The following is a 60,948-nucleotide window of genomic DNA, read 5'->3' as shown; positions in this document are numbered from 1 at the left end:
CCTTGCTGCTCCAGAGCAGGCACTATGCTGTCAAGTTGCAGACGACTTACGACAATCCCATAGGGTCTTCAAGACGAGAGACGAACAGAGGTGGTTTGCCATTGCCTGCTTCTGTATAGCTGCCCTGGACTTCTTTGGGGTCTCCCATCCAAGTATTAACCAGGGCTGGCATATTTCTAGTTAAATGATAAAAGAGGAGACCAGTGGCTTTATAAAGACTAACAAAGTGTATTCCTGCACAGGCTTTTGTGAGTCAAAAGCAATCCAACACATCTGACAAAGGGAGCTCTTTAACTTGTGAAAGCTCATGCTGGCCCAAATTTGGATAGGCTTTAGGGTGCTACTAGATTTGTTTTGTTGCTTCACAGTAACAGTAACCTGGAATTATTTAAATACTTGTAAGTAACATGTAAACATGCATCTATGAAAGTATAATAGCATATGTAATTTTCTTGTTTGCCAGTATTGCCCAAGCAATCCTGATCCTGTCAGATTTTAGAAGCTAAGCAGGGTCGGCCTTGGTTAGTAATTGGATGGAAGATCTCCAACCAAGACTAGAGTTGCAAAAACAGGGAATGGCAAACCACCTCTGAGTCTCTTGCCTTAAAAACCCCAGGGATTGCTGTAAGCCAGCAATGACTTGATGGCACTTTCTACCACCACCATTGTCCCCCCCCCCCCATTGAGGCCTCTTGTCATCTGCTTTGGTTACTCATAGATGATTGACCACCCTCCTGCCAAATGAAGTAGCATTTCCTTCATGTTCTAAAGGTAGGGTTGCCCACTTCCAGGTGAGGCCTGGAGATTTCTCTGAATTGTAACTGATATCCAGATGACCAAGATCAATCCCCTTGGAGAAAACAGTTGCACAGTGAAATCCTAAGAAGAGTTACTCCAGTCTAAGCCCATTTAGACTGAAGTAACCCTGCTTAGGATTTCACTGTCAGTTAGGTAGACTGTTGATCTGCGGTAGAACAGCAGAATTTGAGTCCAGTAGCGCCTTAGAGACCAACAAGATTTCCAGGGTATGAGCTTTCGAGAGTTAAAGCTCCCTTCTTCAGATCTGAGATGTGCTTGGAGAAAATGGATGCTTTAGAGGTTGGACTCCACACTAAGGTCCCACCCCAAATCCCCAGGGATTTCTCACCCTGGAGTTGGTAACCCTCTAAAGAGGTCTCTGCGGGCCAACAAAGCGTATGGCACAACGAACATCCGTTAAGTCTTTCAGGTACTGAAAACTCGAAATTATTCAAGATTTTTCTTCTTCAATGGGCGGCGAGCTCAAAGGTTTCTCTACCATCTGGGCGTTCTGCAAGGCGGAGCAAAGAGCACCAGCACTTTCACTCCTGCCGCGGAACGCGCGCCTGCTTCCTCCTCGGGGGCGGGGCGTGTACCACTCCTTGGGGGCGGGGCCAAGTGGCCGGCTTAGACTGGAGGGAAGGGGTCGTACCACCGTCACCCGCTGTGGCGGGGAGTAGGGGAGGACGGGCCGGGCAGTACCATTGGGCGGCGCGAGGAGGGTGGGGCGGGCGACGTGCGCCTGCGCGAGGGAGGGCGCGGGCGGGGCCCTTTCCCGGCGGGCCTTGTGGTTGGTGGGTGGCGGCCTGTCCGTCTCTCTCGCCCTTTCGCGCGTGCGTCGCGTCGTCGGCCGGTCAGGTCCGGTTTGGGGGCTGCGCGGCTAAGTCGTCGCCGTTGCTGCCGGCGCGCCTTCTCCCGGCTCCTCCTCCGCGGCTCTGGCCCACTTCCGCGCCTTGACGCAGGCAGAGGGGCCCTCCCCGCCTTGGCCGTGTGGGAGGCGCCCGGCCCGCTCCGCGCCTGGACGTTCAATGCTCTCGGTGGGTGAGAGGCCGCCAGGCCCCGGTCGAGGAGGGTGAGGAAGGACTGAAGGGAGGCCACTTGTGGGGCCTTTTCTTGGGAGGGGGGGTTAAAGGTGGGATTTGAAGGGGGAGTTCTTCATCTTGGGGGAGGGGGAAGTTCTCACAGCTGGGGGGGGTCAAGAGGCTGAACTGACTTTAAATTGGGGGTGGGTAGGAAAGAAGCTCTTCAATTTCCACTTGTGCTTTTTGTGGGGGAGTGGGGTTTTAAGGGGAAGCTGACAAGGATTGGGGCTGGGGGCGTGTGTGGAAGTCTGGGGCCAGGATATAAGTCTGGAGGAAGCCAAGCTGAAGAAGGTACCTGGCTTTTGGAGTTCTCCCCCCCCCCTTTCCCCGCATGCTTGGCCAGGAGTCCAAGAGCACCTTAGAGATTAACAAAAGATTTTCTTCTATAAGATTTTGTGAGTCACCGTATCAAAAGCAGCAAGTAGGCTCTGACTCATGGAAAGGTTAAGCGGAATGCATTTTGGGAGGCTTTAAGGGGTTTTTAAGGTGTTCCTGAACCCCTGTTTGGCTATCCCAGACGAATATGGCTCCCTATCTGGACTTTTGTGGTCGCAGGGGGCTGGGAGGGGGGTCTCAAGTGTTGCATGATTAAGGGGAAGGTTAGCTCTAGAAGGTTGTGAAGGAGTGTTTGGGCGGATGGCAGTTCTTGGAGTGTAGGGGCGTAGAGATGAATGTGTGTATGTGTCCTTTCCATTGATCTTGGGAAGCTGTAATTAGCAAGCTCTTTGTTTTTCTTTTATGATATTTTGGGGTAGTGTTGAGGTGAGAGTTTCTAAACTTGGCTTAGGATGTTTAGGGGGCATCTTGAGAGCAACATCTGGGAGGGGAGTGGTAGTGGATGGTGTTAAACTGCTGATCTTAACTTAGAGGTGAGATTTGTTATTGGGGACATTCTACAATTAGCTTTAGTCATAGGGTTTGTTGCGGGGGAGCAAGTTTCAGAGGTGCTTTTAATGTGATTGGAAGGTTTGGGAGATTTGCTTAAATGCTCAGTTACTAAACCTTGGCCAGAAAGGCCCTGGTGGTGGGGAAATTTGTGACAACAATGGTGGTGGTGGAGGCCAAACCCAATGAGGGGAGGGAGTAGGATGGGAGGTAGTATAAGTGGTTCCAGGAAAGTATGAGGCAAAAAGAATGCTCTAAAAATAAGATATAAATTATGGAAATACTGTATAGAGGATAGATTTCCATTATTGATCTGTTCCTACAATAGTTCATCTATTTTTATGGGGCACTTTTATTTTTTTTTGTGGAGGCATGGTCTAGCAAAACTGACAGACCTGATAAAGGGAGGTTGGTTGTTGCATAGGAAAGCTGGGCAAAAAAATGTGATAGAAAGTATAAGGATTTAAGGAAGATTTGGTGGGCATGGGAGCTTATAGGGTGCACCCCATACTGAAGGAAACAAGGAAGTCAGGTGATAAAGGCTGCAGGACTAGCCTGCAGGAAACAGAGAGAACAGACTGAGAAAGTATGCTTGTAAAAGAACTGGAATGTCCCTCCTTCTGTCCATGTTATTGGGTTTATATTGTCAGGTGTGGGGAGTGACCAGTGATTGCAGCTAGGAAAACAAGAAGGGTAGTTTTGAGCTGAGAAGTATAGTCTTAAGAAACTTACAGGCTACTAGATAGGAGTTTGGGTGATGCAAATGAGAATTGAGAGCCATCGTGGATACTGGAAAGCCAGATCCACTCAGCCATGGGAGCTTGCTTGATGATCTTTGGCCAGTCACTCACACTCAGACTAAACTACTTTGCAGGGTTGTTGTGAGGGTGATGTAAGGTGCTTTGCATATCCAATGGGGAAGAAAGGCAAGGTATAAATGAAGTAAAAATAAAGATCCACCTTGAAGCAGAAACATTGTGAATAGAGAGAAACCTACAGCTTTGGGGAGTAGTTTAGTGATAGAAAGTGGAGTGAGACTTTGACTAAGGTCTGTATAGGAAATGCTGAAGTTGAGTATGGACTTTAATAGATTTTAATAGAGCCTGAGAGAATTAGGAGAGTAGATAGCAAGAAGTGTAAGACAGGATCAATCAGTCCCTGAGCATAAGAGGCTAAAAGTGCCTGGCACGCTGCAGGATAGGTCATTAAGAAGCTTAGGAAGTGAGGATCAGGCAGGTGGGGTGGCACTTGGAGAGAAATAGAGGAAGCCAGGCACAGAAATAAATTTAAAAATGAAGATGCGTTGAAGACACAAGCCTAGAGATGGGTGGGTGGATACCATAAGGAAGCATATGTATGATTCCTGGTAAGAGTGTGCGCATTCGGATTCATTTGCAGGAGTTTATGGCAGAGGAAGCATGGTTCAGTGGTTGAAACCCTGCTAGTAACTCTCATGTTTCCTTCCACTTGTTTAGTCACACACTGCTTCCTCTCCCCCATCCACCTGTGAGGGGCAGTTGTCAGTACAGTACAGGCTGGCACTTTAACAAGCTGTTGTGTGAATTGAAAATGAGGAGGCCATCCACTCCTTGTTGAATGAGCAGGACAGGTTGTGACTCACAACTGCAGTAGTAAGGAAAAAGAAGCTCCTCCCTCTCTGACTCAAAGTGCAGAAATGTTATCTTTGGTTAGCCCCTGATGAGAAGAGCTGGGGGGTGGGGTGCTGGAAGAGATGGGAGCACGATGCTAATGAATGGCTTTCTTTGTGGTAAAAATAAGCAGATGACCTGTGGCACCTTAAAGACGAACATTTCTTTCCAGCATATGCTTTTGTGGCTAGAGCCCTCTTCTTCAGGTGCTGCTTTCTATCGTGCTGTATGGTTTAAACAACAGTACTTCTACATACAGCTAAATTGACTTATAACACTTCATGAGTGATTATTAATTTAATGTCTCGATTCTGAACCAAAACTTTATCCTTGTTAAGATGGATTCTTAATATTATCTGCTATCCGTACTGCTGTACTTTGCCCTGCTGTGGTATGTTGCGCAGGTTAACTGTTGAGGGGCCTCAGAGGGAAAGAGAAAAGATATAGTCATATTGCTGCTTCTAATACAGAAAAATTGCAGGGTTTAAAATAAAATAATTCAGGTAAATGTCCTTTTCCTGTCTGTAATAGAGCCAGCAAGGTCCAAACTTCTTTTTAGATGTTCTGGTTTTCCTAAAGTGGTTTCTTCATTCAGCAAATAATCTCCCTTTGTAAAATACATTTTTTAAAAACATATGTCACTATGAACTATCAGTGTAATTGTATTTGGTCTAGACTCATAGTATATCTCAATTTTTTCTTTTATTTATGTCAATTATAGTCCGCCTTTCTCACTGAGACTCAAGGCGGCTTACACAATGTGAGATCAGTACAGTCAATATCAAGGACATTTCCATAAACAATGTCATAGGGTAAATAAATACAAGTTTACAAAGACATAGCATTAGCAAGAATCCAGTACAGAGTTGAAGAAATGCTGAAACAGAACGTAAGCAATTCTAGGACTGACATTGGACAACATGAAGCACAGGTAGCTCATAGGAGCACATATTTAAAGCAGTGTAAGGCAACATAGTAGTGAAGTCTATGATCCCTAACTCATTAGCAAAGCATTTGAGACCCCCTCCCTACAATACAGCCCTCCTATCTAAAAAGCCTTTTGGAATAATTCGGTTTTGCATCATTTGTGGAAAGCAAGGAGAGTGGAGGCTCTCCTGTCCTCAGGCAGTCAGCTCTGCAGGGTAGGAGCTACCACAGAGAAAGCCCGTGTGTCCATTTTGAGCACTAAAATGTCCTGTTAAACCTGCAGTCTGTGCATGCTTTATTGGGAGTATGTCCCACTGAACTATGTGAGACAACTTTCAAGTCAAATCTTGATAGAGAGAGATCGTTTATACATTTCCCCCCACATTTTTCATAGGCAATTTGCTAGGTTGCATTCTGGAAAAAAAAGCTGTTAGTTTCTAAATGTTGTTAGAAATAATGGCATTAATAATGTCCACATCTGGAATATCATGTACAGTTCTGGTTATTGCTATTGACTGAAGTTTGTGATGACTACTGGAAAAAATGCCTTTGACAGGTTGGTTATAATAGCCAGCAGTGCCCAAGAGAGGGAATCTTTTACAGACAGACGAACTATTAATAGATAGTTTGGCTGTGTCATGATATGTGGCTTGCCAACCAAGCAGAATGGACCATAGTCTTATTATATTTGCAATCTATGAGATTAATCTTGGCATAATCACATAGTGGGCTTGACCTTCATCTGTTTGAAATTCCTTGCAGTAAACTAGCTGTGTGAAAATAGATTGGGCTAACTTAATTATCTATACAACCTGGAGAGACATCAAATAATTAGTCATTTGGGTAAACAGAACTGTTGTTGACATAGGTCAGAGGAACGTGGGTGGATGGGTCGTTGGGGTTGGTATATGGTGACATCTGGCTTAGGGTGGTGAACAGAGGCAGTGGGGTCATTTACAAAAACAGCTCGGCATTCTCTCTCCCCTCCATTGGTGACTGTGATTAAAGACACAAAATCGAGTAACTTGAGCTGTTAAGTGTGAACCTTGCTGTACTTCCTTGTAGTGGCTTACATTCACTTGTGAGAATTCATTGCCTGCTACTTATGAGTTCTGCAGGGTATGTCCACACAGTTGACTATTACTTCTTTGCCACTGCCTTGTTCCTCATTCTCATTCATTAAATGCTTAGAATTTTTCATTGCTTATTAGCAACTGCCTCCTTTAAAAAAAGAAAATTTCAGCTCTCAGTAAAAATACTGGACTGTCGTTCTCACAACAGGTGGCTCCCAAAAGAGGCAGTCCTCTAGTTCTGCTCTGAGTTTGTCCTGGTCCTCTGCCTTTATCTGTAAGAATTCTTTGTAAATGTGCCTAGATAAAAATATAGCTAAAATTCTTCTCTTGTGACTGGAACAGTTCCCAAAAAAGTTTGAAAGCTTATGCTTATCTGTACTCAGTGTGTGAGTGAATTCAGAGAAGAGTAATTCTAAGAAACCTTAGAGTGCTTGTAAAGTTTTATTCAGGGATGTGGTGATCAGAGAATAACTTTATAAACCCTTAAACACAAGAAGCTTGCCTTCACCCAGGTCAACCCATTAGTCCGTCAAGGTCAGTGTTGAGCTGCCTTGAGTTCTTTTAACGTAGAAAGGCAGCTAATAAATGTTTTAATTAAATAAAATAAATATTGTCTCCTCAGATTGGCTGCAGCTCTCCAGGGCTGTCTTAAGCAGAGATCTTTCACAGCACCTATTACATGATCTTTGTAAGTGGAGATACTGGGGATTGAACTTGGGGACCTTATACATACAATCTTCTTCCTAGCCAGAGCCCTCCCTTTCATAAGTCTAGCCATTCAATCAAGATCATGTTTACATTGTTCATCATTTCATTTCTTCCACTGTGGAGTTTTGAGCATAAAGTATGTGAAGTGCTCATGGTATAGCATGAACATTGAAGGTGGGTGTTTAGCTGTTGATGATTATGGAAAGGAAGCATTACTAGGTAGGATTGCCACAAGACTGCAAAGTGGAAAAGTTGGAGAGAAGAGGGTACAGTGGCTGGCCAGAAAACAGATCTAATGTGACTCACTGAGTCTCTGGGAGAGAATGCTTAGTCATACTCGTATCCCATCCTTCCTCCACGGATAACAGGGCAGTATGTAGTCTGCTTCCTTCCCCACTTTATTTTCACAATATTTCTGTGGGGAGGCTAGGCTGAGAGATGAAGACTGTTTCTCAGTCACTGAATCAGTTGTATGGCAGCATTTAGGCTTGAACCCAGGTCTTGATGACCCAACCCAGCATGTTAGTCACTACTCCACCCTGGTTTTCCTAAATAATGCACACCCTTCTTACCAGTTTGTAAAGTTGTAATCTACTTTGTTGATGGTAATGGTACCAGTGAATAGTTAGTCTGAAGTAGCTGGCTGCCCCAAGTCAATCCCTGGTACCTGGTTGTCCTAGCTCCTAGAAACAATATCAGTGTGAAGGGATTCCAAGTAGGTGTGACTAGAGAATGAACAGGATCACCGAAGACAGTCATAATGCTGAATGGTAGCCTTTGTTAAATTGTACATAATTCCCAAAAGGGTCATATGTTGAGGTTTAACATACTTCTAAGGATGTATAGTTAGGAAGAAAATGATAAGGATCAGTCTCACCAAGTCCCAATATTTGGAATTCTGGAGGGGGAAATAGGCAACTTAACAGGCCACAACTGCCTGTTGAAGTAGCAGGCCTGCATGGTTTTGTGTATGAACAAAGAGTAGGTACTTTTATCGATGAAAACGGGTAGCATGAAACTGATGAGAAACTGGTGGCTGTTCAAAAATCATGCCCATTACTGAAGCATATTATTGTCTTGTTGAAATGAGATAGTATTTGATCATGGTTGAGGGCCATCTCATTGTGTGTTTGACCCCTGATTTCACCTTTCAAAACTAGTTATGCAAGCTTTGTTTTTCTTAAAATAAAAAACTTTTGGATATCTTCAGAGAAAGTTAAAAATCCTCGGCTTGAGCACACTGAAAAATTTCCGGTCACAACTTGACACGGAAATTCATTTATACCCTGTGAAAAATAGCTGAGTGTAAATGAGTTCAGATAAGCTAAACTGCAAGGTGTTGGTCGTACACACTAGGGCATGATCTTCTCTGACTGGCTGACAAATTAGCAGCTTTTGCTTTGTGCCCTGCTGTTCAGCTGTGTTATGTGGGAAGGTGATCCCGATAACCTTTTTCAAAGTATGTGTGTCTTGCAATCTTGGGAAGTTGCAGCTGCTGTAGTCTTTCTTACAGTCTTGAAACAGCTATGGTGATGGCAGCATTCTTAAATACAAGTTCCTTGGGAGGGGTCTTCAAAAGCAAAGGGGGTATCTTTCAGTCTGTTTCTTTGTAGGAAATTGAATAGAAAGCTGAATGAAGACGCTTTCCAGAATGGCTGAACTGGCCTGCTCTGTCAGCATCAACAACAAAAAACCTATGTATCTGCTAGATTGCCACTAGGATGATCCATACCTACACTACAGAGAATAAAATAACACTGAGCAGCTAGTAGCCCAGCGTCCAGTGTTTTGACTTTGATAATTTGCAGTCAGTAAAGTTCATGTGTGTTCCTCTGGCCACCATGTCATCAATTTCTGTGCTGCAGACCTCCTCTTCCAAGGCCATGTGGAATATATTTAGCCCTGCTTTCTCACTGGGCATCAGCTTATCAAGTATATGCTCCTTTGTTGAAGCCATACTTTCCCCCCTTATCAGAAGTGAAGAAGGGCTTCCATGCACATACTTGTTGCAGAGAAAATGAGGCCTTGCTCGTTGCTTCATTTTGCTAGGGCTCAACAGGGATACACTTTGGTATCTCTTTTTTTAGTGTAAGAGCAAGTATTGGAATATGTGTGGAAGTGCCATTGAGCATGTGGGAAGTACATTTTCCTGACAGGTGAATTGCAGCGCTTCTCTATAAATAAAGCACTGTCTCCCTGTTTTGTCAGCATAAGTTGGAACTGGAGAAGTTGCAACTTAGGGCGCAAACGCCAACTCTGATTTCTCTTATAGTAACTTCTTGTAAGCCCCCCCCCCCTGGGGTCCATTTCTGTGACAAGCTCTCTATTCTTAATCTACCTCTCCAAGCCAGGTCTGCATTCTGCAAAAATCTAGTTCAGCATTCAGTGCTAGGACTGAACCTTGGGAATCCCCATACAAAAGTTATCCTCTCCAAGTTTTCATCCCACTTACTTCCAGCTGCTTTGGAGGAATTTTCCCCAAATAGACCGTTAGACTAATAGAAGAAAGACAAGCCCTGCTTGGTAGGAACATTAGTAGTCTGAGAAAGTGAGGCCAGCAGTGGAGGGCACTTTATCTGTGCACTAAGAAGGAAGAGGCTCAGGTTAGATGGAGGGATTTTTAAAAATGACGTACTCCTGTCTCCTCTTAGCTACCCAATTAAGAAGAATAGTAATAATAATAATAACATTCGATTTATTATCCCGCTCTTCAGGACAACTTAATGTCCATTCAGAGTGGTTTACAAAGTATGTTGTTATCCCCACAACAAAACACCCTGTGAGGTGGGTGGGGCTGAGAGCTCCTAGAAGCTGTGACTGACAAGCTCACCCAGCAGCTCGCTTCAAGTGTAGGAGTGGGGAATCAAACCCAGTTCTCCAGATCAGAGTCCTGCGCTCTTAACCACTACACTAAACTGACTCTCAAGAGGATTGTAGATCCATCTTTCTCCCTGTTACACCCTGTTCATGGCAAGACTTCACTACCACAAACACAATATGTGTTCCATGTTTTCCCTGTCAATGTATGTTGCTCAGAGAATTTACGCAAAGTGGATCAAGCACTCAATTGTTGTATGCATGCTGTGGGTTGCATACTTTTCATCCGGTTGGCATCTATGTGCCTGGTAGGTTCTGCTGATACAAAAGGTATTTTGCAGAGGCAACTGCTGCTTGTATAGGTAGAGCATGTCTTGTGTTGGAGAAGCATGGCAGGCATGTGGGTGCTAGCAGAGGACAGTGTGTAGGATCCAGCCTGTTCTGAATCCTTGTGACAATTACACAGGGATTGAAACATGCCCCTGTGAGACCTATTGGTTTAATTGGTTGAGTATTCAGCTCTGGCAATTTTAATTGGCACTGTCAGTTAATGGCTTACTTTATTTTTTCCAGGCTTTTTTTGGTGCATTACTATATCAAGGGTGGTCCTGATCTCCAACAATGGGTTTTATCATATTTATTAAAGTTACCTTGCATATCAACAAAAAGTATGTTTATTAAAGCTTTCATCAAATGCGCTGGTTTTGTAGGCAGAATTAACCCATAAAACCTGTTTTAAGTGGCTGAGTCCTAAAGCATGATTAAACACTTTCCTTAAACACTTTCCTTCTTGCAGGTCTTCTGTGGGAGAGATGGGTCAGCATCCCATTTTCCAGTAGTGAATTGAAACTGATGATCATTGAGTTAAAAAGGATGAGAAGTTCTTGGTTCAGTCTCACCCGTGGTGATTCTTTTGGGCTTTCCTGAAAGACTTCAGAGGGAGTCTGTTTATGTGGGAACATGTCAAATACTGTTCTGTACAATTTCTGTGATGCTGGCAAGAGTGAGATTGAGAAGCTTCCTTCTGGCTGAATAGCTTTGAATTTGCTTGCTTTAAAAGCTAGCCTGATAAGCTGAGCATGTGAGAGTGGTAGTCAAGAACAAGTGGGACCTTCACCAGTTGGTGGTTTTCACAAAGCCTTTGTTGTGGAGTATTGGGGTTCCACGTGCTTCAGTCTTGCAAAGCTTCCTTAATCACTAGGCCTTGAATGTGAATTCCCATTTATTTTCAGGAACTTTGTTTAGGCTGCAAGGGTAAGAAAGCAGGAAAAGTAGCTTTCTGTTCATGTTACCCAACAGCTAGGAATGTAAAATTTCCAGGAATTTTGAACCCACGGAGAGAACCTTTCTCCAGTTTTCGGAAAAATGGAAATTTGGGGGAAAATTGAAATATGTGCAGTACTTACTGCCTTATCAAACCTAAATTAGTTTCACTGCTTTATCGACAAAAATGTATCATTTATAAATTACTTAGCTTACAAAATTGCAATATTTGACATATTTATGGAAGTTATAAATGCCTTAGTTTTCTACAAGCAAAATTGCAAGTATACCCAGTACTTGAAAGAAAACTATAAGGAAAAGGGTTGCAGACATTAATAATAAAACTAGAGCATATTTTGATATGTAGTTAAATTTCATAACATTAAAGCATTGAACTATGCAGTTATCAGCATACACATAGTAGGATTTTAATTATGTACAAAATTAGACACATTTAAAAATAGAAGCATAAGCATCTCAAGTCTATAATCAGAATCTGTTTCTGAAACGTCTGATTCTTTACCTTCATTTTTATCCTCATGCAGTTCTTTGGAAACCTTGAGGTTTGCAGAAATTAAAACTAGCTGCTCTGCTATTTCACATGTTCATTTCTTGTAGTAGACATTTTTCTAGACATGGACCAGTTTCTTTCTACGTGCTGAAGGAGATAGGAGTATCTGAAGTGGGTGTGAAGCAAGAGATCAGAGACAGTTTCGTGCACAGTCCATGCCATCATGTTGCAGAAGGAATATGTCTGGCACTCCTGGACCAAATTTCTGATTATGTCCTGTATTCTGCAGTGTAACAGAGAACCTTTTTGACATCAAGTCCCGGGAGGGTCACTTGTTTGCTAATCCAGTCAAGTGCAGGAGGAATGCTATCATTACTGACGTTACTACCTTTGAAAGTTCTGCAGCTGAGCCCAGAAGATATCTTCATCAAAAACAGTATTCTGTACACTCCTTGGTACTTTTAAGATCTTCAGTTATAACAGTTTCTTGAAGAACTTCTTTGTTTTTTAGTATGAGATTGTGACACCACCCCATCTAGTTTTATTACCAAGTTTGAGTATCACTATTCTATTCATACCATTCTTTTCTTCTTGCTGCTTTTGAAAGACTGCAGCTACACTATGAATAGACTTTACACTTCTATCATTAATTTTGCTTTTCAGTAAACTTTTCCCTCTTCTTAAAATCATGAGGAAGCAGGTTTAGGCCATGGGAAGCACGTCCAATTTCAGTAAAATGTGCAAATTTGCAAATATGCAAATTTGCAAATGTGCAAATATGCTGCTTTCATATTTCTTACAATGTCAGTCACCAAAGCAACTATTTCCATTCCCAACCTTTTCTACAACTTCTCAAATTGTATTACCAATGTAATCCTCAGCATACTTTTTCTCTGCTCTTTCAGGGCTGTAGTAAAACACCAGTTGAGGTGTTATCACAAAATTTATGATTTCTTCTTCTTGAACATTTGTCCACTCATCTGTTAATAAAAGATACAATGATTAATTGATTTTCCCCCTGCCCAGATTGCATTACATGTTTATGTTCAGTTTCTGGAAGAGGTTTGCTCTAAGAACATCTGCTAGGCAAATGATAGGATTATCTTAATCATTTAAATACTTCTGCCAGTATGTATTTTCGGGGATCAGTAATGGTATCCTAGAGGCATATATTGCTCTCACAACAGCCTGGTCAATTTTTTCTTGGTCTTCAGGTTCCATCTTCTCTATAAATGAAGATATTCTTGGAAGTTTTTTTGCAGTTGATGAAAATATCAGTTTATCATCACCGGGTGAAGCAGGCTGGACAACACTATGTGATATGGATGTCACAGAAGAAACAGGGTTTCTGGGTTGACACTGTTGGTGCTGTTTCTACTGTTATTCACCTCACTTATGCTCATGAAAGAATTTTTAATAGCTACAGGGCATTTTCTACATGTTAAGGATGTGTTTGGACAGCCCGGTTGCATTTGGAAATACAGATTTCAATTGGCAGCATTTGCACAATAGTTTTTCCTCCCAGAAGGATTTGAAGGGTGGAAATGCTTCCATGTAGTACAAGATGGTAGCACTATTTTGCTGAGAGAGGGAGAAAAAAAGATATTTACTGATGCCATACATACTATAGCTTTTGTAATAGGAGCCTTCTCAGTAAGACTGCCAGTGATCCTCTCTCTCAAACCTCACTGCTAAAGTCAAGGAGTAATTTGTTCTGAAAGTATTAGTTGTAGAAATAAATTAAGTTACAAATCCCATAAATCATATTAAATGACAGTGAATAGAAGTGGTTTGAGGAAGAGGCGAAAAGGTCAAATACAAGGGAAGATTCTGGTCAAAATGACGACAGAAGACATGCAACAATTAACAAGCTATGAAAGCCCTGCTTGCTCCCCTCATGAAGATCAGGTATCCTTCTGGGTGCAGTAATGCAGCTTGAATTTATGAGCTATATATGTCTGTAGCATGCCCACATTGTCTTTAAAAGCATTTCACTCATTTTAAGATAAAATATTTCATAGGAGCTATTTTCAGTACTCTTCCAAATTTCCAATATTTCTGTCTGATAAATTGAGGGGAAAAAAAGAGTTGGAAAAAACACACACCATTGCATTTTCCTGCGTCTTTTCCTCCCTCCAGGCCTTTACAACTCTACCAACAGCTTTTAGGCTTTTTTCTTCAGTAGCTTATCTTTTCACCCTAAATAATCCACAGGATATATACTGCAGTTTTGGCACATAGTGGACAAGGCAATGTTGCATTTACCTCCATGCTTTGTAGTCTACTGGGCAACTGATGGTTTCTGGTAAAATTCTCTCACTTTCACTACTGCGTGTTTCTGACATGGGACTCCATTCTGATCAAAGACTACAGGTATGTGTCATACGGCTGCTTTCAGTGCTGCAGTTTCTTACAAGCCACGTAAATGTCTTGTGAAACTTTACTTTTACTTTTACTTTTACTTTAATTGAATTTTTATACCGCCCATCTCCCGAAGGACTCAGGGCGGTGTACAGCAAAAATAAAACATACAAATATAAAACAATAAGAGAATAAAATATAAACATATTAAATAGTTTAACTCAGAAACAGAAATGGAGACATCAGAAACATCAGAAATGGAGATGTTCTACAAGCACTTTTATGTGCTCAGTCAGAGGGTGGTGTTTCATTAGTACCCTGACGTCCGTGGGCAAGAATTTGCAGTTGAATCTGGTTAATTTTTCTCCCAATTTACTTGCACATTTGAAGAGCAAGAAAACGTGCACATTTGAGATTCAGTTGCTCAGGCTAAGAGCTGTGCTACTGTTGTGTTAAGTGACTGAATTAATCCCAGTGTTTCCCCCCTCAGGCAGCTTAATTAAAATGTTGACTTACCCTGGGATACCAGCATCAAGGAAGTGGTGGTGATGAAGAAAAATAATGGCCACTGTTTAGATTTTAAAGTTACACTCTATTACATGCCTTGACAAACTTCTTTTGGCTGTAGGAACGTGCCAGGCTCATGATCATGCTTTTCAATTATTGCTGCCACGAAACCTATTGTTAATGGCTTCTTGTAATTTTATTCAAGCTATAATATGACAAAAGTGTTGTAGTATATGAATGTATATGGAGATAACCCTGGCTGTCGTCATAATAAAGATTCTGTGCCTGCTGTGGGAGCATAGAGTATTGCAGCGGTTTCTGTCTTCCCATGAAGATTTGTAGTTCAAAACATTTTCATGCTGTCCTGTAAATCTCAAAATCCAGCACAGAGGCTGGATTGCTCTTTTGAGGTTGCTGCTCAGCCTCTTGCCTGCGGGTTACGCATCTACATAAACCATTCAAAAATGACGTCAAGCAGGACACCATTTGGATGTTTAACTTGAACATTTGGTAGCTAGGCTACCAAAGCGCTAGTGTATTGTCTTGGCAGATGCACGTCATAACCTTGGTAAAGATCAACACAGAAGTGAGGCAGGTTAGAATTTCCTGGTATTTGTTTACTGTTGTGCGTCATGGAACACTTTGCCTTATGAAAATGTGAGTTGGGCTGCTCTACTTTTGCTTCATTCTGGCATGACGTGTGTCTGTGGCCAAGGCAAACATGACACTGAATGAAAACCAACTCTCATGAATTGAGATAGAGCCATCCCCAAGCATCTTATGAAAGGTAACTGATTTCCAGGGTTGGCATTTGCTAACAAGTGGAAAACTTACAACACTTAAGGCCCCTTGTGGTAAGTTTGGGCAGAAGCTATTTCTGAATCTGCATGCTATGGGGAATAATGCAGTGTATGAACTAGAAACCTGAAGATCTCAACTGCCAAAAAATCCACCTTTGAACTAATGGTAATATGAGAACTGGCCTCAGTGAGTCATAGTGAGAGTTTTTATCGCAGGAATGCTGTCCTGCTGCATTGACAGAAGCAGTTAACTATATCCCAAAACAGTTTCTGAAGCAGGTTTATTACTGTAATGTAATGCATTCTCTACATACATTCTTTGCATATATCCCCCCTAAAACATGAATTATTTTCCCCCCTTCAGGTTTTCCTTTGGAATCCACGTCACACATTTATGGCGATTCTGAGCATCAGGGCAGATTTCTGCCGGGCCCAGCACAGCACCCTGGCTGACAAGTGAACTTGAGGCCGGGTCCTACGTGCCATAATTCAACTTTGCCTTGAAGATTCCAAACACTGAGACATAAGCCTCAAATATACGGAGATACCTTCTGCACATTGGAAACCTCTTCCACTTAGTGTCTCTTAGAGAAGTGAAAGCTGGCCAAGCCGAAGGGGGAAAAAGACCTACATTTTTTGTGCCTCACCAGTGCCTCAATGTAGTAAAGGCTGCCTATTTTTTGCATGTAGTAGGAGACTGCAGAGTTTGAAGGAACGCCACCTGCGGTGTTTGAGGGTGAAGCTGAGTTCCAGCTGATGCTAAAGCAAACCTGTTTTTCTTGAAGTGAAGAATTCTCTTGAAGAACAAACCAAGTAAACAAGGAAAGCTCTGATCAATCTTGGACACTTTAGTGATTTTTTTAATGTTTTCTGCTGTGAAACGTTGCAAGTTTTGAACTTTTTTTTTTTGCCCCGACACCTTTCTTGCCACTATGAACCGTCCCGCTCCAGTGGAGATTACTTATGAGAGTATGCGCTTCCTTATTACTCACAACCCAACCAATGCGACCCTCAACAAATTCACAGAGGTAAGAAGATCTCAATAAGTAGCATGTTCTTGGGGCCTTGGATGGTAGTGTTTGGAAGACCCCAAAGCTTCAGTTCCTAGTTCAATTACAGTCAGATTCTGTTTTGGGGAGCTCTGCGATTCCTTTAAGGCAAAGTAAAGATCAAGAGCAAATGACACTTTGCACAACATTGCCAATCTTTCTCCATCTCTGCACATGGGTGTGTTGTAGAGCACATTTGTCAATTTGTGTAGTGCTATGAAGAGGCCCAGTAGACTTGGCTAGTGAACAGAGGGTATCCTAGAGCATGCTTTAGGAACCTGACTTAAATCCTGCAGTGCTTAAAACAGAATCCCCATGCAATTTCTAGGCATAGCAGTGGTTCTTTTTCTCCATTTCCTCAACCTCATGAGGTTTCCCATGCAGCAAACACACTCTTGAATGTTATCTATATTGCTTGGGTGGTGGGTGGGCAGTTGAGCTTTCTAGCAGACTGAAGTCTTCTGAAGATATTCCTACAATATGGATGTCTTAGGGTAATGATAATCCATTAGGCAGCTCAGAACCATGTACAAAATTACATGAACCAAAAGACCCACATGACTAGTGTATGCCTTAAGTGGCACCCACTGAATACATTCATGCAGTAATATAAGATACACTAGTTAAAATAAAATATGTAACTGTAACCGTTTAATTAACAACGCTGCTCTAGAATGTAGGGTTGTGTTTCTGCACCACTGCTGGACCTTTGCCAGCCTTTGTGAATCTGGACTGAGGGAAAGGGCCTCCTTCTTGGCCTTCTTGCTTTCTCTTCAACATGAGGCACAGTAGCTCAGGTGAGAAAGTGCTGAGAGGAGGGCAAGCTGGCAGTAGAGAAAATGGAATAAAATTGCTCACACCCCACTGTGTCCAGTTTGCTATTTTCCTTGAGAGGATGACCACATATTCCACCTTTCCAGCTTCTTTAAGGATGAACATATTTGGAATACTATTCTAAAGAGTAGTAGCCTTATTTTGGCATCGTATACATTTCAGAGATTTAAAAATGTGTTTGCTGATCAAGTGTGCCAGTTCAGACGAGAATTTTAACTTCTCTAAGTGGCACTGCCCATTTTTAGAAAAATTAGTACTTAACTGTTCCATCATGATAAAACAATTCAGTAATTTCCAACACTGAAATTAATGGAGCTGGCTGTTCAGTCTGTGTTAGTTCACTGCCAAAAGACGGTTAAACAAAACCCTGCCTACATTTCCCCCTCTCCTTTCATAGCTCTTATGACTTGTCCTCTGCTCCAGATACTGCTGTTTATAAGTTAAATTTCTTGTCATTGCAAGATTGTCTGTCTGGCTGCCAGTTCCAGACATGAATAATTTGGTCTGGATTTCCCATCCTGGAATTCTCCGGGATCATGCCATAACTGTGTGTAGAATATAGCTTTTGGGTGGGCAGAATGTATGTTCAAAGCAAATCAAGAGATCTTGAAATTAAGCTCATAATCTCACAGGAGGGGAAAATATAGAAATATTTCCCAAGTTCTGGAACTGATCTGAGGATAATGTTTGCTTACCCCAGTAGTAAACTACTTATAGTGTATTTCTGGGAAGCTAGAATACAAGGCTGTCCTTTAGACCAGAGACATCTTGGGCTGTTTCTGTCAGGCAGTTACGTGGTTCCTTTTAAAAGGAGGCCCAGGGGAGGTGGTGGTAACTTCGCTGTTCTGCATTGCCTGTCTGAGCTTTGTTCCATCCTTGGGGATGCTGAATACTTGGCCTTAAAAGGGAGGGGGGTTAAATTAATTCTTAACATGATTCCTTTGTGCTATTGAATGATCTGATGAGCCCATTTCCTTTTCCAGGAACATAACTTTGGAAGCAATATTGAGAAACAAGTAGTAAAATCAGTGTAACTGTGAGATCTTAAGACTAATATGGTGCCACAAAGATAGCTTTTCCTTTTTGTTGGTACTTATTTGAAGTAAGATCTTTTAGACAGTACAGCAGGCATGACCAGGAGAGATTATTCCAATGTACTTTGCCCTCGTCTTAGGGTGTGTGTGTGCTGCACAGTTAAACCTGTTGAATTGGTTTCTGCTGCATAATCGCAGATAGAGGGAAGAGAACGTGAGCCCTTCAGTGAACCTGGCAGTAGCCTGAGCATCTTTGGGATTTGTATGAGGGTTCTCGCCCATAGAAAAAACCCAAACCACAGAGGCTTCAAAACATTCTAAGCCCTCTGTTTCAGTTGCTGTTAACTGTTTATGTATCATGGCAAGATGGTGTTTGTTTAATGACACTTACTTGTTTTGGTGCAGGGAGAACTGAGACAGTTGTAATTCATGTGTACCATTTCACCACACTGGAAACATTTCCTCCATGATACTTCATCACTGTTCTGAGATGTTTCTCTGACCATGTATAGGTTTTATGAGGCAGGCAAAGTTCTTTCTGTTGTTCAACCCATTTAAAGTATTCTGAAGAGAAAATTTTTCTCTCTGGTTCTCTTTTCATCCACACCAATTGATTATTATTTCCACAGCTTGGGGCACAGTTTCTGGCTCTTTATCTTGTACTAGCCAGCAGTATGCAGGGAATAGCAGTCTGTAAAACTGCTGCAGTCTTATGAGATGGGAATCCTCTTTGTGGGTTTCAGTTCAAGCTCCCTCCCACCATTGCTTTAACAAACCATCCCATTTGCATGCTCTTTGAGCATAAATTTACTGAAGTTTCTTTCTCAAGCTGCTGAATTCTTTCCTGCTATGGTTTGATGTCAGTCCAAATGTCAGCTTTGCTTTCTCTTCAAATATATCATCATCTTTCACTTTGTCATCCCTCATTTCACTATGTGTTTTGCATATGTGGTGATGGAGAGTGCTCTCAAGTCATAGCTGACTTATGGCGGTCCCTGGTGGAGTTTTCAAGGCAAAAGACTAACAGAGGTGGTATGCCATTGCCTGCCTCTGCAACCCTGGTCTTTGTTGGAGGTCTCCCATCCAATTACTAACCAAGGCTGACCTTGCTTAGCTTCTGAGATGTGACAAATTTCACATGGATTCCTGCATAATTGTGATCTTAACCAGATTAATCTCTAGACATCAGGGATGTCAAAATCTAGGCAGGCACCCTCAAAATTAATAAATTATGTCTCCAGATTATCTCCTGACTGATACCTTGGAATTCTTTTCATATCTAAGGATGTTATATACTTGAACCCTAGGGGGTACATTACTTCCCTCCAGTTCCATTTCTCTCAGCCTTAGTTTCTACACTTACACATCTGCCTCTATTCTTGCCTTTTCTAGTTCATTTTCTGTTTCCTCCTTTTAAGCCACTAATTTGACTAACTCTGATTCTCATTCCTTTCCTCTTTTCTTTCACTTTCTATTTTGACTATTTCTATTTCTTGTTCCTTTTCTCTTTCATGTTCTTCCCCTGCTAGTTTGGCTAATCCTAATTCTTTTTATTTATTTTAGCCATTTCAATTCTTTCCTTGATTCTCCACCTTTTAAAGGTATCTGGTTCTCTCTCCACTGTTACTATTCATTGCACCAGCACCTCCATCTTTCTCTGTAGGCTTCATTTTCTTTTGGATTTTTGGCAACAACTCTTTATGCTTTACCTGTCTCTTTTCTCAGGCGTGTTAAACCTTTTAGCCACATCTGTCTTAATTATCTGGTGTTTTGTATTGCAGCTCCTCTTTACTCTTTACTTTCACTGTTTTCCTCAGGAGGGCAAATCCCGTTTTTTAATAGATCACTCCACTTTTTCTTTTTCCTTTCCTTAAACTCTCTGTGATTGTCTCAGAAAGCACCTTCTTACATTTACCTTGACTCCGCAACCCACTAATTTCCTTTTCCCATACACAAAAGCATCAACAAGTGCGCATGTACAGTTACAGGTGTTTTCTGCTTCGACTCAAGCTTGTCACTTCAAGAATGCCTATAAACTAAGGTTAGTATCCCACCTCTGAAGCACCACTCTTTGTGACCCCTTACATACTGCCTGTCATCATAAACCTCTCTCCACAGGTTCAGGGATGCCGGCAGATAAAGGCATCACAATTCAGCACCTGTCCCATCTCTGTTTAATAGGTAGAGATCCCTGACTCCTTACAAACATCAGTAGTCGGGGCAGCCTAGTTCCCTTCATTAGCCACCCCTTACCTAACGATTATACTGGGGTATTAGAGTTAGGGAAGTTGATACTACTTTGCCTTATACACTGCCATTGTTTAGTTAATTATATTTATATACTGGCTGTGGCAAACAACGGTTTGTATATGTAGGTTTGTATGTGTAGGACACTAGGTATGCAGTCAGCAGGGTTTAAACAGAGTAGAGTTAATCTTTATTTAGAATGTTAACAACATACAAGTGATTCAAACATAACGATACATTGTTCTCAAGATTTGACCTTTTGATTCCAGACTATCCTTATGGTATGCTCCTCAGCTAGATCTAATTCAGGTTGCTTTTCACATAAGCTAAAAAATCTGGCTTCTCCTGACTAACAGCTCTCTTTCTTCGGTTCATACTGGTCCCAACTGCCAGTTTCCCGACGTTCAGTTAACTCCCATTGGCTGTTCTTAGGGCGGGGTGGTGGTGGAGGTGGTGGTGGATCTGCTAGTTGCACTTCTGCACCAGCATGGTTTTCAGAAAGAGGCAGTGCCTTAATTTGCTGCTGGAGGAAAAGTGGAATACTTTAAATTCTCCTGCAGGCCACTGACCATTAATTATGGGTGAAGTCGAATTTGAAGGCTTACCTGCTCCCATAGGCAGCTGCCTATCTCTGAAATCATGTTTTGAGGCCCTGCAGTGAATGCTCCTGTATTCCAGGGTTTTGTGGACAGACCCTCTGTGTGGTGGCATTCCCAATTATGGGATAACTTCCCCAGAGGCATGTGTTTGGCTACAACTCTTCTTCTAGATGTTGTGCCAAAACATTTTTATTCTGACAGCATTGGCATGTTTTCAGTGCTCATTGCTTGTTTAATCAGCGCTCCTGTCCATATTTTAATACAGGGTGTATACTGTGCTTCCATTCAATGTTACGCTTACTTTATCTTTTCTTGTGAGCTGTGCTTTGAGGACCCTTTCTAAGTAGGAAGGCGGGATATAAATATAATTTTAATTTTTGCTGTTATTTGTTCTCAAAGGAGTTGAAGAAATATGGAGTGACAACCTTGGTGCGGGTCTGTGATGCTACGTATGATAAAGCACCTGTTGAAAAGGAAGGAATCCAAGTTCTAGTGAGTACTTTTTCAGGCTATGAGTGGAAAATACTATGAAGGACACAATGTGTTTGTCTTTTACTCTAATTGGTGTTCTTGTTTCATAATGAGATGGCACCTAGAGGGCTGATCTGAAGCTGTGGACTGATGAAGCACCTGTGCAGGATTGACTCTGCTTCTAATTTATTGAACAGCCTAAGCAAGTAGGATTTTGAAGTTAAGAGACTGTGGAATGAAAGTTGTAGCTGAATCCCTGGAGAGGCACAAGTCCCAAAGATGGTGCATTTTTTAAGATGGGATTTTGTCTGTGTTGAGGTCACTAGATGAGTTTTTCCCAACCATCATCCTCTCTGCTCACCCTGGCAGTAGCTCTTTAAGATAGTGTATTCCCATGGGGGTGTGTGTACATAGATGGCTGCCATAGACTTGCAGCTGTTTTTTTCTGGCTGGAAATAATAAATAAAGCCACCCCAATTGCTGGTCCCTCAGAGTGATAAGAGAGAGGAAATTTTGCTGGGGAACAGGTCAATGGTAGATAAGAAGGGTATGTGCTGGTTGCCACCAGGATGATTTCTTAACGTCAACTGCTGTTTAGCCAGGTGAGCAAATATATAGCGGAGCTGAGCTGTGTCATGGCTAGAACAGAAAACAAGTTTTCTGCTATATGAAACTAACCATTTATTTACAGGATCCAGACAAGAGGAGCAGTACAGTGGAGCACCTTAGTTTTTTCCTTCCCTTACGTGGTTAAATATTAGGGTGGGAAAAAATCTTTTGAGCTCTGGAAAACAAAAATATTCATCATAGTGTTAAAACATTTCGATAGATACAATATGACTTTACTAATAGAGGTGAGTGTGGGGTGGGGTAGAGGTGGCTGTCTGTCCTTCTGTCCCAACAGATGGTAAAACAGGGTAGCAGAATTGGATATTGCCTGTTTGAACTGGTAGTGTTGGTAAACAAACATGTGCAATAAAGAGATTAAAGGCTGGAGAAAGCCAAGGGGGTGGGGGTGGATAATACAGGCATCAGAGTTGACACCAGCTGTTGCATCTTTGCAGGTTCATGTGGCTGCTCTTAAAAATAGCTCTTTCGGAATAGCCTGCATTGCTTGAGGTAACATGCAGGACATAGAAGACTGAATTCTCTTCTTATGCCCAACAGCATCAACAGGAGCTTTGCATGTGCTTGGTTTAGGAGCCAGGATTGGTCCAAATTGTGTGTAAAGCATTGGCTAGTGCTGAGCAGTTGCAAGTTTACAAGCAGAGTTATAGCAACAATAGCAGCTTCTTGCCTTCTGGAATGGTGTAAAGGTGGTTCGTCTCAAGAGCTGGTCTTTTGGGCTGCCATAGTCCCAGCAGGCTTATGAAAAGAAATGGGGAGCACTTGGTGCCTTACTGAATGGCCAGGCGTGACCAAACTGTGCTGAATTTATGCTAGGGGGGACGTTTTAAATGGCAGTTGCTGAATGTGGGATTTTTCATACTTCTTTTTATCTGAGGTTTGGAGTTCCACATGGGGCTGGCATCTGTTCCAGTAAGCTGCAGCAGCAGACTTGTGTAGCTAGCAGCCTGTGAAAAAAGGCAGAGCTTCGTAGCGTGTACTGGTGGTCTTATTGTAGTGCTCAAGTTCTATTCTGGGAACTGTGATCAACGGATGACAGCCTCGTGCTGATAATGGGGCCTGCTGAATGGCTTGTGGAAGAGGTGTGTTGCTGCTGCCTTTTAGCTCCTAGAATTACAACTAATATCCAGGCAACAGGGATCAGTTCCCCTGGAGAAAATGGCTTCTTTGAAGAGTGGTCTTTCCTGCATGATAATCCTGTGAACTTCCCTCCCCATGCTCTACCGCCCAAATCTCCAGGAATCTCCCAACATGGAGTTTGCAACCCTACTTTTAGCCCATGATGGCTTCTGTTGGACAGCTCATGGGGAGATTCACTTCCCCTGTTTCCTATCATCCCCTTTTCTATGACCTTGGCTCCTCAAATTCTTTCACTGTGAACTAGCGCCTCCTTTTGTTTTAAAGAGTTCTTTTTCCTGAAACTTCTGCTCAAAATTCCTATGCTGTTGCTGTAGCTTTCTGTCTTGAAATCCTTCTTTTTCATACTTTCCTTGGTTGAACCTACCAAAATTAATCTTAAGCACACAATGTTTACTTATTTGTTTCTTGTTAAACACTCACCCTTTCCTCAGTCTCTCGCTATTGAACTTATAGACAGCAAGTTCCTTGGGGCAGGGACTTGCTTTTTCCATTTTGCTTACCTTTGTAGTACATTTTTATCCCACCCTTTCTCAAAGGGACTTAGGGCAGCATGCATGGCGCTTTGTATTATCCCCACAGAAACCCTGTGAGGTAGGTTAGGGTTGAAAGAGAATGACTGGCTTAAGTCATCCAGCATGTTTCACAATTGCATGGGAGTTTGAACCTGGGCCTCTCAGGTCCTAGTCCGACACACTAACCATTCTACCGCTCTGGCTTTCTTTGAGGTGGATTGATGTTGCACAGTGGGGGAAAGAGCCATATCGAAAGTTTGACTTGGATAGTACAATACAGCTGCCCTTCATTATCCAAATCCACAATTATTTATACCCTGCCTTTCTCATTAGTGAGGACCCAAAGAGCTTTATATCCTTCTCCTTTCCTCCATTTAATCCTCACAACAATCCTGTGAGGTAGGTTAGGCTGAGAGCGTGTGACTGGCCCAAGGTCACCCGTTAAGCTTCCATGGCAGAATGGGGATTCATATGTGGGTCTCCCAGGTCTTTGTTTGACACTGTAACTACTATACTACACTGAACTTCCTTTATAGTGAGGAGTTCTGTTACTTCCATAATTACTGCCTTTCTTGCAATGGGTCATGTCAGAGTAGCAGGAACTGAGTTGCTGAATTTTGTGTGCAAGGAACCAAATCATGTTGACAGGAAGACCTCCAACTATAGTCATGTGTAGGAAAGAGAACTGCTAACAAGGGAAGATTCACTGGCTTTGAGAACACTCTCCCCCCCCCCCCCAGGTTTTTGCTTAAAGCAAATTTCACTGACTTGATACATTTTGGCAATTTAAATTACAGTGGTACGAAGTAACAACATCAAAGTTTAACACACATCCCCCAGTAGCAGAATCAACCAACAAAAACGAAATCACCATCTGACTTGTCCATTGGGCAGCTGCTGTATCATAGTGGTTAAGTAGTTGGGTTGTGAATCAGCACTTTGCTGGTTCGACTCCCTCTACTGCCATGAGCTCTGCAGGTGGCCTTGCTTGATGCTCCTCTCAGCCCAGCTCCCCAGCTGTATTGTGGGGTTAATAACAGTACTGACTTTGTTCACTGCTCTGAGTGGGCCCTAATCGGATCAGAAGGTTGGTATACAAACTGGTATAAGCAGTTTGGTGAAGTGGTTAAGGGCGTGGGACTCTAATCTGGAGAACCGGGTTTGATTCCTCACTTCTCCACTTGAAGCCAGCTGGGTGACCTTGGGTCAGTCACAGCTTTTAGGAGCTCTCTCAACCCCACCCACCTCACAGGGTGATTGTTGTTGTGGGGATAATGATAACATACTTTGTAAACTGCTCTGAGTGGGTGTTAAGTCATCCTGAAGGGTTGTATAGAAATTGAATGTTGTTGTTGTTTTATGTTGTTGTTACTCTGTTTTTCTTGTCGTCCAACTGCCAATGTTAAGGAAGCTTTGCACACAGATTTTGCTGTTCCGATTTGCATAGCCCGTTGATCTTGTTCATTCCAGATCATAGTGAAGTTCTGAGGTGGGACTCATGAAGATGGAGTGCGATAATTTTGAGACAAACAATGGTAGCTCATGTTCACGGTGATTAATAATAACTGGCTGGAATCTGCCATTATCACACTTTTTCATGAGGCTCTGGTAGCTAGGGCATTGATGTAATTGGATTGCTAATCTGGCTAATTAAGGAGAGCTCTAAATGGATTAAAAAGATAAAAATAAAACACATAGATGATGTCACAGATTACAGTTTCCGTAAAATTAAAAAATTACTTACGAGATTTAAAATAGCTTCATTCTCTTTTTAAAGTTAAATAGCGTGGGGCCTTAAGAGCTGTACTAAAATCACTAGAAGCTTGTCTGAATAGCAGTGCTTTAAACAATTGCTGTCTAAAAAAATTTAACTTAAAATGTTGTTGGCCTTTATAAGGAGAAAACTGTTGTTCATTTGACTACTAGTTCCTGTGCAGTCTGCTCATCGGTGGTAGGCTAAGTGTAAGTCCTTTTAAAAAAATAATCAAATGCTGTCTGTTTCATGGTTCACCACGTTTATATATAATACCCATTCTAATCTTTTTGGCACCAGCTATCTTGAAAAATGTGTGCAGGGTTCCTTTCACGCATTCATCCTCATTTAAAATTTCACAGGTGTTGCAAATGTCAAGTTTAAGTTTTTTCTAAACTGATACAACAAGTTGTATCCTGTCTTATCCAGTGAGCTTGGAGTTACACACAGGGGTCACCTCATTTGAACTTCAGAATAAGGAAGTAAACTGGCCTCCTGGAATTTAAATCAGAGGGGTGCAGTAGCAATGTGTTGGTCTAGGATGTGAAAGACTTAGGACTGAATCCTCTCTTTCCCGTGAAACTCTGGAAAACTAGACAAGTCATTTTCTCTCGGTCTACTTTACTAAGAGGTCATTGGGTGGATAAATAGATTGAGTTGCAAGTCGCCACTTTCTTTGGAGTGCATGGTAATGCTTCGGTTTTGCTGCTGCCTGAAACATTTTACAAGTAATTTAAAGGTAATTGCACTTACAATCTACCAGTTGAGATGAGTTTGATTCTCCCTCCATTCTGCTTCATGAAGAGTTTTGAGTAGTTAAGAACATCATAGGAGCCCTGCTGGATCAGACCAGTGGTCCGTCTAGTCCACTGGCCAAGCAGTTGCTTTGGGGGGTCAACAACAGGGCATAGAGACTGAGGCCCTCCCCTGAAGTTGCCTCCTGGCAGTGGTATTCAGAGCCTCACTGCCTCTGAATGTGGTGGAGTCACCGCAGTCACCAAGGCTGGTAGCCGCTAATAAATTTATCCTCCATGCCTCTGTCTAATCCCCTTTTAAAGCTGTCTGTGCCTGTGGCCATCACTACATCCTCTGGCAGAGGATTCCACATCTTAGTTCAGATAGAACTATCTTGCCAGACATTGCTGATAAGATACAAATTAATTATTAAGATTGGTAATGGTATTTTATAGAAGTAGGTTTGGTTTTCCTCCTAGATCCATGTGTTTGGACTGAATGGCTTCCATAAATCAGAATAACAATGTTATACTTCCACCTTACTGGTTTAATTCACCTGCTCATGTTCCACTGAGTTTATTTGAAAATTTAACTGCCACCTGAGTGATAAATATAATTGTCGCCTAAGGCAGTTTAAAATAAAATGCATTAAAATCAACATTAAAACAATAGGTTGAAGCTGCAGGCTGTAAATATCTTATATTTCTTCAGACTTACTTCAGACTTAACATTTCTTCAGTAATTCTTCAGAATTACTGAAAAACAGAGATAATATTTTCCTATTTTTGTATCATTCTCCCCGTCCCAAATGTCTATGTAGTAATGGCATAAACTGATTTGCTGGTAGAATTTTTTTAGTGGGAATAACTCTTGCTCTGTCCTTCATAGGACTGGCCATTTGATGATGGAGCACCGCCCCCCAGCGAGATTGTGGATGACTGGCTCAACCTGTTGAAAACCAAATTTCGTGAGGAACCTGGCTGCTGTGTTGCTGTACATTGTGTTGCAGGGCTGGGAAGGTAAGTGCCCTGTTTTGGTTGAGGAGATAATTTCACGTTTTTCATCTGGTTTGTTTTCTCTAAATCTGCCAACCTGGCAGTGCCAGTTGTGTAATGACACTTGCCTGTCTACTAGAAAGTAGATCGACAGTTGTGTATATCAGCCCCAGAGCTGCTGCAAGACCTGTTAACTGGCCTGCTAACTGAAATCAGTTCAAAAATTGAGAACCAGTCATGAAAAGCCTGACGACTTTAATCAATTTGTACTGGATCTGGTATCAGTCCCCTGCTATATTTAGTAAGCTTTGCAATGTAGTTATGATCAACTGACTCAAACTTCAGGATGATGATGATGATGTATTAAATTTATAGTCCGCCCTCCCCGCAAATGGGTTTAAAACGGGATGAATGTTGAACATAGTACGTTATCCATTTAAGCAGTGGAGTTTTTGAACCTACAGGCCCCTTTAGGCTTCTGACGTGTGGTGGTGGGCACAACCACAAAACGGCTGCCTTGGGAGGTGGAACCGACCCTTCTGCAGATGTCATCCTGAAAATGGGCAAAATCACTTTAAGAAACAGCCTGTCAGGAAAGCTCGCAGAACTAAATTATTCAGGAAGGTTTTGTTACATAGGTATAGGGCTGTTTTGTAAGAAAATGGTTCAAAGTGGTGCTGCAATAAAGGGATAGGGACTGTTTCAACATTGTTTAAGGTCTATGTCAGATTTCTGCTTGTTTTTCAGTTTCTGCAGATCTGTACTATATTGTATTGTTGATTGTTTTGAATTACACTGTATAATCTGTCTTGAGTCTCAGTGAGAAAGGCAGATTGTAACATAAATAAAATAAACTACAAAATGTCAGGGAATGAGATTGCGCATAATTTTAATAACTCTCTAACATTTCAGACAGGATGCCCTTGCTTAACAGGATGCCCTTTAAATTGAAAATACTATTTTAAAATATTTTCTTGCAGTGTTTACCTTCATTCCCACAGTGCAGATCCTTTTGCTGTGGGGGCAGCAGCTGCTAAAGCAATGTTTTTTTTAAAAAATCCCTGCTGGACAAAAGCCCCACGTGGCTCCACCCACTTTCTAAAAACAATCAGCGGGTGCCATATCACCTATGGGTGACACATTGGGGAGCCCCACTTTTTCAGCACATACTGAAATGTGAACTGGGAATTCTAATCCACACTATTGCTGTGAGCGTGGAGCCTGTGGGGCAAATGGTGGTTCTGTGTTGATTTACATAGAATTAAAAAATGGTTGTGGAGTTGGGATAAGACAAAATCTTTAATGTGTCATTTAAGTGTGTCATTTAATGGTCATGACGTGGGCAGGATTAGATAAATTTTCCATTGTTTTTCTTTTATTGTGTTCTTATGTTTTGTATTCGCCTGTAATGGGATTGGGCAACTGTACGAGGAACAGGCCTGTCTGTGGTTTATAAGCATGACTAAATGGAACCTCCTGTTTAGGGATGGTGCACCATTGAATACTACTTGCTTGAGGTGAGGGGAGTAGCAGTGGGTTGGGGGCTATTTTGGCCTTGCCTTGCTTGTGGCTAATGTGTTCAGATTATAAGAAACCTAAATATTTACAAAGACTGCAGGTGGCATTTTAGCCCTTCCTCTCTCATGCAAGATGGGAGTAACATTGCTAAGATGATGCCTCCTAGCATAGGTGTACCATCTGAGTGTGGCTTTGTCTTCAAAAGTGGCATTAATCATGTGGAAATGTAAAACCATTACTCAGCTAAAATTTATGATTAAATCAGTGAAGGCTTAATTAATTGGGTGATGGCCCCACTTGCAATAGATGCGGGGGAAGAAGAGCCCAGAGGCTCGACAAGCTGGTTGGAGAGGATGAGCAGGCTAAAAGTAACTTACTGGCTAGCTGTTGAGGAGCTGGAGAGCAGAGGAGTGTGATTGTGAGTGTCTGCAGTAGTAAATGCACAAAGGCCGAGGTGTGCAACCTCCTGTATTGCACCAACATGGGAGGCTGAGCCTGGTTCTGCCTCCTTGTCCAGACATGCTTCCAGGTGGGGCTTCAGGAAGAGCTTGTATCTCACTTAAGTGGCTGACACAACTGCCGATGGGCTAACTTCTACTACACTTCTCAGTGAGATGCTAATGTGCAAAATACAGCATTGCTGCTCCATGCTGTGCACATGGAAAGCTATTGATCTGGCACCACACACGGCTAGCGGCAGTGGACGAAGCAAGCCAATGTTGTTCTCTAGACAAAAGAATCCAGGGCTGACATTTGCAAAGACTGGATCTGTGTTTTTGAGAGTTCACCGGACTTGATTTAAATTGGTGCTGGCTTTTCTTTCCAGAGCTCCTGTTCTGGTTGCCCTCGCTCTCATTGAATGTGGAATGAAGTACGAGGATGCTGTGCAGTTTATAAGGCAGTAAGTGAAGGGGATTGGTCCTTCTCCCAGCATGCTACCCTTCTCCTCTCTTTTTCTATAGACTTCTCTTAATTGAGTATCTCCCACTGTGATGAGTCTGGCTAGCTGCTTATGTTTCCTCATAACCTTGTTGGGCTGTCATGGATGCCTAGGATGATAGAGTAAGCCTGGCTTACGACTTGCTTGTGAGAGATAGAAGCCACCCCAAGCATGCTCTAGTCTAGAGAGAATGGAAGAACTTCCTTTTTTTTTTTTTTTTTGGCCTTATTGGGAATTTGCCACGTTCCTTCTGAATCAAAAGTACATGTGGCCTCTCTGTGGTAATTCATTCCTAATAATCTGTGTGGCTGCTCCACACTTGCTCAGCTGTGTTTTTAGCAGAAGATGCGGGCTACAACCTGCTTTTTATTTTTTAATCTCCTTGGATACTTTACTCCATCTCCTTCAGAGTGGTCACGTTTGCTTCCACGTATTGTTTACTTGTAAAATCCTGCCTGTCCTCAAAGAAGTGCAACTTTATGCATCCGCTCTCTAGAAGTAGGCCAGGCTGAGAGTGACTGTTCTCTCAGGTTACCCTGTGAGTTTCGATGCTGAGCAGGGATTTGATCTTTGAACTCCCAGCTCCATCTCTGTCTCTTGCAACGTGTTCTGCAGGCCGAGAGGAGAGTGGCCATCTATATACGTTTCTCTGCCTTGGATGATTAGAAGGTGGGAGTAAGGATGTAAAACGTTCAGAAACTTTAAAGTCCACGGGGAAAGGTTGCTCCTCTTTTTTGTGGGGAGAGAAAATAGAAATTTGTGATAGGGGAGGGAAATGAAACAATGCATAACTTACCAAGCCTGAATTTTATTTTACTACTTCAATAACACATAAAACATGTTTATAAATTAATATATACAATTAAACGATTTGAGGCACATTTCTGAACTTCTGCTTTAGTTTTCTACAAACAAAATTTCAAATAAACCCAGTTGGAAGGTTTAATCCTTACTACAGTAATAAGAGCAGAACAAAAATGGCTTTTACGAATGAACAAGGGTGCTTTTAGCTGGGTTCTGACCTCTCTTCTTCGGTGGTACAGAAGGTACCACAAAGTTTCTCCTTCCTATGGTGCAGCATGAACAAGGTCATAGGACCCAGTGCTGCAGCTCCTTCCACACCAGTGTGAACCCAATTTTCCTATGGCTGACCCTAGCAGGTGAAGGACCCTACAGTGTTGGCTCCTTTTATGTGGTCTAGGCCGATTCCTCTTACCCCAGTAGCACCAGAAGGAATAGGGCTGCCGTAACTGTCATGTTGCCAGTGTAACATAGTAGTGGTTTTACGGCTTGCAAGCCTCAGTTATAACCTGTAGGTCCCTTTGAGTGCCTTAATCTTGCTCAGTTTGAATTCTGCCTTCCCTCAGTGGTGGACAAGATAGGAAGCCTGGTGTTAGCTGTATAGCAGCTAGGACTAGCAGCAACCATACAAACATATATAAAAGTCACATTTGTAATCCCCCTTGAGTTCTAATGAGAAAGGTGAACTATAAATAGCGTAAATAAATTTTTGGAATGTTTTTATTAACTTCACGTATAGCTTGCTTTTCTCCCAAGTGGGGAGGACACAGAGTGCCTTATGTCATTCTTCATTTTATTCTCATAACTACCCTTTAAGGTAGATTAGGCTGATGTGACTGGTTACCCATTGAGCTTCCATGGCAGAGTGGTGATTTGAACCTGAGTCTTCCAGCTCCTAGTCAGACACTCTAGCCAATACACCACACTAGCTCTGAGGAATGTGCTCAGTATTTGCCCAGCCGCCTTGGTTCAGCAGAGGAACTCCCAAATGTAGACTGTAGCTAGAGATGGACAAGCTCCACCTAGCTTACTTTCATATCCTCATACTAATGCATGCTGGGAACTGAACTTCCTTTATCATTGACATGGATGATGGAAGGAGGTAGGGGCTAAAGCCAGTGAGTCCTAACTGCACCACCGGATCTAAAACCTTGGCTGGTCTTCTGTTTCAGGAAGAGGAGGGGAGCTTTCAATTCCAAACAGCTGCTTTATCTTGAGAAATACCGACCGAAGATGCGATTACGCTTCAGAGATGCCAACGGCCACTGCATTGTGCAGTAAGGGGGAGGCCCTCCATGAAGTCATCTTGATGCTATCATGGCTGTCTTTCTGGACTCGTGGAACCTGAAAATGTAATTCTCGAATTGAATGACATCCTCGCCATGGCAGTGGAGTTGGTGCTCCTCAGCTGTTGTCCTAATGATGATGATTGTGATAAAAAATAAAATTAAACAAAACATTTCAGTGAAGGATTGTCTTCTCATGTCGCAGTCTGATCATCTGCCAAGAGAGAAAGAGTTCCTTGAACCTTCTGTATTTTTAACTTTTTGGAGGAAAAAACCTAATAAAATTTTATGTCTCAAGAAAAATGAGAGTTTCAGGGTTGTGCAGAAATCATAATCTTGGAATGAAATGTCGTCCCTCAGTTAGGCCTTGGTGTGGGGATTTCTTTTTGTTTTTAAATGGGCGTTTTCCCTCATGCTGGCAGGCAGACTTGAATTGGTGTCTTTGTAGCTTTATGTGAACAGTCAGCAGCCTTAAGCTCAATTGGATGCTTTTAGAAGTAGTGCAGTTTGTATGTCCAGTTTGCAGCAGACAGGATGTTCGTGGTAGTTAGGTCCTTTATCTCAACTGGACGATACTTTAAAGCATTGCTCAGTTTACAGGCAAGCACCTGGACATTAGAGATGAGGGTAAGACAACTGTGACTCATTGATGCGCTTCCCAACATTCTGAGGGTCCATACACTTGTTTAAAACTTCTAGCCCCTATGATTGGTAGGCTTCCATATTATATGATGGCAGATTTTTGTGGCTGTCATGTTTCCTCAGTGCTGAAATGCTATAAATGCACTGCTCCAATGAACTTGGTCTGGAAGTTAACTTGCATCTTGGGCAGACAGGTATAGGAAGCTCTAGGCAGCTGTATTTTAAAGTGTCCAGGTAAGCAAGTTTCAAGTGGCTAGTCATGTTGGTCAGCAGTAGAACAGCAGGATTTGAGTGCAGTGGCATCTTGGAGATCGGCAAGATTTTCAGGGTATAAGCTTTAAAGAGTCAAAGGTCTCCAGAAGATCCCTTTCTGAAGAACAGAGCTTTTGAGTCCAAAGAGCTTATACCCTGAAAATCTTGTTGGTCTCTTAAGGTGCCACTACACTCAAATCCTGCAGATAAGCAAAAGTAGTTAAAATGGCTCCCCTGACCTACAAGCTGCTCTTGCTGTCTGGATGCCCTTTGCCTCTTTGAGTGGAATAAACTTGAATGAAGGCTATTTTGAATAGAGCTTTGGTTCTCACTTGGCATCTTTGGTCAATGCCTGTGGGTATTTTTCCCCAGACTGGCCTCATGTTCAATTCCTATTAGCCACTGATGGGCCTGGCCTCATCAGGTTCTTAAGAGAGATTTGCTAGTTATACACCACCAATGCCTCATGCTGTTCTTAGGGTATTTTTGTGTAGGAGGAAAGTCACAAGAATTCCATGTGGACCAACAAGATCAGCTTTTAGATTTTCAGCAGGTCTGCATTTGCGATTCCCACAAAAGCCCATTCCCTCTTTCAACTCTGAATGTTTGGAAATTAAGGATCAAGATTACTTTGCCCAGCAGACACATACAGATCGAAACATCAGTATAGGCATACCTTTCCATTATGGATTACTTATGTTTAAATTACAGCTAGTTGTGAAGGGTAGTGTGCCAATCAGTCCAGTTCTGGATGGTTTTTAACAGATTTAAGTGTAAAGTTGCAATTCCCTCTTGTCTAAAACATGGTATGTATTGGGGAAGTTGTGCTCTTGCTAAACACACAATTGGGGCAAGGACCACAGTTCTGAAAAAAAGGTGCTCATCTGGAAATGTGGTTCTAGATAGTCAATACTGAAGACACGAGATTGGTTCTTACCTCTCCTGCCCTTGCCTCATGTACAAATAAAGGCACAAATTGTTCTTGCAAGTAGATTCTCATTTCTACAAAATTTAGAATGTGTTGCTTTTGTTGCCAGAAGATACTTAACTATGGCTAAAACTTGCAGCTGAATGGAAACCTAGCCACAAACATTAAAAACTTTTTTTGAAAAATTACTTCTATGTATAAGTTTCTCTTCCCCTTCAGTTTTACTTTGTATCATAGTATTAGCTTGTGTTACAAACTTAACAGAACTGAGAAAGCAGGGCTGTTATAAATGCACAGGGGTGCACATTCTGTCATAGAGTAGAAATGTTAGAGCGTCACTGTTGGAGGGCTCACCAGGCACAATTTCTGGTTCAGCACTTGGAACACGGTGCAATAAAGTTCTTACCTGTATAAAATCTCCTTCCTGCTTCTCAATGAATTTGTTACAACCACAGTCAGTGTTGGTTTATATAAGGGCAGAAATATGAGAATTGCTTTAATGAATAGACCAGAAGCCCACCTGTCCTCCTTTTGCTGCTTTAGGAGGAAAAAGAACATATCAACAAATAGGTATGTGATTTGATTTCCATGTCTGGCCCAGTGAAGTAAGTGTTCTCATTGGATTTTGTGGCTATGGAGAAGAAAAAAGAAGGACTTGGGGGCAGCTGCAGGATCTGTTTCTCTGTCCCCTCTGGCCTCTTTTTAAAACTCCAGTCCCCCATAATTCTACCTAAAAAATGCAAAGAGCCATCCATGAATTCCCAATTCCCCTTCCTAATTGATCATGGCTCTTTTTCTGTGTTTTTAGAATACCAACAGCTAATCTATAAACGGGAAGCAATGCTACCTCTTGTATGGATTGGTAGTTGCCAGCCTGTTGTCAGCCCTTGGTTAGGGATGCATGCTCCTCGGGGTGAGGGCAACATTGTTTATCTGAATGAAGAATCAGATGCACCATTGTCCTCTTGTGCTTATTACAAGAAGCAGCTCCACATAGTTGTATCTACTCCCTCTCACCTGCCCAGCATATGGGTGCAACTTCAAGGCACAGTGGTATTTTGAGATCCAGCTCAGTTGTGAATTTGCAAAAAATGGATTGCAAAAGACCATCAGCTAAAGGATGGAGCAGTTTGGCTCTTATCCTGACTGCAAGTAGGCAGAGGTACAATATGTCAATTCATTAGGTTAGCAGCACTCTGATGTCCCCACTCCTAGTTCAGGGTTAAACTGCTGGTTCTCCTGCCTCAGATTAGTGCTGTCACTATGCTGGGACACAGAATACATCCATAATACTCTATAGCAGGTGACATGCAGTTACAAATTCCCTCTTCAGCTGCGATGGATTTTTTTTTGTGCCTTGTAAGTACTGTGTAGTGCAGTTATAGGTGTCCTTAACACATTCCCCACCCAGCAGTTTAAACTGTGTGGACTTTCCCCTTTTCAAAGGAATGCCACTCTTTCAACGGCAGCTTACCTCACCAAGCAATTCAAGTTTAGATGGAAGTGAAAGTTTTCCAGGTAGGGATAGGCTTGACTAAAGCTGCCTGTCTTTTCTGGAACTCAACAGGTGGAAAGCAAGATTGCCAAGGCATTGTGGACTTTCTGTGCTCTTTATTAAAACACCCTGCACTACAGCATTGGAAAGGCAAAAGCCCACTTCCCATATTTCACTGCATTGAGGACCTCACCATCTTTATCATATACAGACAATTGCATATAGACTTATTTTTAGATATTTGGAGACCCCTTATTGAACCTTTTTTCCTCCTTCCTCAAATATTTAATTTAAAAAATGGCTTTGTGGAGTTGTACCCATATGCTGGCACTAGAGCAGGCATGGGCAATTATTTTAGCCTGATGGTTGCATCCAGGTGCTGCATGCTTTTGAGGGTGCAGAGCTGGCAGCTCTTCCTGTTTCTATTAATAGCCATTCCAGTGGGAGAAAGGAGGCAAACCTGGAGCATTCATAACTCACACTTGAGTTCCTGTGCAGCCATTTTGGACCTGTTGACCAGATGCATGTCTGCATTCTTTGCATGCTCATGGGCATTTTTTTTTTACTTCACTTATACTCGCCTTTCTCCCCAGTTGGGATTCTAAGCAGCATACATCATTCCATTGTTTTCCTGTGAGGTAGGGCAGGCTGAGCAGGGTCACCCAGTGAGCTCCTATGGCAGAGCAGGGAATCGAACCTCGGTAGTCCAGATCCTAGTTCATCACTCTAGCCATTACACCACACTGGCTCTGTGAATTTTTTAAAAGTAGCATTTATAAACTACATTTATTTTTCAAGTATGAGTTTAATTGGGTGACTGTTGAGACAGCACCTGTTGTTTTAGAGCAATTCATTGGGAGTGGGATGAGGGTTCTTGTTTAAATGTTTGTTTTTTATGATGGTTGCCAACTCTGCCTTGGGAAATTCCTGGCGATTTGGGAACTGGAGTTTCAGGAGGGATGTGATGCCAGAGTCCTCTCTCCGCAGCTGCCATTTCCTTGTAATTCTGAGAAAGCTCCAGGCCCCACTTGGAGGTTGGTATCTTGAGGTGCAAACCCTAGTTTCCCATTTAACACTAGAAGCTTTTTCAGAGTGTTTTAAAAAAGCTTTTCAAAAATAGCTGTTAATGCACATTGTGTTTTGTTAGGGAGACCGGCAGAGACAACATATCAAATACTATAAATCTCTATTGACTAAGTGTGCGTAGGGGAGGATCTCAACAGGGCCAATTTTCCCTTATGTTTTAAAATGATAACTGTTTCCATTGTGGAGGGCGAACAAGCAAGCGCTTTACTCTCGCCGAGCACAGAATTTCTCCTCAGACAAGCCCCACCCGCAGCTCCTAATCCTCACGGTTAAAACCTAGGCCGAATCCACACTACCGTTGTTCTTGCGGCAGTTTTTCACTTCTGCAGCGCCATTCCTTCATCTGTTCACATGCATCGTCTCCAAAGCCGTCATTAATTCGCCATGGCGTCGCCACAGCCCATTGCACTTTCGCCGCGGGTTATCTTTTGATGAATAACTGCCCTCCGTTGAATTCCGAGCCTCTCTTGACCCGCCTCCCAATCAAGGAGTAATTCTCCGCCTTTGTCCCCACCCCTTTTTTTAAAAAATAAGAGTACCGTGTCGATATGGCGACATCTCATCATATTAATCTCATTTTTAAAAAGCGGGCAGACCTCAGATATCAGAGGAACAATTTCATATGTTAATTCAATTTATATATTGGGGGGGGGCATCCACATGATACTGAAATCATGGCTCATGTTACATCCCGACACGGACTGTGCCGACAAGTTAGGCACAGATTTCAATTTTCCAAAGACAAAATGAAGCTCTGCTGTGGGATGCTGCTGTAGGTGATCGTGACTGCTCACCCATTCCCGGATGATTTCAACCAGCATGCAGGCTGTGATGTTCCGAGCGCTCATCGTGTCTCGGGTGATTTTTTAAAATATATTATCTTAATGGTGTCGTTGTACCATTGAACCAGGATGCTTACTCGTCGATATAGCGTCAATTTGTCCTTTTTTAAAAAAAAAAAACCGCGGAGCCGTTCGGGTTTTTCCCGCCCCTTTACCCGTCTTTTTGAAAGGGGATGTGATCAACGGATTGCGCAGGAGAAGCGCTATTCAAAGGGTGATGTGGACAAACAAGCGAAGAATGCGCAATAACAGATGGAGCAATCATTGCGCAAGAAAAGCGGGAGCTAAGGTAGTGTGGAATCGGCCCTATTCTCTTTGTCACGAGCGCGCAATTGGTCGCTCCCTCTCTGCTTTCGGAGTCGCGTTCTCCTTCCACGCCGCTTCCATCACGCGGCATGCTAACCTTCTCCAAGGGCGGGGCTGGCCGTGGAACACGTGACCTTGAGCACGAGGACGGAAGGCAAGCACTGGCACGTGGCATAAACCGTTGGCCGAGAAGCCGTCGCGCTTTCTGCGCTCCTTCTCCCGTCCCCCGCCCCCCCCCCCCGGCCAGGTGGCCGAAATGAGGGGAAGAAATCTAGCCGTTTCGTCTAGCGGGAAACTAGGCGGGGCTTCGGGTGACCACGCCCCACGCTTCTGTTGCGTTGCCCCGATGCGTGTTTTCCCGAAGGGAGGCATATTCTAGGTTAAGCAGGCAAGGCCCAAAAAAGGCTTAAATATATTGTGAGGAATGACTCCCTCCCTCAACCACCTGGGATAGGGTATTAATACTCGAGAAGAGATAAATGTCATTTGTCCCGAGCCAAGAGATTAAGGCTACAGTTCCCATTTGTTGAGCTTGAGAAGCCAGAATGTACTTGTTTGAGGTTACCAACCTCCAGGTTGGACCTGGAGAGCTCCCGGAACGGAAGGATGAACTAAACCAGGGACTGTGAACCCCAAATGGCAGTGATCAGTTTCCCTGGAGACGATGAGAGCTTCAAAGGGTGAGCTTTATAGCATCACATCCCTGCTGAGTTCCTCCCCCAGGCTAATAGAGGAAAGAGAGGGTTTGCTTGGTAGGAACCTTGGTAGCCTGCCAGTGCAATCCTAAACGAAGTTTCTACTTCAGGGGACGTAGACTGGAGTAATTCTGTTTAGGATTGCACTGTAAGAGAGTGAGGCCAGTTTTATCTGTGTGCCAGTGGCTCAGTTCAGATGGAGAGATTTTTTAAAAAAACAGCCTACAGATGCCACACATGCACCCTGTTCTGTCTTTTCCACTTAACTTCACATGGTTGCATTTACTTATACACTTCATAGCTTATTGGACAAGCAGTGGTTTTGGTGAAGTTCTCTCTGCTTCATTGCTACATGCTTCTGTCATGGGGTTCTCTCTTCTGATCAAGGGCAACAGGTGTGTGTCAAATAACCTCTTGTCAAACAACTGAAATGGAGATATTCTGCAAACACTTAATATGTGTTAGGAATCAGACTAGAGGGTGCTTTTTTATTAACATCTTGACTTCTATAATAATAATATAATAACAATAACAATTTATTTGTATCCTGCTCTTCTGGACAGATTAGTGCCCACTCAGAACAGTGAATAAAGCTAGTGTTATTCCCACTATGCAGCTGGGGAACTGGAGCTGAGAGGAGTGGCTTACCTAAAACCACCTGGTAAGTTCTTGGCAGCGGCGAGATTTGAGGTAATGAAAGAGGTTGAAAAAAATAAGAAAAAATGCTAAGTATATTAATTCCCAGACTCTTTAATCAAATTTTAAATATTTAAAACCCAGTATTAAAAATTTATCAACTTTAGTTACATATATAAGTACCTTCCCCTATTATATATATATTTTAAATTACACCTGTACACATGGGGATGTCACCCATTTACAGGCAAGTTTCCTATGACCAATTAAAGTGATTTGTGACATAGAATACATGTACACCAGTGAGATTTGAACCAGTGAAGTGCTGCATCACAGCCCAAATTCTGTGGGGAAGAATTCACTATTAACTGTGGTTAATTAATTTCCCCCAGTTTATTCACACATTTGTGTTACAGTCAATCAAGCTAAGAGCTGGCTGATCCCACATGGAGAAAAGACCTGCCCGTATATTTTCTTTGCCTCATAAGTGCCTAAATATAGTAAAGGCTGTTTTTTTTGGGGGGGGGGTTGCATGTAGTAGGACCGTACTACTGGTACGGTCGAGGCTAGCCTGATCTTGGAAGCTAAATGTGGTGAGCCCTGGTCAGTATTTGGATGAGAGACCACCAAGGATGATCAGGGTCTCTTTGCAGAGGTAGGCAATGGTAAACCACCTCTGAACGTCTCTTGCCTTGAAAATCCCATGAGTGATCACTGTAAGTTGGCTGTGAGTTGATGGCACTTTCTACTCACCAGTAGAAAACTGCACAATCTGAAAGAATGCCATCTGCAGTGACTGAGGCTGAAGTTGAGGACTAGCTGATGCTAAAGAAAATCTGATTTCCTTGAAATGAAGAATTTTGTTGAAGAACAAACTAAGCAACCAAAGAATGCTCCGATCAGTTATGGTCACTAGTAATTTTTAAAATGTGTTATTTTGTGAATTTTTTTTGCCCCAGCTTACTTTTTTTCTTGCCAGTATGAACCATCCCGCTCCAGTTGAGATTATTTATGAGAGTATGTGCTTCCCTATTACTCACAACCCAACCAATGAAACCCTCAAGAAATTCATTGAGGTAAGAATAAGTAGCATGTTTTTGGGACCTTGGATGGTTGTGTCTGAAAGACCCCTAAGCTTCAACTCTCCCCACTTCAATTACTGTCAAATTATGTTATGGAGAGTCTTGGTGATTCCTTAAGGGCAAAGAAAAGATCATTAACAACAGAAAAGCAGAGACTTTCTCCATCTTTGCACATCGATTTGCAACCTTTCTCCATCTTTGCACATCGATGTGTTTTAGTATACATTGTCATTTTGAGCAGAGAAGGGTAGTGGTGGCAGCGTAGGTGGAGAGGATGTTCTTCCATGCCTAGCACAAGACCCACAATTCAGAGAGCCTTACTGCTTAACCTTCCTCCTGTCACTTCAGTGTTTCAAGGTGGAGGCTGCCTACCAGCCACAAGCCCTACTTGGCAGTGGCCTTGCCCATTTTCCTGGAATATAGGGCTAATGCCACATTGGGGAACAATGATCAAAACAGCCCAAAGTGACATGTCAAAGAGCCACATGTGGCTCCCAAACCCATGAGTATCATAGGGTTTTTCCTTGATAGGATGGCCACATATTTCACCTGCTCCAGCTTCCTTTAGGATGAGCATATTCTGAATACTAGTTGCTCTGTTTCTGTCATCATATACGCTTCAGAACTTTAAAAAATGTGTTTGCTGATCAAGTGTACCAATCTGGGCAAGAATTTTAGGTTCTCTAACTGGCACTGCTAGTCTTCAGAAAAACTAGGCTAGTTACTTAACAGTTCCATGCTGATAAAACAATTCAGTATTTTCTAACATTCTAAATGAATGGAGCTAGCTGTTAAACCGCTGTGTTGGTTTACTGCCAAAAGACTGTTGTTAAGCCCAAAAGCCCTGCTTATGTTTCCCCTGTTCTTTCATAGATCTTATGACTTGTTCTCTGTTCCAGATACTGCTGTTTATCAGTGAAACTTTTGGTCAGTGAAGCTGCCATTTCCAGACATGAATGGTTAATTTGGACTGTACCGCCCATCCTGGAATTCTCCAGGATCATTTCATAACTATGTAGAGTATACTTTTTGGGTGGGCAGAATGCATGTTAATAGTAAATCAAGAAATACTGACTTTAAGCTCATAATCTCAGAGGAGGGGAAAATAAAGAAAACTTTGCAAGTTCTGCCACCAGTCTTGGGCTAATGTTTACTTACCCCAGTAGTAAACTATTTATAGTGCATTACTAGGAAGCTAGAGAACAAGGCTGTCCTTTACAACAGAAATATCTCAGAGCTGTTTCTGCCAGGTCCAAGAGGACAAATTATGCTGGCATACTTTGTCCTTGTTTTTAAGGTATGTGTATGCTGTGCTGTTAAACCTATTGATCAAGGCATCTGCCGTGTAGTCGCAGATACAGTGAAGCCAACATAAGCCCTTCACTGGGCCTTGCAGGAGCTTGAGCATCACCCTCTTTTTGGGACCTGTGTGAGGATTCTCACCCTTAGGTACCTTCCCATTCTCTGAAATGTTCTGAGGTGCTGCACTGAATGACCAAGGTTTTGGGGACAGAACCTGTCTGTCGTGGCATTCCCAGTTGTAGAATAACCTCCCATGAGGTGTGTTTTTAGCGACTGTTGACTTTAGTGCTCATTGCTGGTTTAATCAGTGGTGTTTAACGTTATACCTGCTGAATCTTTTCTTGTGAACTGTGCTTTGAGGATCCTTTCTGAGTAGGAAGGCGGGGAACACACACACATGCATACAAAAATAGTTTTTGTTCATCTTCGTTCTTCTGTGCCTCCACACATGGGGGACTGCGCAGGCGCAGGCCAGCCGCCGGAGAATTTTCTAGAGCTTCCATGGCTCCGAAGGGGCCGTTTGTCGCGCGCCTCAGCGACCGTTTTCCCGCCCAAACGGTCACGTGATCCTCCAGCGACCAACGGCCCCTTCCCTCAGTTCTCTTCTTGCCGCCGCTTGGAGAGAACGTGAGCTTCGTTGCTCTGTGCTTTTTTGTGCTTCGTGCTTTATTCTGACTGATTGCTTGGCTTTTGACTTCGGACTTCGTGACCTCGACTATTCTTCGGATCTCGTTTTGGACTTTGTTGTGGACTCGGTAATTTGACTCAGACTGTTTTTGACCTTCCTTTCGTGTGCCCCTGAAGATGGCCTCAAAGGCTCTCTTCAAGCATTGCCTCCAATGCCACACGAAAATGGCCAAGACCGATGGCCATGAACTGTGCCTGTTTTGTTTGGGGGAGACCCATAATGTGTCGGCCTGTAAGATTTGCCAGGGCTTCACCAGCAAGGCCCGGCAGGAGCGCAAGGCCCGACTGAACTCCTCCCTGTGGCAGAAGGTCATGTCCGGAGGCGCTCCGTTGCCCTCCCCCAAGGCCGGCCCAAGCCCCTCTGCCGAACGGCATTCAAGAGCTGGCTCAGTGGCCTCCGCGAGGTCGGGGTCGAAACCGCGTCCCCCGAGTACCTCGGCGTCGAGAGCGGCCTCTCCAGCGCAGGGACCGGTGCGGCCGCCCCGTAGCGCATCATCTACCAGGTCGGATCCGAGACCAGCTTCGGAACCGAGGATCCTGGTACCGAGTCCCCGGTCGAAACCGACGACCGGTTCGATCCCGATCAAGGCAAAGAAGTCGAAGCCGAGGTCCCCTTCGAAGGCGAGGAGCGCGTCGGTTCCGAGGTCTTCTTCGGAACCAGCGAAGAAGAAGAAGAAGACCAAGCATCATCGGTCGCCGCGTCCCGCTCCTCAGGAGGAGGTCATCGTGCTTCCTCACACGCCTTCCCCTCACCTGGGCTCCCCTGAGCCAGAAGGCATCTCCGTGCCGGTGCCGGATCCGATGGCCTTCGAGACGGTGCCTGCAGAATTCTCGTCGGGGCCGGAGCCGAGCCCGCACCGTCGGAGCCGACCATCGCTTGCCCTTCGGTCGCCGAGGCTGGAACCGAGCCCGTCTCCTCGTCGGAGCCGTCCGTCGCCTGTCCGTCCGTCTCCACCTCCGGTCGGTCGTGAGCGGCATGGTTCCGGGGACAGTGTCCGATCAATCCAGTCTACTGCGTCCCGGCATCGACAGGCTTCCTACCTCCCCTCGCCATACCGTTGCCAATGGGAGGGGGCACCTGCGGGCTTCTCCGTGTCGGAACCGAGGCCTTCGACATCGAGGTCGGCGTGGGCTCCCCCTCCGCTCCAGGTTCCGGAATCCCAGCTCGGTTCCGATGAGGAGGATGTGGAGAGCTTTGGCGGCTACCAGTCGGAGTCCTGGTCCGAACCATCGCCAGCTGAGGAGCTAGTGCCATCTGCGAACTCGCCATTCGAGGACCTCCGCATCTACGCCGACCAGATGGCAAGGATGGCCAAGGCTCTCGAGATGGATATCTCTTCGGCAGTACCCCAGACCAAGGACAAGCTCCTCAAGCGTATCTATGGGGATAATCCGGCGTACGTTGGCTTCCCCATGCTCGAGGGTATTGAGGAGATTGTGGAGAAGGTGTGGCAGGTGCCCTGTGATCAACCTCCAACATCCAAGCGCATTGAGCAGCTTTACAAGATCAAGCAGGGCACCTGGCCGGCGTTGGTGAAGCACCCTCCACCTTCCTCCTTGGTCACAGAGGAGTTCAACCCCCGACGATCGGGTCACTCCTCGGTGCCTGCCGATAAAGAGGGCAAGAAGCTTGATGCCATGGGCAGGCGCCAGTACATTGTAGCTTCGCTGGGTCTGAGGATTGCCAACTACCAGACCATCATGGCAGGGTACCAACTGTACCTCTGGGAGAAGTTGGCATCCTATACCCGAGACCTCCCTCCTGAGCAGAAGGCTGTGGTGTCCCTGCTGCAAACAGAGGCTGTCCGGCTGTCTAAACAGCAAATGAACGCTGGGAGCCACGCTGCTGACACTGCTGCTAGAGGGATGGCGTCGGCGGTGGTCCTCAGGCGCCACTCTTGGTTGCGGTCGACGGCCCTGTCCCAAGAGGTGCGTTCCAGGGTGGAGAGCATGCCCTTTGAAGGGGACTCGCTGTTCTCCAAGTCCACCGACGAGACCCTGAAGAAGAAAAAGGAGGACAGGCAGACGGCGCGGTCTTTGGGTCTGGCTCCAGCGGACAAGCCCTCCTCCAGGTCACGGTACGCTCCCCGGTCTGGCCCTTACCATTACCAGGGCAGATACCAACAACAGCGGCCGGGCTACCAGCAGTATCCTGCCTACCAGCAGCGGCCTTACCCTCCCGCACAACAGCAGAGGAGGCGTCGGCCCTTCAAGCCTCGTCCGGCACAGCAACCGGCCCAGCAGAAAGATCAGCAGGGCGCCGGGAGGCAGTACTGACGGGTCGCGCCAGCCGTATCCCCGAACTTTTCGGACAGACTGAGTCCACTCCTCTCTGAGTGGGAGTCAATAACATCTGACTCATGGGTCTTAACTATTGTTGAACTGGGATACGGGCTGGAGTTTGTTGAGCTGCCTAGATGCAGTTCGCCCCTGACAGCTGTCAATAACACTATGGCCGAGCTGGATGCGGAGATCGTGTCGCTCTTGGCCAAGGGTGCTGTGGAAGAATTGCCCTATGAGGACTCTGTAAAGGGTTTCTTCTCTAGGTTCTTCCTGGTCCCTAAGAAGGATGGGGGCTTATGTCCCATTTTAGATCTGAGGGGCCTTAATGCCTTCCTCAAGGTGACCAAATTCAAGATGGTTACGTTGGCGGCTGTGATCGCCTTGCTGAAACAGGGAGATTGGTTTGCGGTTCTTGACTTAAAAGACGCATACTTTCACGTGGGCATACGGAAGGAGCACAGGAAATACCTGAGCTTTGTTTACCGGCAAAGGGTTTTCCGGTATAAGGTGCTCCCCTTTGGCCTGTCCACTGCCCCACGAGTGTTCACTAAATGTGTGGCCCCAGTGGTTTCCTTCCTACGGGAAGAAGGCTGTACCATCTTTCCGTACCTCGATGACTGGCTCATCGTGGCTGAATCAGAGTCTAGGCTGGTACAGGACATTGCCTTGGTACTTAGCACTTGCCAACGCCTGGGGCTCCTGGTGAACTTGGAGAAATCCAAGCTGGTGCCCAACTGCAAGGTGTCCTACATTGGTGCACTGTTAGACTCTGTGGAGGGTAAGGCCCTGCTCCCCTTGGAGAGGGCTCGGTCCCTAAGGGGTCTAGTGTCCATGTTTAAAAGGAACCGGTTCCAGTCTGTGCGCACTATCCAGTGCTTACTAGGGCATATGGCAGCGGCCACCTCTGTGGTGCCATTCGCTAGGCTGCGTATGCGCCCTCTCCAGAACTGGTTTGTGCGGAGGTACGATGCTCTGCTGCACCCTCCGTCCCTCAAATTCTCTATCCCGAGGGTCATCCTCTCCTCCTTGGACTGGTGGCTGTCTGATGACAACTTGTTTAGAGGGACCCCTTTTGGGTATCAACACCATGACATCACGGTTACCACTGATGCCTCTCTGTTGGGATGGGGGGCTTACTGTGGTGATGTGTCTGTGCAAGATGTCTGGTCTGACAGGGAAAAGACCCTCCATATCAATGTGCTTGAACTAAGGGCCATTCGTTTCGCACTTGTGTCTCTTACAGCACTGCTGAGAAATCGTCAGGTCTTGGTGCAGACGGACAACACGACTGCCATGTACTACGTGAATCAGCAGGGGGGCACAGTGTCCATGGCCCTGTGCCGGGAAGCCACACTCACTTGGCAGTGGGCTATCAAGAACGGCGTGTCGCTCCGTGCTATACACGTGGCTGGGTCAGACAATGCCCGGGCAGATGCCCTCAGCAGGGCCCCTTTACTAGACCACGAATGGGAACTGAACGGAGAGTGCGTTGGGCCGATCTTCCAGATGTGGGGTCATCCAGTGATAGACGTGTTCGCCACTGCGGCGACCACCAAGGCCCACACGTTCTGTTCCAGGGCAGGGAGCGACCCCCTCTCTATTGGGGATGCCTTCCAGTTTACGTGGACGCAGGGCTTGCACTACATGTTTCCTCCGTTCCCCTTGATTCCCAGGGTCCTGTGCAAGATAGAGGAGGACGGGACGGACTGCATCCTAGTGGCCCCCTTCTGGCCACGGCAGGTTTGGTTCCCGAAGCTCCTGCGGATGTCCCAACGGACATATGTGAGTCTGCCCCCTCGGCAAGACCTTCTCTTAAACGGGAGCCTAGTCCACCACGATCCCAGGAAGCTGCACTTAACGGCTTGGCGGATCGTTCCTCACCGATAGGCTTTACTGACGAGGTACAGAGGGTCCTCCTGAATGCTCGTCGGCCATCCACTAGGCGCGCTTATGCGGCCAAGTGGCGCAGGTTTGAGCTCTGGGCACTTGCCAGAGGAGTGGTGCCCGAAAGCAGTCCCTTGGGGGTTGTGTTCGAGTATTTGTGCCACTTGCGTGGCCTGGGCTTGAAGGTGTCCTCCCTCAAGGTACACTTGGCAGCGATATCAGCTGCTCACGCCCGAGTAGAGGGTGCTACGGTGTTTTCTCACCCACAATCCCGCCAGTTCCTTAAGGGCATGTACAATCTTTACCCACCTGTGTCGGCGCCAGTGCCTCAGTGGTCGCTGTCCTTGGTGCTCTCACGTCTCATGTTGCCTCCATTTGAACCTATGGCTACATGCCCCTTGGATATGCTATCCTACAAGGTAGCATTCTTGGTGGCCGTCACATCGGCCAGAAGGGTCAGTGAGCTGTCTGCACTGCGGTCTGACCCTCCCTTTCTTGTGTTTCATCCCAACAAGGTGGTCCTGCGTCCCTGCCTCGGGTTCCTGCCCAAGGTGGTGTCCGCCTTCCACCTCTCGCAGGAGATCTCACTGCCTGCATTCTTTCCTCAACCTTCCTCTAAAGAGGAAAAGGCCCTCCATTCCCTAGACTTGAAGAGGGCCCTAGCCTATTACCTGGATAGGACGAAAGGATTCCGCTCCTGTCCTCACCTGTTTGTATGTTTTGGGGCCAAGGACAAGGGTAACAGGGCTTCCTCGCAGACCCTGTCTAGGTGGATTGTGATGGCCATTAGCAAGGCCTATTCCCTGGCAGGGGTGGCTTGCCCGCTTCATGTCAGAGCCCACTCCACGCGGTCCCAAGCATCCTCTTCGGCACTCCTCAGGGGGGTGCCCCTGGTTAACATTTGTAAAGCAGCCACATGGTCCTCTGCGGACACCTTTGTCAGGCATTACGCCGTTGATGTCAATGCGGAGGAGGATGTATCTGTGGCCAAGGCTGTCTTACACTCCCTTTTTTCCTGAGGGAGTTTTGGAATGACTTTCTGGGCGTACCTGTTGGGTACCCTTGATTGAAAGTGTGTATATATGTACCTGGGGGTGTGTATATATGTAAATATTGAGTATTTATGTGTCCTTACACAGTATTTTTACATAGATGTATATATGCATATCTATTTATTGTTGATCTTGTTTGCTTAATAAAATTGTGTTGGACTTCACCCCCGCCTTCCTTATTGTGTGAAGCTTGGTACACTCCCATGTGTGGAGGCACAGAAGAACGAAGATGAAAACAGGGTTAACATACTGTAACTTATGTTCATCGAGTTCTTCTGTGCTGACACACAACCCTCCCTCCTACCCCGCTGTGAACTCCAATGCACGATATTGTGATGGCTGTAACGGAAATTGGTGTTTTTAAGGTGTTATGGCTGAAGTGTGTTGGTCAAGCGGCGGCAAGGGAGAACTGAGGGAAGGGGCCGTTGGTCGCTGGAGGATCACGTGACCGTTTGGGCTGGAAAACGGTCGCTGAGGCGCGCGACAAACGGCCCCTTCGGAGCCATGGAAGCTCTAGAAAATTCTCCGGCGGCTGGCCTGCGCCTGCGCAGTCCCCCATGTGTGTCAGCACAGAAGAACTCGATGAACATAAGTTACAGGTATGTTAACCCTGTTTTTTTATTTTTTCTCAAAGGAGTTGAAGAAATATAGAATGAAAACCTTGGTGTGAGTTTGTGATCCAATCTATGATAAAGCTCCTGTTGAAAAAGAAGGAATCCAAATTTTAGAGAGTACCTTTTCAGGCTATGAGTGGCTATGAAGGGCAGAATGTGTCTGTTCTGGTTGGTGTTTTTGCTTCATAATGATATGGTACCTTGGGGGATGATCTGAAGCTCTAGACTGATGAAGAACCTGTGCAGGATTGACTCTGCTTCTAGGTTATTGAACAGCCTGTAGTGAATAGGATTTTGAAGTTAAGAGAATGTGAAATGCAAGTGGTAGATGAAACCCTGGAGAGGCACAAGGCCCAAAGATGGTGCGTTTTTTAAGATGGGATTTTGTGTGTTGAGATCACTAGATGAGCCTTATACAACCATCATCATAGAATCATAGAATCATAGAGTTGGAAGGGGCCATACAGACCATCTAGTCCAACCCCCAGCCCAGTGCAGGATCAGCCTAAAGCATCTCTGACAAATATTCATCCAGCCTCTTCTTGAAAACTGTCAGTGAAGGGGAGCTCACCTCCTCCCTAGGCAGCTGATTCCACTTTTGAACTACTCTGACCATGAAAAAGTTCTTCTTAATATCCAGCTGGTACCTTTGTGCATGTAATTTAAGCCCATTGTTTTGGGTCCTACCCTATGCTGCCAACTGGAACAGCTCCCTGCCCTCCTCCAAACGACAGCCTTTCAAATATTTAAAGAGAGCAATCATGTCCCCCCCCCCTCAATCTCCTCCAAACTAAACATTCCCAAGGCCCTCAGCCTTTCCTCATAGGGCTCAGTCTCCAGACCGCTGATCATCCTCATCGCTCTCCTCTGCACCCTATCGATTTTGTCCACATCCTTTTTGAAGTGAGGCCTCCAGAACTGCACACAATACTCCAGGTGCGGCCTGACCAAGGCGGTATAGAGAGGGGCTATGACCTCCTGCGATTTCGACGCTATGGCCCCTTTGATACAACCCAGGATTGAATTGGCCTTTTTTGCCACCGCATCACACTGACTGCTCATATTTAGTTTACAGTCGACTCTTACCCCAAGATCTCTTTCACATATACTGCAGCCCAGAAGTGTATTCCCCATCCAGTATTTGTGCTTCCCATTTTTGTGGCCCAGATGTAATACTGTGCACTTGTCTTTGTTGAATTGCATCCTATTCATAGCTGCCCACTTCTTCAGAGTATTCAGGTCTTGTTGAATTTTAATTCTATCTTCTTGGGTGTTTGCTACTCCTCCCAGTTTGGTATCATCAGCAAATTTAATGAGCAGCCCTTCCACGCCTTCATCCAGATCACTGATAAAAATATTGAAAAGTACCGGGCCCAAAACCGAGCCCTGTGGCACCCCACTGGACAACTCCCTCCAATCTGATGAAACGCCGTTGACCGCCACTTTTTGGGTGTGGTCCTCTAATCAGTTCCCTATCCACTGAACTGTCCTATAGTCCAGTCCACAGTCTTCCAGTTTGCCCATCAGAATGTCATGGGACCTTATCAAAAGCTTTACTGAAATCCAGATAAATCATGCCATCATCCTCCCTGCTCACCCTGGCAGTAGCTCATTCGCATAGATGGCAGCCATTGAATTGCAGCTTTTTTTCCTGGCTGGAAAGAATGGGGCAAAGCCACCCCAAATGCCTGTCCCAGCTATGGCAGTGAGTGATAGTGAGAGGGGATTTTGCTGGGGGACAGGTCAGTCATAGGCAGGAGGGGCATCTGCAGGTTGCCACCAGGATTTCCCACTGTCAACTGCTGTTCACCCAGGCGAGTGGTATTTAGCAGAGCTGAGCTGTGTCATGGCTAGAACAGAAAACCAAATTATTTTAAAAGCTTGAGGTGGGATGCTTCTCTGGGTTGGGTCCTGCATATATGCTGCAGTGACAATTGGGTTTTCTGCTGCAGGCACCAAAATGTCTTGCATCAGTCCTGATGTTCAGCAGTGTGTGTTGGTAAATCTCAAGATTCTGCCTTGATTTGGCCTCTAGAGGAGGTAGTTCTTTGAATGGCTGTTTGGTAATATTCAGAGCAACTGGTTATGCTCTCTTTCAGAAGGCTGGAGTCAATACTTCTCGCTCCTCTCTCAGTGGGATCATTACTGGAATTTAAAAACATTAGGTATGTTAAACAACTTCTTGTGTGAATGTCCTTGGACAGCCATTGGGTCCAGCCTTGCTTTGCTTACATAATTAGATGGCTCAGTGGTTGGTTTGAATATTTCTGGGGCAAGCCTTCAGTGGACTCTGGAGAGGCTGCCATTGGCAGCTCTTAAAAATCAAGTTTTCCTTCCTTACCTACCATCCTCTTTAGTCCTTAGATGACTGGCAGGCCAGTTAACCAGAAGGAAATTCATTCAGAGAGTTTCATGGAACACTAACAACTTGATGAGCTGGCTATTTTGCCCCCCAACCCCGCTGGCTTTTCTCCAAAAAGAGTCCCTATCTTGCTTTTGCCATTCAGAACTTGGAATGAATGTCCATCTGACAAAATTGTACTTCCAGCTATATGAAAAAGCACTTGTTTACAGAATCCTGACAAGACAAGCAGTACAGTGGGGCACTCTCTGAACCTTAGTTTTTTCCTTCCCTTACGTGGTTAAATATTAGGGTGGGAAAAAATCTTCTGAGCTCTGGAAAACAAAAATATTCATCATAGTGTTAAAACATTTCGATAGATACAATATGACTTTACTAATAGAGGTGAGTGTGGGGTGGGGTAGAGGTGGCTGTCTGTCCTTCTGTCCCAACAGATGGTAAAACAGGGTAGCAGAATTGGATATTGCCTGTTTGAACTGGTAGTGTTGGTAAACAAACATGTGCAATAAAGAGATTAAAGGCTGGAGAAAGCCAAGGGGGTGGGGGGTGGATAATACAGGCATCAGAGTTGACACCAGCTGTTGCATCTTTGCAGGTTCATGTGGCTGCTCTTAAAAATAGCTCTTTCGGAATAGCCTGCATTGCTTGAGGTAACATGCAGGACATAGAAGACTGAATTCTCTTCTTATGCCCAACAGCATCAACAGGAGCTTTGCATGTGCTTGGTTTAGGAGCCAGGATTGGTCCAAATTGTGTGTAAAGCATTGGCTAGTGCTGAGCAGTTGCAAGTTTACAAGCAGAGTTATAGCAACAATAGCAGCTTCTTGCCTTCTGGAATGGTGTAAAGGTGGTTCGTCTCAAGAGCTGGTCTTTTGGGCTGCCATAGTCCCAGCAGGCTTATGAAAAGAAATGGGGAGCACTTGGTGCCTTACTGAATGGCCAGGCGTGACCAAACTGCGCTGAATTTATGCTAGGGGGGACGTTTTAAATGGCAGTTGCTGAATGTGGGATTTTTCATACTTCTTTTTATCTGAGGTTTGGAGTTCCACATGGGGCTGGCATCTGTTCCAGTAAGCTGCAGCAGCAGACTTGTGTAGCTAGCAGCCTGTGAAAAAAGGCAGAGCTTCGTAGCGTGTACTGGTGGTCTTATTGTAGTGCTCAAGTTCTATTCTGGGAACTGTGATCAACGGATGACAGCCTCGTGCTGATAATGGGGCCTGCTGAATGGCTTGTGGAAGAGGTGTGTTGCTGCTGCCTTTTAGCTCCTAGAATTACAACTAATATCCAGGCAACAGGGATCAGTTCCCCTGGAGAAAATGGCTTCTTTGAAGAGTGGTCTTTCCTGCATGATAATCCTGTGAACTTCCCTCCCCATGCTCTACCGCCCAAATCTCCAGGAATCTCCCAACATGGAGTTTGCAACCCTACTTTTAGCCCATGATGGCTTCTGTTGGACAGCTCATGGGGAGATTCACTTCCCCTGTTTCCTATCATCCCCTTTTCTATGACCTTGGCTCCTCAAATTCTTTCACTGTGAACTAGCGCCTCCTTTTGTTTTAAAGAGTTCTTTTTCCTGAAACTTCTGCTCAAAATTCCTATGCTGTTGCTGTAGCTTTCTGTCTTGAAATCCTTCTTTTTCATACTTTCCTTGGTTGAATCTACCAAAATTAATCTTAAGCACACAATGTTTACTTATTTGTTTCTTGTTAAACACTCACCCTTTCTTCAGTCTCTCGCTATTGAACTTATAGACAGCAAGTTCCTTGGGGCAGGGGCTTGCCTTCTCCATTTTGCTTACCTTTGTGCAGTACATTTTTATCTCACCCTTACTCAAAGCACTTCAGGCAGCATGCATGGCACTTTGTACTGTCCGCACAGCAACCCTGTGAGGTGTGTTATGCTGAAAGGGAGTAACTAGCTTAAGTCATCCAGCATGTTTCACGACTGCATGGGAATTTGAACCTGGGCCTCTCGGATCCTAGTCCAACACACTAACCACTATATAACTCTGGCTTTCTTTGAAATGCATTGATGTTGCACAGTGGGTGGGGGGGAGTTCATATCTAAAGCTTGAGAGAGATGGTTTACATGGATAATACAGTGCAGTTGCCCTTCATTATCCAAATCTACAAATGGAATGTTAAATTAGTAATAGTTGTTGCATCTAGTCTTACCACAAATACTCTCTTGTCCCACCCTCTACTTTTGTAACCTTGGAGGTGGCACATTTTAACTTTATTTAGTTATTTCATTTATGCCTTGCTTTTTTCCCCAGTGGTGATCAAAAGCAGCTTACATCCTTCTCCTCTTTCCATTTAATCTTCACAACAACCATGTGAGGTAGATTAGGCTGAGAGTATCAAGGTTTCCTGGACTGCTTCCATGGCAGACTGGGGATTCAAACTTGGGTCTCTCTGACCTTAGAAGGACACTGTTACCACTGTATCACACTGACAATGTAATCCTAAGAAGAATTACTCCAGTTTGAGCCCGTTGAAATCAGTGGGCTTAGACTGGAGTAACTCTGTTTAGGATTGCATGGTGAGTTTCTTTTATAGTGACAGGTACCCTCTTCCTTGTGTAACCCTTTTTAGCCTAAATATGGGCCGTTTCCACACAGCTTACCTGATTCTGCAAAATAGTGAAATATCGTGAGAAGACACTGTTATCGCATCTTCTCGCGCAATAACAGCGTCTTCTCGTGTGATAACAGCATCTTCTTGAGAGATTTCGTGCGAGATTGCGCTATTTTGCAGAATAAATTAAGCCGTGTGGAAACGGCCATGGCTAGGTTACTGGTCATAGAATTGAGGATGCTCCAGTCAAAACCTGAACAGCACTTAAATAGCTTTTATTTAAAGGTTGGGAAATAATAGCTTCTGAACTGGAATTTTTAACCAAACAACAACAACAATAAATTATATTGAGTAACCGCAAAATCAGGTTGAAAAGAGAAGGAAGTCTCTTTAGTCTCTAGGTTCTGACCCATAAACTGCAGACAGGTTTTGTTGTGCTCTTGGTGAGGCCTCTCTTTAGAAGCTCTGAAAAGCCACTTTCCCTCACAGGTACAATAGAAAAACAATCAGGATTGAATGCTCATGCCAGAAGATGGCCGCTGTTCTGTCAATTGCTTTTCTATGTCTCTACAGGCTTTCCACCTCTGTAACAGCTTCTTCAGAAATTCTGCAGTTCCTCAGGAGAAAAACGCCTCAGCTTCTTTTCTGCTTTCCCTCTTGGAATTCACCCCCCTCCTTCTCCTGTCCTGTTGAAATCCCCTCGCTCTAGAGGGCAGAATCCACTATGTAGGTGAAAACACGTCACTAACCTTTAGTAATAATAAATATTTTTAAAAGGCTTACACGTGCAGTGATTCCTGTCAGGGGAGGCAGGATGACCTCCAGTTGTAGTCATGTTTAGGAATGAGAACTGGCAGCAGCTTCCGTGCTATTGAAGGAGGATTCACTGGGTCTGAGAATAACTTTATTAGGATTCACTAGGGTTGCCAAGTATCCAATTTTCACCCAGTCTGGTATTTTTGTGAGGAAAAGTTCTCCAGATACCAGACAGCTGGCACTGCCTCTGCCCCCTCCTCCCCCCCTGCTTCCAGGTAGCTTGCTTGCCCAGTCCCAGCTGCCCAGCCTTCTGAGTGCCGTCACTGGCCAGGGGAAGTGGTGGGGGAAGTGGCCAGCTGGCCGGGGCACCCAGCCTCCTGCATGGCACCAGCAAGAATGGCCAGCCAGCCAGGGTGCCTGGCCTCTTGTTTGACGCCATTGGGAGTGGCCAGCCTTCCTGCATGGCCTGCGGCTGCATGGCACTACCCATGAGTGGCCAGTTTGCCTAGGCACATGGAAGTGGGGTTGGTGCGATGACATCATTTCCAATAGTGGTATCATTGTGCTGGGGCAGTAGCGCATGTGCACTCTACTTGTGCAAATAGAAAAAAAATTGTAAGTGTCCCCCTCTCCCCAGGGTCTGCTACTATTCCGGATCTCAGCTGGCAACCCTAGGATTCACTGGGTCTGAGAATAGCTTTGATTTTCACTTCTCACTTTTGTTGTTGTTGCTTAAAGTATATTTTACTGACTTAACACTGTTTGATAAATCAAACTGTAGTGGTATGAAGTAACATCATCAAAATATAAATACACCCCAATGACAGAAATCAGCCAACAAAAACCTAAACCACAACCTAAATGTAGCCCATTAGAATATTATCCAGTTATGTCTGCTTTGCCTCCTAACTGCTGATGACAAGGAAGCTTTGCATGCAGATTTTGCTGTATGAATTGACAAAGCCAATCGTTATTGTTTCTACCTGATCATAGTGGAGTTCTAAAGTGGGATCATGAAGATGGGGTGTGATAATTTTGAGACACACAATCATAGCTCACATTCACAATGATTAATACTGACAGCCATGAAATGAAACGAGAGTTTGGATATTAGCATATTTTGGGTAGGAATCTAACTGCTGTTATCACACTTTTTCATGAGGCTCTGGTAGCTAGGGCATTGATATAATTGGATTACAAATCTGGCTAATTAAGGATAAATAGATTAAAACAATAAAAATAAAACACATTGATGCCAGAAATGACAGTTTCCATAAACATTAAGAAATATCAGTTTTAAAATAGCTTCATTCTCTTGTGAAAATGAAATAGTATGGGACCTAAAGGACTGTACTAAAAACACCAGATGCTGGACTGAGGAGAAGAGCTTTAAACTGCTGTCTAAAAAAATCTTAAACCTAAAACATTGACCTTTATAAGAAGAAAACTGCTTTTCATTTGACAACTAGTTTCTAAGTTGTCTAAGCAGTCTACTCCTCTTTGGTAGGCAGAGCAGTCTAAGCCTATCGAAATCAAGGCTTAGACTGGAGTAACTCTGTTTAGGATTTCATAGTCTTAATCTAAGCCCCTTTTTAAAAATAGTCAAATGCTGTGAGTTTCATGTTTCAAAAGCTTTATATATAATATCCAATTTTTGACACCAAGTATCTTGCATGCAGGGTTTCTTTTACATTCTCATCCCTATTTTAAACTTAGTAAGTGTTGCAATGTGTTGGTCTAGGATGTGAAAGATCTAGGGCTGAATCCTATGTTTGCCATGAAGCTCTCTCGAAAACTAGACAAGTAATTCTCCCTCAGCCTGGATGGATAAATAGATTAACAGTACAATCCTAAACAGAATTACTACAGTCTAAGCTAGGTTTCCAGGTGCCCACTGGTGGTGGGCAAACTCCTGGGATTTAGCCCCTTGTTCACTGATCAGCAGAAGGGGACACGCTTCTGGAGCTTGCCCGCCACTATATGAGAATAGCAATTTCACACTTCCCCTAATTAGTTTAATTCACCTGCTCACATTCCACTGATTTTATTTGAAAATTTAACAGCCAATTGAGTGATAAATATAAATGTGATTTAACACTGTTTAAAATAAAATACATAAAAATCAGCATTAAAACAGAATGTCAAAACTGCAGGTTGCAAAAACCTTGTATTTCTTCAGACGATCATGCATTCTACAGTCATTGAAAAACGGCATGTTTTTCTTAATTTTGGATCATCTCCCCACCCCCACAAGTATGTATGTGGTATGTTATAGACAGATTTGCAGATAAAAGTATTTAGTGGTGTAGCGTAGTGGCCATTTAACATAACAGACTCCATTTTGAAATAGAGGGGAAAAGGTCACTGGTTAAAGGAGATAAGTGTGCCAGCCCCCTTGCGTGGAGCAGGGAATCTCCTGCCCCCACCTGCTGCCCCTTGGCTCTGCTGTCCTGGCCAGCATGTGGGAAAGGAACCAGGGAGAGAAGCGTGTATGTGCGTGTACCTATGCTCCTCCATTGCATTTCAAAATGGATGATTTTTAATGAATCTGGGTTTAGGGTGATAATAGCTCTCCCCCGTTGCACTGGAAAAGGGCAGGTTTTTTTATGAATTGGGCTTCAGCATGACCAACAACTTCCCTGTTGTGCCAGGGAATGATGTAATTTTCTGGCGATGGACGAGTTGCAGGTCATGCCAAAGTTCATTAAAAAATGCACCTCAAAATGGGTGATTTTTATGAATCTGAATCTGACTTTAGTGTAACCAGCAACTCTCCTCCATAGCCCTGGAAAAAGGCATTTTTAAAATGAGTTGGGCTGCCAGTATGACCTGCAGCTTCCCATCGAGCCAGAAAATGACATCATTTTCCAGCGTGATGGGAAAGTTGCAGGTTGAGAGGAGGCCCAGTTAATTAGAAATCACCCATTTGGAGGTGATTTTTAATTAATCTGGCTTTGGTGTGAACTGCAGCTCCCCTGTTGCACTGGAAAATGATGCCATATATGGGAGGGGATAATTTTCTTATTTTTGTATCATTCGCCCCTTCCCAAGTGTGTATGTGGTAATGTTATAAACTGATTTAGTAGGAATAACACTTTCTCTGCCCTTCATAGGACTGGCCATTCGATGACGGAGCACCGCCCCCTAGTGACATTGTGGACGACTGGCTCAACCTGTTGAAAACCAAATTTTGTGACGAACCTGGCTGCTGTGTTGTTGTACACTGTGTTGCAGGGCTGGGAAGGTAAGCGTCCTGCCTGTTGTTATGGAGATAATTTCAGGTTTCTGGCTGGGTTTGTTTCCATTGAATCTGCTGATCCAACAGTGCCAGCTGTATAGTGGGTAGAGTAAAATTTCTGGAAATTTTGATGCCACTAGAGGGAAAAAACATTTTCCCCCAATTTTTTTTTGGAAAAAATGGAATTACATGAAATACTTACTTTCCGAACAAAGCTAAACTGATTATATTGCTTTAATAATATAAAATGCATCCTACCATATAACAAGCAAGTCATACTGGCGATGACTCACCCTTTATCCCTGCACAGGAGCACTTGATCCCTCCACAGGGATCAAAGGTGAGTCCTTGGCAACATGGCTTGCTGAGGAAGCCGCGCCGAGGATCCCACCCTCCATCCCCGCCCCTGCTTACCTGGCTGAGGGGGGTGGGAGGCACCAAAGTAGGCTGATTTTTGGCTGAAATGGGCCTTATTCAACCCCCTGCAGGACAGAGGAGCGCTTCAGGGCCTGTTGCACCACTCCCCAGCAGTGCTCCTGGGCCCCGCAGACACCAAAATAGGGGCTATATCAGGTGGCTGTTGGGCACAGGAGTACTCCAGGATCCTTTCTGCCCTCCCTGCCCGTGCTCCCAGGCCCTGCAGCTGCACAAATTGGGGCCAGATTGTGTGGCTGTGGGGCACAGGTATGCTCCAGGACCCTTTCTGCCCCCTCGCCTGTGCTCCTGGGCCACACAGTCGGGGCTGAATCAGGTGACTGTGGGGCCCAGGAGCGCTCCAGTGCCATTTCCTCCCCTCTCCAGCAGTGCTCCTGGGCTCTTCAGCTGCCTGATTTGACCTGAATCGGGCCTGTTTCGGGCTGATTAGGCCCACTGTGGAACGCAGGAGCCCTCCAGGGTCCATTGCTCCACCCCGGCAGCGCTCCCACACTCTGCAGCAGTCTGATTTGGCTCAGGGTATCACATGGCCTGCACATTGACATGTCCTGGAAATGACATGTCAGGCTTACCCTTCAGTGCCTGGAAGGTAAGGGGACCTGGTAACCCGGCCTTGCCAGGCCTGTGAGGGGCCAAGGAGATGGCAGGGAGGCCCTCCCAAGGCCCCGCAGTGCCCGCTTGCCACCGAGAGGAGTGCTCAAGCCATTGATTTGCTGGCCAGCCTTGTGGTGGCAAGTGGGCGCTTTGCAGCGCCCCCTAAGCCAGAGCGGGAGGGTGTTGAGGGGAAGAAGAGTAGAATACAAATTAATCTTTGCACAGGTACATTGCTGGGAGGAGGCCCACTGAATCGACAGCCTAAGCACTCCTTCCCCCACTCCCAGTGACTTTCGTTGCTGAGCAGGGATTTGAACATTGAAGTCTTGGCTCCATTTCTATCTCCTGCAACCCTTACTGCACACTGACAGGAGAGAGGCCTTATACATCTGCTTCTGTTTCTCTGCCTTGGATGATTAGCTGGTGGAAGTAAAGATGTAAATTTTTTAGAAATTTTGAAGCCCTAGTGAAAACTTGCTCAGCTTTTTTTTGCGGGGCGGGGGGATAGAAATTTGGGGGGGAAATGAAGTACTTACCAAGCCTACATTTTATTTTACTGCTTTAACAACAGTTAAAGTCAGGTCAGTTGCATGACTTGAGCACATTTCTGAATTTTGGTCTTAGTTTTCTACAAACAAAATTTCAAATAAAGCCAGTACAAAGAGAGTTGGAAGGTGCATTCTTTTCAGCTATAAAGAAAAGGGTGCTATTTTTTTGTGAAAGATTTTGTATAACCCATTAAGTGAGGGACTCTTACTATAACTAACCTGTCAGCCGATCAAACATATTTGTTTAGTCTTCTGTTTTTTAACTGACTACTTGATCAGTAAAACTTGCCCATGGCCTGAGCCTTTAATAAGGGTCCTCTTTCTCATTTGAAGTATGAGAGTGCTTTCTTTTTAACAGTCAAAATCTAGGATAAATTGTATGTTTCATCCTTACTACAGTGATAAGAGCAGAACAAAAATGGCCTCTGCAAATGAATAAGGGTGTTTTTAGCTGGGTTGTTACCTCTCTTCCTCAGTGATACATGCGGTGCCACAAAGTTTCTCCTTACTATGCTGCCAGGGCAGCATGAACACGGTGGTAGAACCTAATGCTGCAGCTCCTCCCACACCAGTGTGAACCCTGTTTTCCTAGGGCTGACTCTAGTAGAGGAGAGACCCTCCAATGTGAGCTCCTCTTGTGTAATCTGGGCCATCTTCTCTTATCCCAATGGCACCAGGAGGAACAAGTTTGCCATGGTTGCCATGTTGCCTGTAACATACTACTGATGTTAACAATTTTCAACCCTCAGTTATAACTTTTAGATCTGTTGAAGTGTTTGGTTTATAGTCTCTGTTCCTTCGGTGGTGGACAAGATAGAAAGCCTAGTGTTGGCTGTATGGTCCTGGAGCAGCCAGATGATTTTTTGAATGTATTTATTTATTGACTTCACTTATACCTTGCTTTTCTCCCCAATGGGGGACCCAAAATGGCTGATATTGTTCTTCATTTGATCCCCATAACCACACTGTGAGGTAGATAGGCTGAAAGAATGTGAATAAGCCAAGGTTGTCCAGTGAGTTTCCATGGCAGAACGTGGATTAAAACTTGGGTCTCCCAGCTCCTAGTCAGACTCTCTAACCACTACACCACACTAGGCCAGAGGAATATGCTCATTATTTGTTAAGTATCTTAGCTCAGCTGAGGAACCCCCAAATACCGTTTGCAGCTAGAGATGGGCAAGCTCCACCCAGCTTACTTTCATATCTGTTACCATAATGGTGCATTCTGGAAACTGAACTTCCTATGACATTGACATGGATGATGGAAGGGGGGATGGGCTACAACTATTAAGTGCAAACTGTACCACTGGATCTAAAACCTTGGCTGGTCTTCTGTTTCAGAAAGAGGAGGGGAGCTTTCAATTCCAATCAGCTGCTTTATCTTGAGAAATACCAACCGAAGATGCAATCAGAGAAACTGGCTGCAACTGCATCATGCAGTAATGGGAGGCCTTCCATGAAGTCCTTTTGATACTTGTGATGGACAGCTCTCATTCCAGAGGCAGCCAGTGGGAGCTGATGGACTATTGGGGCCACAGGCTGAGATCCGTTAGAACAGAGGGAAGGTAAAGATTTTGTGCAGATTAAGGAAGCAGACTGTGTTTGCTGACTTCTGTGAAGTGTTATATTGTAACCCTCCACTGTTACGAGAGTTTGAGATGAGTTCACATACCCCTGTTTTTTTTACTGATTCCGATATTGTTAAATGTGTGAATAAAAATTAACTCTTTTTCCTGAAGTCTCCAGACTATTTTTATTCCCACCTAATGCCATTTTCATAATCATTGCATCATTAAATGTTGTGGGAAAATTGGTTGTGTTATTGGGAGCCAGCTGAACCCTGCCTCCCAGCATTTGCAGATTTCGCCATTTGTGCTGATCCTAGGAACAGATCCCCTGTGAATGGTGAGTGTCTGCTGCAGGTTTTTTCATTTTAAAAAAAGAAGAGTTGCCAGTTCTCCTGATGTTCTCCCCTCTCAGCCCAAGTCCCATGTCCCCAAGAAATTCCAGTACTCCATAAAAAGGTGCTGGTACTCTGTACTGTTGTGTATTCTCTGAAAAAAAAAACCCCTGGTATACTGTATTGACCTTTGTAGAGTAGCATATGGAAGGCAGTTTTGGGGAACTTTATAGGTACTGAATATGCCTGTGAGAGTTATTCCTGATATATATTAACGTAGTGATGGGAGTGGAGATCAAGAGTGAGCAGTGAATGTACAAGGCATAAGAGCCATCCGTGGACTTCCAACTATTTGGTCTGTCTGTAGCGGTACCCTCTTCCTAACTGATCACGGCTCTTCTTCTATGTCCTTAGAATACCAACAGCTAATCTATAAGCAGGAAGCATGGAAGCAATTTGAGATGCTACTTCACATACAGATTGGTAGTTGCTGGCTTATTATTGGTACTTGGGTAGGGATGTATGCTCCTTTTGGATTGAGGGCAGCGTTGTTTATCTGGATGATGCTTCTCACGTGCACAGAAAATGGGTACAACGTCAGGGCACAGTAGCATCTTAAATTTGAGCTCCTACTGAAAGTACACGATTTATAGACTTGCACAAAATAGAATGGGTAGCAAAAGGTCAGAATATGAGTGGCAGCTAAAGGGTTAAGTGGTTTGGCTATTGATTGCAAGACAGCACAGGTCCAAGCATGTCAATCTGTTAGGTTAGCAGCACTCTGATATCCCCACCACTTCATAGTTAAGTATTAAATTGCCCCCTTCCTCA

General features: G+C 44.3%; 1 protein-coding gene across 2 annotated transcripts; it reads left to right on the top strand.

The window, feature by feature from the left end:
• Positions 1-1,585: 1,585 nt before the first annotated feature.
• On the top strand, positions 1,586-32,095 carry PTP4A2 (protein tyrosine phosphatase 4A2). Of its 2 annotated transcripts, none has more exons than XM_054999123.1 (6): positions 1,586-1,835; positions 15,746-16,409; positions 21,544-21,636; positions 27,271-27,401; positions 29,722-29,796; positions 31,809-32,095. In XM_054999123.1, exons 2-6 carry the CDS (start codon positions 16,314-16,316, stop codon positions 31,915-31,917), a joined length of 504 nt encoding a protein of 167 aa, XP_054855098.1. In that variant the 5' UTR covers positions 1,586-1,835; positions 15,746-16,313; the 3' UTR covers positions 31,918-32,095. The 2 variants fall into 2 exon arrangements, with proteins under 2 accessions (XP_054855098.1, XP_054855099.1); XM_054999124.1 differs by having other exon boundaries at positions 1,586-1,870.
• Positions 32,096-60,948: the final 28,853 nt, after the last annotated feature.

The sequence above is a fragment of the Eublepharis macularius genome, chromosome 15 (genome assembly GCF_028583425.1).
Source record: "Eublepharis macularius isolate TG4126 chromosome 15, MPM_Emac_v1.0, whole genome shotgun sequence".
NCBI classification, from domain to species: Eukaryota; Metazoa; Chordata; class Lepidosauria; order Squamata; family Eublepharidae; genus Eublepharis; species Eublepharis macularius.
Note: the sequence above shows the minus strand (reverse complement) of the source record. Positions and strands in the feature narration are given on the sequence as shown.

Coding starts and splice junctions, on each gene's coding strand:
- PTP4A2 (XM_054999123.1), top strand. CDS start 16,314: ATGAACCGTCCCGCTCCAGTGGAGATTACTTATGAGAGTATGCGCTTC. Junction 16,410..21,543: donor CCCTCAACAAATTCACAGAG/GTAAGAAGATCT, acceptor TTGTTCTCAAAG/GAGTTGAAGAAATATGGAGT. Junction 21,637..27,270: donor AGGAAGGAATCCAAGTTCTA/GTGAGTACTTTT, acceptor TGTCCTTCATAG/GACTGGCCATTTGATGATGG.